Raw genomic sequence first — 72,089 nt, forward strand, 5'->3', positions numbered from 1 at the left:
CAGCAAAAATAATTTACTTATTAAAGGAACTTTCTCTTAGCTTCAACCTTCAAGCAATCAAGCATCACCATTACTTTACGTCTGATCAAAATTTAATTTGATACAGAGTACGAAAAAAAAAAGGTCCTGAGATGATAAACTACAAAAAGCATTCAAAGTGATTTTCTCATCACTTTCATAAAACAAAAGTAAAGCCATTTACTCACAGTATCCAAGCAAATACAAACAGTAATTTTGACAATTTATAATGCCATTCACACTTCTTTAACGCGGGAAAAATAAAGGAAATTTTGACTGATATATTCTCAACTTTGCTCCGTCCGTTCAAAGCCTCAAAGTAATTCGAACTTTCGATTATTTTTTAATAATCCCCACTTTATACTCTATCCTCCCAAAACAGTCCCAAGTTACCGGTGACTTGTTAAATAGGTAAGATTTTTTTCTTTAAGGTTTCATTTACACGTGTCACTACGTATTTGATAAAAAAAAAAACTATTATTAATATTAATATTATTAAATAATTAATTTATAATAATAAAAAAAAAAAAAAAAAAAACCATCAACCCAGCACCTTCCAAGGCCCTCCTCTCTAGCCGGCGCTACATCATCCCCTTTCTAGCGCCAAACTCAACTATTAACAGTCAACCCCGTCCCTATCCCTGTACCGGTCGTCAACCCTCTCCCTTCCCCTTAAACCACCATCCTTCATTAAAGAGATGCATCAACTGCTCGAAGTTCGCATCGAAATTCGTCACAAAGAGCACAACATCTCGACAATCGTTTAATCCCTCAATCTCTCTTTTCAAGTCATCTCCACCTTCAGTCATCGTCCTTTCACCCCAAGAAACACCCTCTCGACAATCGAGCTAAACCGCCTCCGATCCCAAACGGTTTCTGAAATTGGAGGGTATGGGAATTGTCAGATAATATGAAACTCCTCGATCAGAGTGATTTCCATTGATCAATATTTATAAGGTTACAATGAGAAACCTAATCATATTAGGTAACATAAGATATGTATAGATATCAAAGATAATCTTATACAAAATATATCCTAAACCTAAGATGAGAATATTATATGGATATTCTCTATCACACCCTCGCAGTCGGAGCGGGAGAAAATCGGATGCTCAGACTGGATCTGAATCACGCATCGAGCGGTAAGGATAGTATGGTAACCCATGATCAAAAGGGAAGTAGTAGACATGTGTCGATGATGACGATGAGAAGCAACAGCCACGACCTACGTAGAGTAGAGATAAGCACTGCTAGGCCGGAGGAGAAGGAGAAGAGTCGCACACAGGCTTGGGCTAAGTTGCAGATCCAGAGAAGAAGAAGTTAAGGGATCAAACCATCATCGGGGAGAAGACACTACACTACTACGTGAAATCACAGTTGAAGAAAAACAAATAAAATTGCGCAAGAAAAGATTAAATCCCACCGCTTGAAATTAATCAATTCTCAAAAGAGAAACCAGGTAGCAAGAATTAATACTCCACAAAGATTCCAAGTGCTGCAACAATAAAAGGAGCTAGCTTGATAGCAAAAGAGATGTGCAAAAGTTGACCTTATTGTGATATACTACCACCAAAACAAAATCTATGTGATTATGTGTAAAAAAAAAAAAAAAAAAAAAAAAAAAAAAAAAAAAAAAAAAAAAAAAAACCAATGAGGCAATGTAAGAATCATTGTTGGTCATGGGGAGGTGGAAATAGAGTGTGGCACATGGAGTAGGTTGGCAGATGTGGTTACTACCAGTAGTGGGAGGCGGTAGTGTATGCGATTGCCAACAACGATGGAGGAGGCTTTCGCAATTGCTATTGTTGGTAGGAGGCGCAAGGTTATATAAAGATTCTAAAAAAAACTTTGAGAAAAGAAAAAAAAAAGCTATATGTGTGTTTGGAGAAGCATAAAAAACTTTGTATATCCCGCCGGTGGGTTTAATTTTCTAACCCACCGGCAGGGTGAGAATTTTTGTATATGACCCCAAGATCTAACCTAAGCTGTGATACCATGTCAGATAATATGAAACTCCTCGATCAGAGTGATTTCCATTGATCAATATTTATAGGGTTACAATGAGAAACCTAATCATATTAGGTAACATAAGATATGTATAGATATCAAATATAATCTTATACAAAATATATCCTAAACCTAAAATGAGAATATTATATGGATATTCTCTATCAGGAATAATGATGGTTTAAGGGGAAGGGGAAGGGTAGTCGGGGCGGCGTCGGCGCCTGGGGGAGGGGAGGGCATCTGGGCAGTGGCAGGGGTTGGGCTGGGCTTGTGTGGCAGTGGGGGTGGCTGGGTGCTTTGGTTGAAGGCCGCTGGTGGTTTTGTTTTTGTTTTTTTTGTTTTTTATTTTCATTTTAAAAAAAAAAAATTTGTTTAATTTTTTTTAGCCAATTATAGAATGACACGTGGGTGGTAACTTGTAATATAATAACAAGTTGGATTACCAGTTGGGACTAATTTGGGCGGATAGAGTATAAAGTTGGGATTATTATAAAATAATCGAAAGTTGGGATTATTTTGAGTAGACGGAGAAAAGTTAGGATTATTTTTTACAATTTTTCCAACCATAAATGCAAAATACCTGTGTTAAACTTTGTAACTAACTATCCATTCACGTTATGAAAAAAAGGTTTCTTCATTCTCTCTCTAAAATCCGTATTTTCCTCGTAAGGAAATATGGTGAGGAAATTTTATCCCACCAATGATACAACTTTCGTTTCATATTATTTGCAATTTTTGTCAAAATGTATGCTACACATTATTTGCAATAAATATTTTCTTTCCTTTTTAGGTTGTCATTTCTGAAGTTATATAAACGGAGGGTTGAAAGACAATAAAGTCATGTCTCACAAGGGTAATATAGGCATTTCAAGTGTCAGTTTAAAGTTGTCTCATTGAGCTATCAAATGATATCACTGGAGTTTAAGTGGTACAAAATACACTCTCAGCGGTACAAAATATAGTCTCAGTGGCACTTCAAAAAGTTCAACTGGAGTTTTAGTGGAACAAAATATAAACTCAGTGGTAGTAGTCCCTAAAATTTTTTATCCGTTTTTGCTCATGATACGGGAGAAAATCATATGTCCCATATTTTGTGTCCCATTGGTGTTCCACTAAATATGATTGGTTCTTAAAATATTTATTTGCCTTTTAAAATTTGAGAAGTGGGACCTTGTAATTATTACAACCAATAATATTAAGTGGAACACAAATGGAACATAAAAAATGGGACAGAGGATTTAAACCCTCATGATACATGTCTGAAAAGTTTTAATAGGGCCCACACTACCTTTTTCACTCTTCTTATCCATCTCCTCCTTTCTATCTCTTCCTTATACTTTTATGTTATTTTAATGATTGTGAGACATTTTCATTTGTCTCACAACCCTTGATTTATACTTCCTCGTCATTTCTCTCCATATCTTTCCTCATCACATGCATCCATTATTTTTTTTCTCTATTTTACACTCACAACCAAATTTTACGTAGAAGTCTGTGCGCCTTTCAAAGTTGCAAATATTATGAAACGGAGATAGTAAATAAAAATTCTCAACTACTATCTCTCATACTTTTTTACCACCTTTTTAGATATAACTACCTTTTTCACAAGTTGACCACTTAAATAAGCCCTTTCTTACAAATTTCCTTTTATAAAAGTATATCTATTTATATGTATGAGTAACATAATGAATTTAAGTATATATTTGGGTTTGGAAAACAACTTATGTGGACTTGAGATTCATATGTGCACAACTGACTGTATTTTGAACATATACAGTGATTGTGTGGTTGCCTTTAATTTTCATGGGCACTCAAAATTCCCATGAATTTCCTTTTAGGTATGTTGTTTGGTTGACATTAAAAAGCAAAAATGGGGGAAGTCATAATTCATGGGAATTTTCACTTCCCACAAAACATGGGAAGTTACTTACTCAACCCTCCCTTGGTCATTCACAATTCTCATGATTTATAAATTCCCACATGACAACCAAACATATTTATGTAATTCCTAGAAATTTTTAATAAAGGAAGTAATTTCCCATGAATTAGAATTTCCCATGGCCGGGAATTTACTTCCTACATCAACCAAACAAGCCCTAAGTTTAATATAATAACCTTTAACTTGTTTGACGTTTAATATTATTGTGAATATAAAGTAGGACACTATGTTAAACATAATGACCCTAATATTAATATAGTGAGTAAAAAGACAAGTACTAAAAGCGGGGTTAATTAGAGAGAAATAATAAAATATTTATATAAGTAGGGTAAGTGGGAGAGAGAAATTATAAAATAGTAGTAGATCCTTACCAAAGTATAAAGTGTTACAATTATTATCAAACAACTATAAAAGAAAAATAATGCAATTATTTTGAAACAAAGGGAGTATCGATCAATGAAAGTTGGGATTTGCTTTTAATTTAAAACATATGAACACCAAAATCTCATGGAAAAAAATACATAGATAACCACATAAAGTGGAACTATCCAAAAAAAAAAAAAAGAAGAGCAAAAAAACTACTATGTATATTTATATACAATTGTACGAAAACTTTTTTTTTTTTTTTTAAAGTTGAAACCGTTTGACTTTTTTACTATATACAAATTGTAGTTTGACTAGTTTTTTCAATTTGTGGTTACGATAAAACATAGTCAAGTAGGATCTTATTTGAATCGTCTCAATGTATATTTAATTAATAAGCACTTTTTATAATTTTACATCTAGTATTTGGGCTGGAACAGTGCCTCGGGGTCATTACATGAGATTGCATTAAAATACGTTTAATTTATGACTCAAATTTTCGTAATTAAATTTGTTATTCATATTATCATTCACTACATATTAATTTTTTGCATTGAAAAAGTAAAATATAGTATGACATAGCTTGATGTATGCTGAGATACTTACTTTTACGATTGGAGGTAACATGCGTTTGAATCTTGTGGATAACTATTATAAATTGATGAGGACATTTGACATGCATGAATTAGAAAACATTTGGAGGAGAGCACTACGTAGCACACTACTAACAAATATACTTTATTTGGAATGCTTTTAAATATATAATATATACTACGTAGTATAAGAATTAGATATATTAATAGTTAAAATAATACATTGAAAAGCGTGATATAAGAAAAATGTCAACAAAATAAAAATGAAGGTAGTATTTTGTATAGGGTTGATTAAGTTCCAATTTCTTAAACACTAGTTTTATGTCTCATATAATGCCCAGGTTGTAGTTTATTGAAGTTAAAGAGAAACTGTTTATTTGTACGCCAAATTTTAAAACATATTATTGAAACAAACGGTGTTGCTCATAGCTCTGCAGGTTTGTTTCTATGTCAACGTAAATATACGTCGGATATTATTTCTGAAGCGGGGTTGTTGGTGCTAAGCCTAGCGGATTTCCGATGGAGCAAAATCACAAATTGGGTACGGCTACTGGTGATTTTCTGCCGGATCCCGAGTCGTATCAGAGGCTAGTAGGCCGATTAATATATCTTGGTGTCACTCGGCCTGATCTTGCTTATTCTATTCATATACTATCTCAATTTATGCAGACTCCTCGTATGGAGCATTGGGAGGCCGCTTTGAGGGTGGTACGATATTTGAAAGGTACTCCGGGTCAGGGTATTCTCTTGAGTTCTGCAAGTGACTTGACTTTGGAGCGAGGGGTAGTGTGACTCCGATTGGGCTGCTTGTCCTTAACTCGACGTTCTCTCACAGGTTGGCTAGTGTTTCTTGGCAAGTCTCCTATTTCATGGAAAACAAAAAAAGCAACCCACAGTTTCTTTCTCTTCGTCTGAGGCCGAATATAGGTCCATGTCAGGAGCCACATGCGAGCTTAAATGGCTTAAGGCCTTGTTGTTAAGTATGGGTGTCCAACATCCAAAGGCGATCAAATTATTTTGCGATAGTCAGTCTGCTTTGCACATCGCAAAGAACCCAGTTTTTCATGAACGAACGAAGCACATTGAGGTTGATTGTCACTTCGTTCGTGATGCTATTAATGAAGGCTTAATTTCTCCATCTCATGTTTCTACAAAGGAACAATTAGCTGATATCTTCTTCACTAAAGCTCTTGGAAAGTCACGGTTTGATTATCTTCTTTCAAAGTTAGGCATTTTGGATCCGCGTGCTCTAACTTGAGGGGGGTATTGAGATATATCATATATTATATTTTAGGAAGATATTTATTCCCTAATATTATCTTGTGTATTCCTTAATATTCTAGGAGATCTTATGATTCTAGGTTAAGGAAAGTATGTAATGCTATATATATTTGGGGCTTTGCTTAATGAGAAATCAAGCTATTCTATTCTATTCTTTCTAATTTGTCAGTTATATATAAGATCGATGTGTATATCTCTTTTGATTTGGGTTATTTTGATATAGGATATATTGATTTTGTAAGAAATCGAAATACTTGTATATATTATAAAAATATACACTATATATCTATCTATTAACCTATACTAAAAACAAATCTAAAATGACACTTGTCATTATCTTGTGAAAAATTTTCCCGCCTTTTTTTACTTTTTTTTTTCTTTTTTGCAAAATCTTTAAGTAAATCTTATGTAATTTATTTCCAGTTTAATCATACTAAATATATACCCAAAAGAAATAATTCTAAATACCTTTTATATACTTTATATTTTGTAATATTATTGTCAAAAATATTTAACAACCGTGCATTGCACGAGATTTTAACCTACTATATATATATGAGAAAAATACGTATGCATTCGAATTTGCTATTAATGGATTAATAATCATATTTGTAAAATAAAAATTATATTATTACCGCTCATAAAGTTGTAAGTGACACAAAGTAGCATTAATTGCACCTGATTCCATGTTATTAAATGATATTTTATTTTAAGACGAGTCAAGATTTTGATGCCATTAATTGTACTCATTTTTTAATGGCGTGTTGGTCTTAATTTAATTTAATAATATTCGCCACGTCTTTACAAAAAAAATATATATATATATAAAATAAAATAAAATAAAATAAATTTCAATATAACAATCACGTCACATAAGGTTGTCAACTTTTAATTTTTAGTTGATTTAAGTATTTCTTAAACGGATCTTATTATTATTGAACTTAAAAATTTGTAAATTCATTGAATGTCAAATTTCTTTAGCACGTTCATTATTCTCAATTTTGCGGCACCTAATCATCACCCTTAGGGCCTGATTTCAGTTTTATGCATTTTAATTTTTCAGTTCAGTTCAGTTCAGCTCAGCTCCAATCAGTTCAGTTCAGTTTAGTTTAGTTTAGTTCAGTTCTGTTCAGCTCCAATCAGTTCAGTTCAGTTCAGTTCAGTTCAGTTCAGTTCAGCTCAGTTTAGTAAATATGAACAGGCCCTTAGTCATCTCGGATCTCTGTGTTTATTCTCAATTTTGCGATACCATGACAATCTATCTATAACTATTACTAAAGTTAAAACCGCTGACATCATCTTTGTACACATGTCATTTTCTAATTAAAAAATTTTCGTCCAAAATTAATTATGACATCATTTTTTTTTCAATCATTTTATTTCAATTTTTTTTATCTTTGCATCAAATAAATTCAAATATTAGAAAGATTATTTTTTAAAAAATAAATAAAAGTATGAGTATAAATTACTAAAAATGCATTAACGAAGTATTTCTTCCTAAAAATACTCATTCATATGATTGGTTGTAAAATTATTAATTAATTAATAATATAATATTACTAAAATTAAAATATCTTTTAAATTCTCAAATCGTGCATCGCACGAGTACTAATCTAGTAATTAAATATTAGTATGACACTTTGGATTTATCTGAATATAATTATTTATGAATAAAAAAGTTATATTTTTTAATAGGATAAAAAAAAAGTTAAGTTAGAGTTTAAAATTATTGATCTACGGTTTTATTTTCGATTAAATACCTATATTTTATCCATTAAAAAAAATACCTATATTTTATAAGTACAACATAAATTATAAGTTTAGCTAATATAGTGACACTTGACATTTTAACTTTTTACCTAATATCACGCCACGTTAACAACAATTAAATAATTTAATTATCATATAAATTTATTTTTATATCATATTTTTTTTTTTTAGATCAAAGGAAGTAATTCAATTAAAAATGTACAACATTCATTTATAACATTCATTGAAATAAAATACTTTACAATCTAAAATGAATTAATTACTTTATGTAAAATTGTCAATTGGGTTGGGTTACAGGTTGAGTTACTTTAGGTCACGGGTCAAGAAATGTTCACACAAAATCAATGTTTCAGATTCAGATCAACCCAACGTGCTTATAATAGTTTTTTTTTTAACTTTATTTTTGCTAATTTTTAGAAATTTCTACTATTTCAAGATTACTTTGCTATTTTTTGTTAACAATTTTTTTAAATCAAATGTTTTCACCAATATTATTATTAGTCATTACATATATGTTATGTATATAATTTAAATCGTCACAAAATAACATCAATTTCTAACTAGTTTTGTATCAATAATATATTGTAAAACTTGAAACATTGATGAACAATTTATCTTAAAATTTAATAATCAACCCGGACATCGCATGGAAGCATCAAACTATTAATAAATATAAAGGCACTTAATATATTTCCTAAATCAATAAAATATATTCATATATTCTCTAAATATTCCATGCAATCGAATATATTCACTCAATATTCTAGCTTTTTCAATACGAAACCAATTCTATCCCAACATAATTTCACGTGAATTTCACTTGATTTGTGTTTCATTATGTTGAATAGTGAATTTCATGCTTTTTAGACCCAAAACACTATTCAAAAGCCAAAATGGAAGAAATACAACACTATATCCGATAATCATTATGTGCAATTTTGAAATTTTTATATCCCACGAATAATATTTTTAAGTTGTACGTGATAATTAACCACGTAGCATATATAAAGAGTCTTCCACTCTTCCATTTTTTTTTTCAATAACTAGTAAGGATAAAACAGAATATAGAAAGAGTCTGATCTTCCACTATTCATTCATACTCTCTTCCATCTTGTTTGTTTGTAGAGTCCATGTCAAAGGGATCGATGTACCTTCAGCAATCAATCTCCGACCTAACGGACGTCTCACTGACTCTCACCGGAAGCGTGTTGTCGTCCAATGAGGCGAAGAACAAAAACATGGTCATGTCACCTATCTCACTCCATGTCGTACTGAGTTTGATCGCTGCCGGTTCATCCGGCTCGACTTGTGATCAGCTTCTATCGTTTCTTGTTAGGGCCTATTATTATGTGTAGTGTATAGTTATCAGGCCTATCTCATGAGCCCTAATCTATTTGCTAGGTTGTATATATACGCTTGCTATACTCTAATGAAAACTACGGAAAATTATTTCGTGACATTTCTCAAGTCCAATTCCACCGATCATCTCAACAAGCTTTGTTCGGAGCTCGTTTCACTCGTCTTCGCCGACGGCAGCGCCATTGGTGGGCCGAAGCTGAGCAATGCCAATGGAGTTTGGGTGGATCAAAGACTTCCTCTTAAGCATACCTTTAAACAAGTTGCTGATCATCTCTACAAAGCTGATTCTAATCAAGTTGATTTTTTCAACAAAGTATGTCTTCTTTCCTTTTTATTTTTTATTTTTATTTATTTTTATTTTTAATTGTTTTCAATGTTTACTGTACATATCAATTGCTATAGTTATGTACGGATTTTGATGAGATTAAGCAATACCCAATTTTTTTAATCAAAAAATTTTAGTGCAATAACTTTAGTGCACATCATCAAATAGTTAAAAAGTGATTTTCTAGACAATTAAGAATAACTACAGTACAAGTATTAACTTTCCCGTTGTAAGAGCAAGTTTAGCCCCAAGTCTTAACTCTTGGATGTGACATTGTTTTTTGTGGTCTCATTAAAAATGATGTCATCAAATTCTTGTTAAGACTCACTAAGACTTGCACAAATTTATCACTTTAGCCCTAAGACTTAAATATTTGACATATTATACGTAAAAAATAAATAAATAAATAAAAAATAAATAAAAAAATAAATAAATAAAAGTGAAGTGGGTGAAGATACTTGCTTGAGATTTTTGAAGAAAAATGGGAAAAGTCTTAAGTATAAATCTTAAGACTCAAAATGATGATGTCATCAAGTCTTAAGACTTGGAGCTAAACTTGCTCTAATTAATGGAGGAAGTATTTTGACGCTATTGATTGTTACTTGTATTAATTTTTTACTTAGTTAATACTCCCTCCGTTTTTAAATACTTGTTCCATTTTCCTTTTTCGACCATTTTTAAATACTTGTTCAATTTCCTTATTTGGATAGCTTTTAAAATATTTAATTAAAATCTCTCACCTAGTGAATCCACCATTAATCATATTTTATTAATTATGTTCTCTTGTCTCCAATTTTCTCCACTACTTTTACTTTAACAATTTTTTAATCTTTCACCTACCCCACTATCTCCATATTTTATTATTTTCTCTAATGTCTCCTAAAACTCCGTGCATGGAGAAATAGAGCAAGTATTTAAAAATAAAGAGTAAATGTTAAAAGATAATAGCCATATAATTAATGCAAAACTGATAACCATGATAGATGACATACGTAGTAAAAAAATAATAGAGGAAGTACATGAGAAAAAACCATTTCATTGCTAGATCTTGTTATGATCATCACAATGTAACATTGTACAACTCAAACATAGTTGTATGATTTAGTTTCACTTGAGGCTAACTACTTTTTGAAAGTGGCCTAATGCGCTCACAAGTTGATCTATTCTATCTCTGTAGGCAACTGAAGTGGCCGCTGATGTAAATTCTTGGGCTGAGAAGCAAACTAATGGTCTTATTAAAGAGTTGGTGTCTCCTGATTCTTTTGATAACGAAACAAACGCAAAAGAAGATGACTTTTTCCTTATTAATGGTAGCTCAGTTAAGGTGCCTTTTATGACCACAAAAAAGAAGCAATACATCAGAGCTTTCCCCAGTTTCAAAGTCCTTGGCTTACCTTATAAACAAGGAGAAGACAAGCGCCAATTTTCCATGTATTTCTTCCTTCCAGATGAAAAAGATGGGCTTCCAGCTTTGGTACATAAAGTAAGCTCTCAACCTAGTTTTCTAAATGAACACCTTCCATTCAGAAAGGTTAAAGTGATTAGTTTTAGGCTTCCCAGGTACAAGATTTCATTTGGATTCGAAGCTTCTAAGATTCTCAAGGGCTTAGGATTAGAACTGCTCTTTAGGGAGGGTGGCTTCACCGAATTGACAGACGACTCACCTAAAGCTCAAAAACTATATGTTTCAAGCATTAAACAGAAATCTTTTATTGAAATCAATGAGGAAGGTACTGAAGCTGCTGCTGCTACTTTTGCTAAAATAAAACAACAGTGCTTAAGAACTTATGAAACATTATACTTCGTGGCTGATCATCCATTCATGTTTCTTATAAGAGAAAACATGATTGGAGCTGTGCTTTTCACTAGACAAGTTGTGAACCCTCTTGAAAATTGAAAAGTTCGAGTTTGAGTGTGAATTAATTTTAGATTGATAAACCTATCTATACCATAAGCATGTAAATAGCAATAACATTTCATGCTTTGGTTTGATTAGTGTCACTTTGGCAAGTATTAATATAATGAAGTACCTATTTATGTCAATCCCAGATAATTACATATATAACTATCTTTGACATTTGTGCGTGCATAACCATTACACATACTTAACTGACTCTATATTGTATAAATGTTTGTAATTTGCTATTATTAATGCTTAGCTTCTTCACCAATAATATATTGTACTAAAAAATAAATTAAAAAAAAAAAAAACTATTAATTTTCTAAGTGCTAGCCATATTTTAAGGCTTCTAAGAATTTTATCCAATCCAGTTATGTTATTGTATATTGTATATAAGCTAAAAGAGTCGAAAAGAAAGTAAGAAACAATAATAACTTTGTAAAGTAGTAGTTTAAATTTTTTTTTAAAAAATATGTGGCATTTATTTATTAGGAAGGTGTTGGGTGGTAGGACTTGCTTCACCAATGGTATTGTGATACAAGTTCAAATAAAAATTTAAATTTCAGCTTGATACATAGAAGTAGTAGATGGACATAATTTCAAGATCTATCCAACCATATAAAATTTGGATAAATATTATGAGGCACGAAAATAATATCTGAACATATTCCATCTCGTACAAAATAAGGATTCTCAAAAGAAGTAATTTTATTCAATTTCAAACTCTTTGAAACATAATTATCAATCCTAACTCCATTAGGATTTAAGAGAACCTTCTATAGTATTCTAGAAGACTATAATCACTCATAATAGCTTTAGAATTGATAATTAATAATAGGCCCTCCTCTAGATCATTAGACCGTATGTAAGAACCAAACCGGGCCCAATTTAGTATTTTGGCCATAACTTCCTCATTGTACTCATTATTCATCGAAATTGGGTTTATAATATATCGTTGGAAATGTCTATTCAAGCCCCATCCAACTATACCATTATTGGACCCGTGTCATGGACCAAACTAAACTATAATACACGTTTTTCATAAATAGGGTAAGAAAAGAAATATTTTCAAAAAACAGAAAGAAGAGATATTTTAATAAAAATATCCTCATCACTAGACTTTTCACACTTTTGCTTTGTTCGATAATCAATGACATGAAAGATATTTATCGTTGGGTTTGGTTTTGAAGAGACACATTTGGGTGTCTACAGTCGCCAAATAATTCTTCACCGCTATCGACCTGCTAAGATTTATATTGTTTTAGTGCGACTTGGAAATGAAGGAAAGGATATAGATCGAGAAAGATTAAGTTAGGCGAAAATGATGAGGAATGATAGAGGAAAAATCTAGGGAAAGAGAAATGAATACTTGCCTACTTGGTGACTAATAAAGTTTAAAAAAATCAAGGCAAGAGGTGCGTCAAGTCTAACTAAAGGTTGTTATCTTTTTCTTTCAAATTTTCTAACCTAAGTATTGGGCCCTACTACATATTAGACATCCGTTGGTGACTAATAAAGCTAAAAAAAATCAAGACGGATCTCTTACTTTTTTTACTTTTTTTTAATCTCTATAGTGGTGAGGCCTATTACACGTTACAGGCCCGTAATCTATGATATTAGGTCTCTTATATAAAACAAACATGTTGGTTGATATGACGGGTCTTTTATTTGGGGGTCCCTTATTCAAATTTTGTAGTAGTGTTTGAACTTAACCCGGCACCGATTACACCCAACTTAAACTTAGTCCGAAACCGATTTGACCTGACCTGAACTCAAACCGAACCAATTTTGACCCGACCTGAACTTAACCCGAATCAAAATTGACTCGAGTATTACCCGATTCAATCCAATGTGTCTTTATCCGAACTGATATTAACCCAACCTGATTTTAATTTAACCTAATTTTGATTTGACGTGATTTTAAAATGTACCTATATATGAATATTAAATTTGGTCAACCCAACCAAACCCGAAAAGTATCTAAATTAGAATTGATCAAATATCGAATCAACATTAGTGATAAACCCAAAACTTAACATAACTGAAATCAATCGAACTGGAACCAACAACCCGATCTAAAGTCATCCAACCAGAAATTAACCTGGTCAAACCCATACTGAACCTAACCTGAATTTATCCGAACCGAGTATGAACCTACCTTAAGTTAGACCGGATCCAAAACCAATATCGACTTGACAGACCTTGACTCGAATTTGACCCGATTAAAAAAAGACCCAATCCGACCCAAGGTAGGTTAACAGGGTAATTTTGAACTAAGTATATCTGGTCCACAGACCCGTCTCGTCATGGATCAACCCAAACTCCACCCGGTTATCCAAATTGACAAATGTAGGTGTGTTGATTTGTTGAGCTCTTTCATTAAAGCAAAATCATAAAGTTAATCAGACCAAATCTCATCTCATCCATATTATTAAAAGTAAGCCTACACTCAAAAAAAAAAAAAAAAAAAAAAAAAAAAAAAAAAAAAAAAAGGAGAGAAAACCCCTTAATTAAGCTGTATTAGGTTCTAATAAAGAAAAGTAAAAATAAAATAAAACCGTACTACTACTATGTAAATTTATCCATAACTAAAGTGTTCTTAGTGATGGACCATCAACAATCACTCACCAACCTAGCAGACGTCTCACTGACTCTCACCGGTCGTCTGTCTTCAACGGAGGCGAATAAGAACAAGAACTTGGTTATCTCACCACTCTCACTTCATGTCATACTTAGTGTGATCGCTGCCGGATCATCTGGCTCAACTCGTGACCAACTTCTTACGTATCTTAAGGCTAATTCCTCTGATGAACTCAACAAACTTTGTGCAGAGCTTGTATCACTCGTCTTTGCTGATGGCAGCGCCGTTGGTGGGCCTAAGTTGAGCTATGCTAATGGTGTTTGGGTTGATCAAACACTTCCTCTTAACCCCACTTTCAAACATCTACTTGATCATGTTTACAAAGCTACTTCTAATCAAGTTGATTTTTGCAACAAAGTATGTCTACTTCTACCACTTCACCAAAGTTCTGTTTTATTTATTTTTGTTTGTTTTAAAGTTTGAGTTTAATGTTCATCAAATTTCTATATAATTTGTTATTGCAACCTAATCGAGTAATCGTATGATGTCTATACATACATGTATGCAGGACAACGAAGTGGCCATAGATGTGAATTCATGGGCTAAGGACAAGACTAATGGCCTTATAAGCGATTTGTTAGCTCCTAACTCCATTGATTGCAACACAAAGCTCATCTTTGCAAACGCAATTTACTTCAAGGGGGCATGGAAGGAGAAGTTTGATGCATCGCGAACAAAGGAAGATGACTTTTATCTATTGAATGGCAACTCGATTAAGGTTCCGTTTATGACCACCAAGTATGATCAGTTCATCAAAGCTTTCATTGGTTTTAAAGTTCTTCGTCTTCCTTATGAACAAGGAGAAGAAGATAAGCGCCAATTTTCTATGTATCTCTTCCTTCCAGATGAGAAAGATGGGCTTCCCGCCTTGATGCAGAAACTAAACTTGGAACCTGGTTTTCTACATAAGCTTCTTCCACTATTAGCTCAAAAAGTTCAAGCAGTTGAATTTAAGATTCCTAAGTTCAAGTTTTCATTTGGATTTGAGGCTTCAAATGTTTTAAAGGGATTGGGAGTTGAGTTGACCTTTAAGGAGGGTGGCCTTACTGAAATGACAGACTCATCATCGGCCATGGCTCAGAAACTTTATGTTTCAGACATTTTCCAGAAATCCTTTATTGAGATCGACGAGGAAGGGACTGAATCTGCTGCTGCTTCTAGAGCTCTATTTAAGTGTTGCAGAATGCCCATGTTAAATTTCGTAGCTAACTATCCATTTATGTTCCTTATAAGAGATGACATAACCGGAGCTGTGTTATTCACTGGACAAGTTATGAATCCTCTTGTGTGTTAAAAAGTTCGAGTTAGAATCAATCATAGACAATTGTAAATGTATCTAGTATCAATGTTGTGAGCGTGTTAGTTAATTATTATGCTTTTCGTTTGAAGTTTATTTAGTGCCACACTTAGGCAAGTCATCCATCTATTTATGTAATGTATATCAGAGATATTGGTGTAGTCTGATAATAAATAAAGTCGAGTTTGGTTCGCAACATCTTAACAAATTAAATACAGTAAGAATTGTATCCATGAATCTCTTTATTTGGCTTTGCAAGCCTGAATTACTAAAGGGACATTCTCTTGTAGCATCACCATTACTTTAATAAGGAGTACGAAGCAATATATATGGCCCTGAGATAAACTACAAAAGGCATTCAAAGTGATTTTCTCATCACTTTCATAACACAAAAGTAAAGCCACTTACTCACAGTATCCAAAAGCCAAAACAAACAGTAATTCTGACAATTTATAATGCAATTCACACTTCGTTTCAACCTGAGAAAAAGAAATGCAGAATGCCTGTGTTAAACTTCGTAGCTAACTATCCATTCGTGTTCCTTAAAACAAATGACATAATCGGAGCTGTGCTATTCACAGGACAAGCTACTTCCTAGCTAACAATTCTATTAACTTATTCAGAAATTTAATCATATTTTACAAAGTTACTCGGGGCATTGCCCATGCATGGATGCACCAGATTTTTTCAGACATCAAAAACCAGTACATGAAGACTACTGTTGTCAAACAAAGAAAGTAATTATTTGGAATCAGGATGAGGTATACATGACAAACTTCACTTGTTACGATCTTGCAAGTCATAACTCCAGAGGGTCAATACCTATACACTGATATGATATAATATCTTTGATGACTTTGTAAGATGTATCTATTACAGTACGAAACATACCCAGGAAGCTCATAATCTGGCTTTGCAAGTCAGAATGTAGGGGACCTGCTTTTCGCATCTGTGCAACCTTTAATGAAATATATGGCCCTGAGAAAAACTACAGAAAGCAGTATACATACTGATTCTTTTATCACAAACATAAAGCAAAAGAAAAGCTACTTTCTCACAATATCCATAAAGCAGGGCATTTACAGTACATTAGACGTGAATCTTTATCATGCGAATTCACACTTTCTATTTTCAATGGTTTTATATACTCGATTTCACAGATAAAAATGCAAAAAAGAAAAAAAGAAGCATAAAGGAATAGCAGTAGACTTACATATGACAATCGATGAAAATGCCAGAAAAACTGTGTAAAACAGAAAATCCATTGATTCCATTCCACTCCTCTTTAATGTTGCACTGTTGCAGTTGATTTGGAGAGATGGAATTACTTTGGCCATTGATTCTATAAAGAAGACTTTCCGGAAAACAATTGAGAGATGGACATAGTTAGAAAGTTTTAAGCATAGTCATACAAACCCATGTCAAGCAGTGGATTAATGTCAATTAGATGTTTGTTGCATATACAGACTGACTCTTCTATGAACCTTGAGGTATTCTGCCCTCTATTCATCAGATTTTCCCATATTCTAGCTACAGCTACTGTTATCGAACTACAATCTGAAGACTATCTCCTAGAAGAGAGTACCCTGGAGCCCTCTTTTGCACAAACCAACCTACCTGATTTAGCTACTTCACAAATTACAACAGAACAGAAGTGACAGATCAGCATATATACATATCTGTTTTATTTTACTCAGCTTCATCCTGTAGAGAAACATCGAAAATAATCTGCACATAGCAGCTCATAGGGTACATATCACCTCCTTACCGAATTCAGTTGGAAGTCATTATTCTGACGAATATCCACCATTTTCAAAGTCCTAAAATATCCCCTTCAGCTACAGCCTACAGCTTCCAATAAAACCACAAGTTCAGAATGTAACTGAGGGCTTGAACCACAAAATGGAACACTGAAAGGTGTGAAAGCCCCACCTGCAAACAATGTCTGAAAACTGGTGCTAGGCTACAGAGATCAGTTCTTGAACTGCCTTCTTGGAATAAGATTTCTTCCAAGTTTTGACAGCATCTTTGCTTAAGAAGTTAAAAGTAATTTCACTTGTGGCCAATATCTTGGATGAGCGGAAATTCCAGGTGAATGATGAAAGATGAGTGACCTTCCCCCCTAAGATATTGCAGAGTACCATTCATGGTTCTGACAAGCTTGTGGCTAATGTACAAGCTCAGTCCTTCTCTTGACATGCCTGTGTTTCGGTGGAACATCTCTTGGATCAGATCTTCTGGGACCCCTGGGGATGGATGTATAATCCTGCAAGGAAAAAGACTCGTCAGTATTCATAATTTTATCAGTAATGGATGACAGTAGCATTTGTAGTGTGTTTTCTTCTTATTTTAGGTTTAATTGATCATAACATCAAACTTCCATCAGGTAATTACCTAAATTCAACACGAAGAAGTTGCATCTTTTTTCCTAGAGATTCCCTTCTAGGATTTACCATGAACATAACAGAGGATCCACTGCATGCAGGGGTAAAACGAATAGCAACCGCCAAAAAATCTGAAAGGACTTGCTGTAGCCTCAAACTGTCTCCATCCAGATACATAGAAGATAGACCAGAAGGTGAATTACGCATGAGCTGCACCTGGCTTTCCTGGCTAAAGGGCATTACCTGACTCATGACAGCCTCAAGAGCATCCCCAAGATTGAATTTAGCAGTTATGGTTTCTATGTAACTGCAAGCAACAATCAAAACTCAATTTGTAGTATAAGATATTGATAGAAAATTCAAAAAAGAATAAACAATTTTAAGTTGACAGAGAAGTGATAATTTTAGCTCAGACAACCACCTTGAATTTTCAAATGAAGGAAGCAGAAAAAGGAAGATAATGAAAAGGAAAGACTCCAAATTCTAAAGTTATTATCTTACCCTTCCTCAATGCTTGGGATATCAGTGTCCTCAGCGATCTTCATTAACTGATCTTCACACAATGCCCTTGTCACCATCAACTGCTTTTGCCCTCCATTCAACTCAGATGATTCCACCAAATTGCGTGTAAATAGCATCCCTTGTATTGGATTTCTGATTTGCTCTCGGAAATATGCTAACTTAATTAGGGTATTCTCAGCAGCCTTTTTTGAAATCCTTTGCAAATGCACGGTATATTGAAGTTCTGGACTTGGTAAATGGAGAAAACACAAAACTCCAGTGACCTTTCCTTCAGCATCAGTTCGTGGACTTGCAGAGAGCAATGCATCAACACATTTACCATGCCGATCCAAGAACATAAAACACACTTTATCTGCATCCGCACCTCCAATTATTTTATTTAGTAGTATTCTGAGCTTGGTTAAGGTGTCATGATCTTTGACCTGGCAACCGTTACTTTCAGTAGTGAACACCTCCCCAAGAAGCATCCGACCAATGGCTTCCTCTTTCCCAAAACCAGATAGTTTTTCCATTGCATCATTCCACTCCAAGCATAGACCTTGCTCATCCATCATAAATATTGGAGGAATAAGATGATTAGGGTTCCTCACAATTCCAGTATAATCACCCTGCAGTTGAGTATATTTTTCCATAATAACTTTCTGTAAAGTAACATCTTGCCCGATAAAGCAAATTCCTGTAACATTTTCATCCACATCCCGACTACAACATGCATTTACTGAAACCACAGGGTTATCCTTTTCTAGGGAACCAAAGGTTCTTAATCTTACTTCAACATCTTTCTCTTCTATGCCTGCCAATTCAAATTTTCATGGAGATCAGCATAGAAAAATATTAGTAAGTATATAGAGTAAAGTTAATTTATAAATACGAACACAAATGATCTCCCTCTTACTCAAAGCACATGTGTATACTATGATCACTTGTCAGGATTTTCACATACCTTTCATTTTTTCCTGAAAAAAAAAGAAATTTTTTTTGGGTGTTGGGGGGGGGGGGGGGGGGGAGAGCAGGAAATTCCTATCACGTGATGTTGGGTGTAAATTCCATTTTACTTTTATCAAATCAACATCAATATAAAAATCAACAACCGTGAGGTAATTTGCAGCTACATTAAACATTTAAAACTTCCAGATATAAAAAATACACTATCATGTTCAGCCTAGAGAAAATAAATAAAGTATGAAAATTTTAATTGTTATGCATATGAGTAGCCAAAACATCAGTGTGATGAATAATTGAAAAATGATACCATCCATCTTTTATAAAAAAGATGCTTACTGTTAGTGTGGTATAATAGCTGGAAGAAGGGAACACAAATCAGAGTATAGACTGACTACCTTGTACAGCCAAGGAGAGGACATTTTTAATTGTTCCAACTGTTTCGTCAGCAACAACATCAACTAAAGGTAAGCCAACTGCTTTCTCTATAAGCAAACCAGTTAATTCTGCCATTCTGACATTCCATCCATTAATGACACCAGACGCGTCCACAGAGAAAATTGGAACAGCAGCTGTTTCAATGAGACGAATCATTTCACCAGTCACAGTTTGGAGTTGATTCACTAGTGAATTATCAACTCCAGGCACATTCACAATCATTTTTGAATTGTTTGTAGTGGTTTTTGAATCATCTGTAATTGTAGCACTATCCTTCAATAATCTTCGTAATATGAGCTGTAATGAATGGATAGCATCCATTTCCATGTCTTCCCAAGGTAGACTTCTCCACTTGACTACCTCTAAGAAGGCATTAAATGATGATCTTGGATGCATCTTTCTTCCATCATCGGTGTCCACAGGGTCATGTTTTGCACCACCCCATTTTATTTCTTTCGCTGTATGGGACCTAAACCAAAACAGGATATCTTTTGAAGTTATCCTAACTGCAACCATCCCACAGACTGCATCCCCAAGTTGTGAAGCATTAGGGTAACCAGCTTCCTTTAGGCTATCAGTACTGAATCCTTTAGTGGGGCCATGGTGATCAACAAGCCACTGAGCTATATCTCTAAGCTGTTCCTCAGTTGGAGTGATACCAAGGGCCCATACTTTGCTCTTAACGATGAGTGCAGCTCCATCGCACTTAATCAGGTCCATTACAGTAGGTGATTGGGTAACAATGGCTACAGGGGAGTCTCTCATGAGCATATCACAAAGCACAGTTTGAATTTTCAATATGTGGTTTTCCCTCATTTCAGCAGCCAAACCAACTTCCTTGTTTATTTGTATGCCAAAGACCTGAACTAAACGCTCACATGCAGATCTTCGAGGAAATGAAACAAATCTGGATCTTGTGTGATGACACACAACCAAGCCCCATAGCTTTCTTCCTCTCTGTCCATCATTAACCTCATCATCATCTTCATTAATTGTCACAGCCATTACAAGGGATGCAATGGTACCCATATTTGCCATATATTGTGCATGACAACCATGGGGCGCTCTTAAAGTTGATCCACCAAGACTCAGTGGTTGAGTCAATTTTTCATCTTGAATCACCTTCACGGGAGAAGCAAGACAATCACATATCATCCTCACCTTGTTTCTCAAAAACAAAAATCTCGAAGCTTGAGGTATATCTGTTGCTGGATAATGCAAACCAAGATAAGGTTCCAATTCAGGCCTACAATACTCAGCAATCACTTCCCCATGCTCATCGTCATGAAATTTATACACCATTACCCTATCATAACCCGTTAATTCCTTCACTTCGTCAACTAAAACATCACAGAAAAGTTGAATATTTTGGCCGGGCAATGATCGCAATCTTGACATCCCGTTAGATGCAAGCTTATAAGACTCTAAAGCTCCTGCAGTTACATCTGTATCATCAGCAATTACTGGCTCCAAGTCTATGACCAACCCCACATCAATTCTATGCAGAATGGCATAAAAAGGCTTATGCGAGTTTTTACAATGAACAAGCAAGGGATTGAGAAGATTAACCTCAGAAACACGTACAGCTTTTTGCAGTGAAGAAGCACTTGATTCTTTAAAAAGAGTTCTTACATCGGTTCCAAGATTTAGAACCTCACGTTGTTGGAAGCTAGGGGCAGCAGTTGGATTTAACTCCAACAGCTCAGGGGCATTTTTACTGTACGCAAGGATACGGAAGTCCTGCTCATCAATGGCAATCAGACACCCGAAAGACTGGACAAGACTCCCTCTTTGGATCTTTTGAAGGTAGGATGACACTGTTGAAGGAGAGATATTGCTAGTAGAATTTGACAAATTGACATCAACTGAAGATGAATAATCAAAGTGGCGCTTCGACTCATCAAAATCCAAAGCAAGCTTGGCATCAATGGGGGTTTGAGCCATTACCCGGGCATCATGCCTCGAATGAGCCGAACTACCCCTAGAACTTGTCCTCTGAGTTGACCTTGAAGACATCTTACTTGTCCTCTGAGTTGACCTCGAAGACATCTTTCACTGCAACTCTTCTTTCTTCTACAAGCTTATTTAATTAACTCAACCTACACAATCAGAGTATAGTTACTTAATTAGTTCCTTACTGCCCAAAATCAACAAAAAAACAATAATGGAATTCAAGAAAAGAACCCCAATTATTCTTCCAAATGACGGAAAAAAATTCAAATGTGAGGAAAACCCATTTAAGTTAGCCTTCAAATAACAAATGAACAAACAAAAAAAACTAATCTGAACAAAACCCATTTCATTTACTCCTTCAATTATTAAATGTAAAGAAAATGTAAGTTCTATAAAACCCATCTCAATAAATAATCCATCAATTCTTTCAAAAAAAAAAAATAATCCATCAGTATTCAAAAGAATAAAAAAAATTCAAATTTGAGTTAAACCCATTTCAAATTAGCATTCAATTACCAAATGAAAAACAAAGATTACAATTTGAATTAATTTCAATTACTCCTTCAAAAATCAACTGAACCATTCCATTTCAATTAATAATCCTACAATTATCAAAAGAACAAATCAAATTTGAGTAAAACCCAATTCAATTTAGCCTTAAGACACACACAAACTATCCAAATTTTTCACCCAATTCTCATTTCTACATTCTAATTACTTATTTCAGTGCAGCAAATTCAGTAAAATTGCTCAAGCAAAATCATGAAGTATAAGCAAATACACAGCATAACAATCACCATAACAAAAGGGACTATAAAATTAGGCATAAAATTGCAAATTCAATTCAAATCAAAATTCAAATTCATAAAGCTGAAAGAAAATGAACATACCATGTAATTATACAGAAGAGCTTGAAATTGAGAAAAAACTGGATAGAAGAGAATCATTTAAAAAGCAAGGATTTGATGTTAAGAAGAACACAAAACCCAAATAAAAAAAGTGGAGTGAGAATCATGAATTTTTGTTAAAGGTTAGTAATAGAAGTATAAAAAAAAATTGGGTCCACCAAAGAAGTTGAGAGATGCCTCGAAGCAGATCTCTTACGAGGGAAAGAAAGAAAGAAAGCTGACTGATTGTTTGTTTGGTTCATCTTCAATTTTTGGCCCCACATTTGTGGTTATTGGTCAGCCAACACTCCGGTAAAAAAGACTCAAATTTGAAGAATCATATTCAACTGATTTTAATGTTTCTTTGTTATTCTCATTCTCTTATCATTCCTCAAATGAATTTTCTGATTTCTCCCATGAAAACTTTGGATAACTATGATGATTATTTTTGGATCATAGACAAAGACTCGAGTTTTAGTCATAAAAATGATAGGGAAATTATCAATGGTACCTTTGTGGTTTTGGCTTTTATCAATGGTACACTTCATTAAACTTTCATTATCTGTGGTACCCTTATACTTTACTCTTAATTACTACAGTAATCTCAACGTTAAATAAACGTTAAGTATGTTTAATTAGGAGGGTAAATGGGCTGGGGAACGTGAAAAGACTTCAATGCCCCTTTTATTTCTCCCTCCAAAAATCCCAACATATTTTCCTCCTTTTATTTCTTTCCAATTTCCTATATAACCCTCACCCCTCTCTTCCCTGTTTCCATTAATTTCTGATTTTTTTTTTCTTTTTTTCTCTACTCTGCAGTTTTGTCAAGGGTTTCAAGGGTTTTATAGTAATGACTTCTTCTAGAAGGGCTTCATCTTCAAGCAATTTGAATGGGGGAGTTACATGGTTTAGAGCCATGAATTGCTATTGTGAACCACCAAGAGTTGCGAATATTAGGTTTTCAAACTCAATTGCGAATCCTAGAAGGCCATATTATAAGTGTAGGGTATGTGAATTCTTTATGTGGGTAAGTGAAGACCAAATTTCAAGGGACATAGGAGGGAGGCAAGGATCCATGGCAGAAGTAGGCCAAGTTCATGCATTAAGGGCAGAATTTACAGAGTTTATGCACAAGACTGATGAATTTGCTGATTTCGTGTACATGGTTGTGAAATTAGCTGTAGTGATGTATTTGGTGTTGTTGATTGTGGCTTTAAAATAGTAGCCTTTTTAAGATATTGGTTTGAAAATGATCTACTGAAATTCTAGTTGACATTAATGGAAGTTGGTTATTTTCGTGTTATATTGCATTTTATGTCTTTAGTTTACTGTTTTGAGAGAGCACAAAAATAAGCAAATAATTACTAACATATTCACATAAATATGCAAACAAGTCATGCTGTATTGCTTCCCAAAAAAACAGCTAGTTCTGCTAAGTACTTTACATAAATGTATCTTGCATTAATAAGCAAATAAGTACTAGCATTCACAGCTAAGTACTTTCCCAAAAAAAAAAAAAAAAAAAAAAACAAGTTCTTGCATCAATAAAAACTGGTAAAACATGTTCAAAAACTGATTCATTACATCAAAGTCAGTCCTAATAGCCTAATGCTGCAGCATCCAAACAGATGTCAGGGTGACTGGGACAAGTCCTGTGGTTGGCTAGCCAACTGTGAAGAAGAGATCTCTGTTGCAGCAGACATAGCTCTAGCCTCCTTAGCTGCATTTGACTGATCTCTTGATCTTGTGTTCCTAACAACCATTGCCTTCACTGACTCCAACTCCTTTCCAGTCAAACCACCCTTGCAAGTTGCTTTGTTGTGGCCTAAATTCCCACAGTTGCTGCATCTGACTGTTCTAGACCTCTTCCCTGGTTGGTCTTCACCCTCTTCTCTTTTTCTGTTTCTACTTGGCCTTCCTACACCTCTCTTCATTTTTGGTGGGTGGATGTGCTGAGGGTGGGTAGCATCAACAGGTGGCCATTGACTTGAATCAGGAATTGGGTGAATCACAAAATTGTACACTTGCTTGTAGGTTCTAGCAGAGTACCATGAGCTCACATAATTGTGGGGATCAACTTTGGCATGTAGCATTGCCCTCACTGCATGTCTGCATGGTATACCAGACAGCTGCCAAGCCCCACATGAGCATATTTTTTGGTTTAGGCTTAGAGGGAACTGAGACCTCCCCTCATGTATCTCATATTCACCTGGACTTGACTGGAAGGCTCTGCAGGTAGAGGTTGCTTTGCTAATGTCCCTGACCAACTTTGCAATTTTGGGGCATAAGTCATTATCCTCCCAGCCTTGTGCTCTTTCATGCCTTGAAGAAATCCTCACCATACACACTCTTCTAATCCCTGCCAATCAACCATATAAGATGCATAAGTAAATCTAACCATAAGAGTTGTGTCTTAACTGAAAAAAAAAAAAAAAAAAAAAAAAGTATATCTTCAAGAAGTGTCAAAACAGGTCTGCACCTGTCAACTCCCAAAGTGGAGTTAAAACTCTCCACAAAGTTAGAGGTGTTTGAGTCATTGCATACATTAGGATCAAATTTGTGCTTGCTCCATTTTGATTGATCACCTAAGTTTGCAAACCACACCATAACATCCTCTCCTCCTTCCTTCTGCAATCTCTCCATTGCTTTCCTGAAAGTGAACTTGTTGGTTGCATTGCATGCCCTCCAGAATAGTGTGTACATCAAAGGGCTTGGGAATTCTTTCTTGTAGTTCCTGCTCAAGTGTCTGCAGCAGTATCTCCTCTTGGCATCAGGCCATACATCTTTTAGGGCTAGATCAACCCCCTGTTAATGCAAGTAATGTTAGTGCAAGTACTATATTATAAGTATAATGTTAGTGCAAGTAATAATGCAAGTAATATAATGCTAATAGTGTTAGTGTAAGTAAAATGTTTACCTTTTGTCTGTCAGATATAATTGTCCAATGTTGCCTGTTAGATTGCTTCACTATGTTGTACAGATGCCAGAAGAAGTAAGACCAACTTTCCTTGTCTTCAACACTCACAATGGCAAATGCTATTGGGTAAATTTCATTGTTGCCATCTAACCCAACTGCAGACAAGAGGATTCCACCATAATTTCCCTTTAGATGAGCCCCATCAACTCCAATTAAGGGTCTGCAACCAGCCAGAAAACCCTTCCATTGCCCAGCAAAACTGATAAACACACTTGTAAACAAATTCACTCTAGGAATGCTCTCACTAAGATGTCGTGCTACAAATGCCTTTGACTCAGGATTAGTCTGGCAAATCATGTCAGCATACCTTGGCATCAATGAGTAGGACTCATCATGTCCACCAAACAGCTCTTGAATCACATACCTTTTCAGCCTATATAAGGAAGCTTGTTTCATGTATATCCCATACCTCTGAAACAACAATTCATTCAATGCTTTTCCTGGAATATCAGGGGCAGCCCTAATATCTTCCATTACTTTTGGGGCATCCCATTTCACTGTACATATAGGATTATATGTTTCCAAGCCCCTACAATTGTGTACATCTGGCCATATTTTCTTGATAGCCCAAGTTTTTCCATCAATTAACCTACTGGCATGCAGCCTCCACTCACAACATTCAGCATAGCATGTCACTGTGTATCTGGTGTTATCTGCAGCTACAATATTCAGAGCATAACCTTCCTGGACTGCATAATCCTTCAAAGTCTCCCTTAAGTGTGCCTTGTCTATGAACAGCATCCAAGGTCTAAGAACAATCTTCCCAAACCCCACATCCTCATACATTTCACCATTACCATAAAGTTGTTGGAAGTAATTATCATCATCATCATCATCTATGAATCCAGACCAGAACCCCTGCTCCCAATTGTCTTCAATGTGGGGAAGTTGTCCTATGTCTTCCCTCTCATCTGCTGGCACATCACCATCTGGGATCACCTCACCATCTGAATCATCAAGCTCATCCCCAAAACCTCCACCATCAGCATCCTCACTTGACTCACTTGAATCACTAGAATCACTAGGATCATCCCCCCCATCACCATCACCATCAAAAATGACTTGTCTTCTAGCAGTTGGTTGACTACCTTCCCCACTCTCATTTGGCTTATGCAACTCTCTATCCTTACCCTTAACCCATAGCCCTTTCCTAACAGCTGTACTCTTAGGCATTTTTCTACCAAAAAGTGTGGGATTAGTGGTTGGATTTGGACCTCTTGTGTTTGGACTATTTGAGAGTACAGTGGTGGGTTGCTTGGTATTAGTTTGAATAGGGGAAAAACTAGGGCTTCTCCTAACAGGTAGTGTCTTAAAGACAGTGTGTGGGGAAATGGGAGATGGGGGTAACTTCTCACCACCAAAAACTAATAGCTTACTCTTTCCCTTACCATTGCCCTTGCCCTTTGCCTTGCCCTTTTTCCCACTTCCCTTTGCTTTACCACCAGAAGAACCACCTACATCTTCTCCCTCAGCCTTATCTTGACACTTACCCTTACCCTTTTCCTTGTCCATGTACTTTTCAAACTCCTTTCTCCCCCTTCTGTACTCTTTTTCAGTCTGCTTAGCACTATTTTGTTCATACAGGTCTTCAATATCCATAAAAGTAGCATCTGGGTCATAGTTTATAATCCTAGGGTCAGAGTCTTCTACTGAAGGGTTAACAGAAGAGACAGGGCTTGTTGGTTGAGGTTATGATTGGTATTTAAGCACCAATCTCCTCCTAGGTTTTAGCTTGCTGCTCCCAGAAGGAGTAGCTTCAAAAGGGTTGGCTTCTTGTTCAATTTCAATAGGAGGTTTAACAATGAATTCATTTTCAGCTTGTTCAAGAATTAGTTCATTTTCAGGTTGAGGTTCAAGAATTGGTTCATTTTCAGCTTGAGGTTCAAGAATTGGTTCATTAACAAGTGGTGGGTCATCAATTGGTGGAGGTGCATGTCCAATTGCTTGCATAGCTCTTTCAGCAACTATTTTGTTCCTCCTAAATTCAGACACTAGATCATTCAGGTAGGTTGAATTCATAGTAGTACCAACTAAAATCTCATACACATTAGCTTGTGGAAATGTCCTGAAAAACCTATGTATGCCACCATCATCATTTATTGGCCAGTGCTTACCTCTATAAGCATAAGCAAATATAGGGTTAAGTAAAACTACTTCCTTTTTTTGTAACCTATCCTCAAACTCTATGACTAAATCCATTAAGTTACATTGATCAGGGTCCACTTCAATATCAATTTTATGCACCTTATACTTAAATCGAAACACAACCCTATCATGCTCAGTCATTCTGCAAAATCAGTACACAATCACTTTGTTCAGAAACTCATCATCAATTACACACTAAACACCAATTTACATATCTTTAAAGATTAGAATTTAAGCAAACACTGAGCAACATCACAAGCTACACTGTACATGTACCCACAATCCATGAAAATGTCTGACTTATGCATATTAATATATGAAAAGAATAAAACTTTAGCAACCTAGTAGTTATACTATGTAAATTGAGCATAATTCAGAGCTAAATCCTACACCACTTCGAAATTCTCCACCAAAGCAAACACATTTCTCAAACATACATACATTTCCTTAAACTTGACAATTTAAACCAAAATTTCCAAAATTCAAGTAAGAAATAAGAACTAACCTTTAGAATTGCAGAAAAACGCTTAATCTTCAACGATCGTCCTTCACTCTTGCATCAGTTAGGGTTGCTCAGAAGAAGAAGAACAGGGGAGAGTGTGACAGAAGTTGAACGATCAAAAAATTTGGAACTATTAAATGGTGTTGGTTGGGCCTGGGGGGTATTAATGAGGGGGGGTATTTTTGTCAACTCAAGTTAGTGTCAAATAGCCCATTAACCGTGTTAACTAAACATACTAAACGTTTGTTTAACGTCGAGATTACTGTAGCAATTTAGGTAAAGTTGTAAGGGTACCACTGATAATGAAAGTTTAATGAAGGGTACCATTGATAAAAGCCAAAACCTGAAGGGTATCATTGATAATTTCCCAAAATGATAAACCATTTGTTGAATTTGTAGACACTATAGTTTGGTTTTAAAATGTTTTTGTGTAAAATGATTTTCCCATTTTCCTTTATTTGGTTTGTGAAGGCGTGAAAAACAGTTTTCCTATGCAAAAATTGCATTTTTTTTTTTTGGGCAAACATTTTCCTTTATAATACAAGGGAAGCCATATTTTACTTCATCCTCTATACCTCTTTATTACTTCCCTCACATACCCACTCATATTTTTGATATTTCTTGAACTTTCCTGGTATGAAAAAAAAAACCATAATTTGCAATTGTGCTTTTCGTTTAAGATATGTTTTCCATGAAAACTAAATTTTCATTGAAAATGTTTTACATCAAACCAAATGAGGCCTAAGTGATTAGATAGTTACCCTTCAATTTATTTGTACGCATAGCCAATCTTTATCGGAGTACAAAGCTACTCATAGGTATGACTAAAATTGATTTGTAAGGTTTCACCTTAAACTTAAAAGAAAATCACTAGAGTATAATCCTAATCTAATCGAATTGGCCAAATTTGATTTGAATAATCCTACAACAGTTAACACCACATGACCACACACTAGAGTTTACTTGTTTGATTGTAGATGCCAATCAATTTTTGTAGGCAATAGCTTCATTTTACCGCATAACATCAACTTTTATACTACCTCCGTTAATTGTTATCTGCAACTTTGGAATATTTTTTATCTCTTAAATAATACCCCAAAGGCCTAAAATTGCAGATAACAATTAACGGAGGTAGTAGTATTTGTAGTGTTTTTTTTTTTCATGACTAAGAGCACTCTCATTCATGGGCAAAAAAATGCCCATGAGGAGAATTTAATGGTAAAAATGCTAAAAATGTTATCCCACTCATGAGCAAAAAAAAATATGCCCATGAGGAGATTATCAAATGCCCATAGGAATGGCAAAAATAAATTGCTACAGTACCTATAGGCCCATGAGTGTTTGTGAGAGAAAATATAGGAGAGATGGTGGTGTGGTTTTTTTTTTTTGTTTAGCCCATGAGTGTGGGAAGAGTTCTTAAATAAAATGCCCATAAGAAAAAATGAAAAAGAGGAGTGAGAAAGTGAGTAGAGAGAGAGTGGCATTTTTATTTTTTACCCATGAGTGAGAGTGGTCTAAGGAGGGATGGAGGACAAATATTAAGTGTAACCCTTGTGCACATGTGACATGTCTCCTACAAAGTAAATTGTAATATTTTTTTAATTTTTTTTTTAATTTTTTTTTTTTTTTTGAAACAAAGTAAATTGTAATTTCATAACTATAAAGTATATTTCTACAATTTATTACTCTATTTTCTTGTGGCTATCTAACATTATAGATTCCCGTCAAAAAAAAAAAAAAAATCTAACATTATAGATTTCCAATCTTTATTGTAGATCATTAAAAGACTAATTTTGACCTTATATATAGATACTTTTTAAAAAAAAATCTTTCAACATTACAATAGTATTATTTTCTCAACTAAGTGGCAATTTGTCAAACAAAAATTTCATTCATGACTACAACAGATTGATAGACCCATCGTCAAAAAACTCTATAAATCACTGTGATATGAAATAGAGTATGAAAAATGTACGATTTGCAACAACGGTTTAACTCTACTGGAAGAATTTTTTACTTGATTCAATTGCCATGTGTTTAGGGTAAAAATTACCCCTAATACGTGGTCCAACCCCATGATGACACGTGGCCCAATAAATGGGCGACACGTGTCACCACAAGAAGATGACACGTAGAAGGAGCAAGAGAGCACCTGAAAATCGGATCATGTCATAAAGGCCTCCTTACATCAGGAGGCCCAAACTCCTAGGAAAGCCGCAAAACGGCGCCCCCTTAGGACACGTGTCCTAATCTGATTGCGCAGCCAATTAGAGCCCAATTTCCTAGGTCACTTACCCTAAGGGGCACAAATTCCAACCCCTATAAATACCCCAATCATTGATGATGGGAGGGGGGATTGTGACATATCATTACACAAGAGCACTAAAAGCTCCAACTTCTCTCTACTTTCTCTCTCTAAATATATTCCGTTTCCGGTCACTAACTAGATCGTCGGAGGCGAATCTCCGATCACCAGAGATTCGTTGTTTTGCAGGTGTCCGAGTCCCGTTGCTAGGTAGAGCGTGACCAGTATCCCGAGGGATTCCAAAAAACCCCGAAACACCATGTATGTATTATATTTAAATTTCTTTGTAAATATCGTATGACTTTTTATGAATCAATCTTTATTTAAAAAAAGTGACATTTTGTCATATGGTCAAAATTTAGTTTTCGCCTTAATAAAGGAATATAACAAATAGAAGCGCTCTAACCACATGAGATATAACAAATCTCATATTCCTTATTCCTTAATTGTAATTACTACCTCCGTTACATATTATTTGCAACGATTAGACATTTTTTCCTTTCTACTTTATGTCAATAATATGTAACGAAGGTAGTAATTTTTTTATATGACGTCTATTCTTCATATGCATATTGCTTGTATCCATGACCTAATTTCCTGGAGAATCCAACAATTAATACGGCCACATAAGTTCATAAATACAAGTATACAACCACGCCATAGTCTTATAGCTTCATCTACGAGAAACATGTTTGAAATATGTTCCCACGAAACAACCAAAATTGTTTTTGTTACCAATTAAATTGCCAAAACACCTCTAAAATCTGTCAAAACTAACACATCAAAAAAGTCCAAATCAAACATTTTGAGTTCGTTCCAAAACCAAAAACCTTCCTCAAAATTCGACAACAATGGCCACAATTCAAGCCCTTAAACCTTGTTCCTCCATTTCATACAACACTACTCTCAACAAACGTCGCAACCATTTCCAAACAATCACCTCCCCTAACAAAGTCACCTTCCTAAACACTAATAATAACTTCAACAAAATCAAGAATGCCATTGTCATCAATCATCCTAGATCTTACCCACCAAAACCCGTCCTTGTGTCGTCCTCAAGAAGTTTACGAATGTCTGCCATATCGGCTTTGACGTTGGATGATCCATGCTTATCGTTACGAAATCCCACCATTGTTATGGGATCGTATGGTTCGTCGCCTTCGGTCATTTTAGAGAGGCCTAAACCTGAGTTGGATGTCAAGACTAGCAAACCTGTTCTTGAGGTTAGTGTTTCTTGGATTTTTCAATGTGTTCCTTTGTTAGGGTTTGTGGCATTTAATTAACTTTTAAGTGGTTTTAGTCATTATTAAAAGCTTCGTTTAAGGGCAATGATGTAGCCGGGTGTATTTGATTATTTGATGCACATCGTCACGTTTTCATGTCTACGTAGAGTAGCATACCAACTAGGGGCCTGTTCTCATATATTGAACTCAGCTGAACTACAGTGAGCTGAACTGAATTGAATATTTTGTAAGAGAAGGAAATTAAGAGCGGAACTGAACTGAAAATAAACGTATGAGAACAGGCCCTAAGCTAGCACTTGCCTCCCCTGTTTTTTGTTGTATTATCAGAGTTAAGCTTAAATAAATGGGTTTGTGTGATAAAGAAATATGTTTATATTAATGTGGTGTTAGTCATTATTGAAAGCTTCGTTTAAGGGCAATGATGTAGACGGGAGTATGTATTTACACGAACCATTTTTAATTTAATGCACGTAAAACTATTATATATGTCACGTTTTCATGTCTAAATCATAACAACTAGGCTAGCACTTGCTTCCCCTGTTTTGTAGTTGTACTATTAGAGCTAAGCTTAAAAAATGTGTTTGTATGATGACTTGATGAGGTAATATGTTTATGTTGACATGGTGGTGTATACTGATATAATTGACTAATTGATGTGGGTTTTGAAGGCTTCAGTTGGGGATTTTGATCACAACAACGGGGATAACAATGGTAAAGGCAATGTGGGTGGTGGCGATAAGGGTGGTGGAGGTTCTGGTGATGAAGATGATTACTTTGAGGATTTTGATGATGAGGAGGAGGGAGACGACGAAGGACTGTTCAGTCGCAGGATATCTCTGCCAGAGGTATGAAAACAACGGTATAGATTGTATAAGAACGAGCTAACAGACAATTAAGTGTTTTTTCTTGTGAAATTTCAGCTGTTTGATAGAGTTTTCATTGATGCGGTATTGAGTGAGAGGCAGAAGACATTGCTTGAGTTACCTGCAGGAATTCGTCAAGCATGTGAACTGGTACAAAAGCTAGATTTTACAGCATTTTTTATTTTATGATCAATCTTCGGTCTATAAACTTGGATTTTCATTGAATTCAGGGTGCAATAAGTTCAGCTCAATTGGTGAAATACCTAATGAATGAGGCGAGGCCATCCTTCACCAGAGCACTGCATCGAGGGCTTCATAAGGACATGTCTAGGGAATTCCTTGGGAGGTATAAACTAAAACTTATCATCTTTAAACGGTGTATTTGCAATCATAACCTCGGCTTCTACTCATCTAGTGCCGTAATAGCAGATCAATGCTGCCATTAAATCACTTGAATTCTTAATGCAGATTATATGACCATACTATACGATTTACTGACATGTCTTTCATACAATGAGTGTTTGGGGGTAAAAATACCCCCTATATATGTGGATCAATGCCACCTCGACACGTGTCCGCAAGCTCAGCGCTCAATGAGCCAATTAGAGCATGACACGTGTCACTCAATGATAGAAGGGTGAAAATGGGCTCTAAGTCCACAACCCTAGAAACCGTAAAATGGTGGGAAGCCAATCTACTTAGGTTAAATAACCTAAGAGGCACATATCCCAATGCTCTATAAATACTGATTATTACATCAGTTTTAGGGGATCCAATTCTCTCTCCAAGGGCAATGCCCCCCACATTTACTCTCCCTTCTCTCTACTTTCTCTCTCTAAAATACATTATTTCGGTCACTGACTTGATCGTCGGAGGCGGACCTCCGGCCCCCCCGGGGTCCGTTGTTTTGCAGGTGATCGGGCCGTTCGAGTGTTGCATTGCAGATCTGTCTCCCGAGGGACGTACACACCCTTCATTCGGGTACGTACAAAAAACCCCAAAACATTTGGCGCCGTCTGTGGGGAGACACATCTGTAATGGCACAACGGTTGTGGATCACCGACTCAGAGAGGAGCCTCCTTTAGGAGGAAGCAGGCGTCATGAGGCCGGATGTCAAGTACACCAGGCGTCATGAGGCTGAATGTAGAGAGTCAGGCGGCCAAAAAGGCCTGTCAGACTAAGTCATGCATCTTTTATTCTCTCAATAGAAGGTCAAAAGGCAATGTCGTTTGATCTAAGTTGGAGGATGATACATTAGGAGTAAGACGGCTAAATTAGCCAACTCCACTATTTTTAACCAATTCATTTAATGAGTTGGCCGCATGCTACGCAGCCGGATATATACAGACGGTAGCCGCATGTTACTTTATCTATATATTCCACTAGTTTTGACAACTAATGGAACGAGCTTATTCATCTTTTGTTAAAAAGAGAAATAAGAATTTAATGGTTTTTTAATTAAACCAACTAGGTGTTGTTATGCACTATCACATGCGGCCAAAACATCCATCCTTCACTTTACACTCAAGCGGCATTTTATAATTTGCATGAAAGCTTGGTGGAAAAAGTTGCCAGGCGGCAATAAACTATCAAATGGGGATTAGCTGCGTACTCCACTTGTTTTAATAAGGTTCCCCTTTATTATTCTCATGCATTATATAGGAAGTAATAAGCAGAGAGTTTGCTAGCTTGAGTTCTCAAGCATGAAATTAATATATAAGAGGCGGCAACCGTATGTAATTAACCAAGCGTCTGGTGGTTATTCATTCTCAAACAGCTAGCTAGCTTACTCTTCCCATTTGTAATTTTTCATATTTATATATGTGAAAGCTTTTGAAGAGTAATATCCTATTAACAAGGGTATACAAGCGGCATCATCTTGATGTCAGATCATCATCACACAAAATTACTCATATATATTGATATGTAAAGAGCCGTATGCATATAGCATTTGTGGGGGAGATCGAGAGCCGCTCATTCATGAAAAGTGGAGCTTCATCTCCATAGCCGGCACCTAATCATCTTGATGGCTCATCATTTAAGAATGAGCACAAGCGGCACGCAACCGTAGTCAGTTCAACTTAACTGTTATGCAGGCGGCATAGGGCAGCTTTGCTCCTATGGTGTCAGCCAGTGATTGCTAGCAACGGTGGCAGCCGATCAGAGCCATGATCGGTGCCTCAATTAAACGGCTACCATGGCTGCATTGCGCTTCAATTTATCCCGGCTGTAAGGGCAGCCTTACTCACCAATTAAGCCCGCCTGCATGGGTGCCTTGTGCCTCAATTATGCCCGGCTGTGGGGTGCTTTGTTCATTCCCAAGCCCAGCCGTGAGGGCTGCTCTATGCTTCAATCAGACCTAGCCGTAGGGTCTGCTGCTTGATTGCCTCATTGATGTGTTCATTTTATATGGTATTTTACCCCCGTCCCTCGATCATAATTAGTAGTGTTTTTGGCTCTTTAGAGCCACTTTTATTACTAATCGGTGTTTTCCAGTGTTTTCGTAGATTTGGTTGACTTTTGCAAGGATTTATGCTTTTGGAGTATTATCCCGAGATATTTTGGAGCAATCACGAGCATTGGAGAAACACGACCACTTTTGGAGCCCAAGACCGGTGAGAGCCGGTGATTAAGGGCTCGGTAATCGGGATACCGAGGTATATGGACCGAGTGATCAAGACCCTAAGTGGATATCCGGATTGGGCCGAAGAAATAAGCCCAATCGAAGCTCCGAGCCTCGAGGTGAAGCAAGGGCCCGATCGGGCAGCTTAGCTCGATCGGGCAAAGCGCGCAAGATGCGTGCTGGTGCGTGGCCAAAGGCGCGCCCGATCGGGTGAGCTGCTAGCTCGATCGGGCGCGGCTGTGAGAAGAGCAGTGCGAGAAAAAAGGCGCGCCCGATCGGGCGCGTGTTTCTGGAAAGGCTCTTTTGTCGAGCAATTAGTTTCTAATTAGGAGTTGTTTTAGTTTTGTTTATGTACGTTTTTAGGACGATTAATTCATTTATCTCTTCTTTTCTCAGATTTTCTCTCTCTACTTAGTACTCTCTCTCTCCTAAACTCTCTCTAACTTTTGTTCTTAATTCTTTCATTAATTCCAGATTTATTTTGGTAACGATTTCTCTTCCCTTAATCTTAGTTGTTTATTTTATTCCTTTCATCATGATTTATTTTATTACCTTGATTAGTTTAGTTTTTAATATGTGTGAGTAGTTTAATTTCTAGGATTTATGGGGATCCAATAAATAATATGAAGGGGTAAATTATTGTTGTTGATTATCAATGCTAGAATAATTTCCTATTGATTGATTTAATGCTCTGTGACTAGATTAGGCCTATCTTTTATGCATGAGTTTGACAATATTGATTCAAGAATCGAGAGATGAGAATTAATGTTTAGGTCTAGTTTCAATAGGCAAGTTAATTTATAAATGGTTAAGTCAAGATTCGAGAGATGAGATTTAATAGCGGTAAATTAATTATGTGATTGTAATACGTAGCGAGAGCCCTTTACAATCTGGTTAATTGATGCATTGATGACTGACTATTATTGATTATTGGTATTGCATGATGATTTCTTATTGGATTGTTTTAATGTTTTACAATTGCGGCTTGTAAAAGTATAGCAATATTAAATTGATGAATCGAGCAGATGTTAATTTGATATTAAAGGCTATTTTCAATAAGAACTTAGATCTAGTAAATTGCGAGAGCCTGTTAGATCTATGTTGAATAATAAATTGCGAGAGCCTGTTAATCGTGTTATTTATGCAATGTCAATGATCGATTACTATGTTTTACCCTGAAGTATTATTTATTGGTGAACCTATGCCCTAGATCCTTTCATATATTGTTTTCTTCCCATTCTCAACCTTAGTATTTTAGTCTTTTACTTAATTATAAATACTGGTTACTTAAATAATTTAGATTATAATATTTAATTAGGAATAAAAAGACTTGTTTCCCTGTGGAGATCGACCCTACTTCCCTATCTAACTTAGTTAGTGATTTAGGTAATTATTTTTTATTAGGGGATACGACTTTACCTTGTCACTCATTTATGCCCGGCTGCCGTGGTTGCTTTGTTCAACCTCAAAGCCGGTTGCAATGGCTGCTATATTACTCATCATTATTATGATTGAATTAAAAAAAAAAAAAATAGACGTCTGATTGATGTTCTACCATTTTGTATGAACATACAACTTTGGTGGAAAAAAGAGAGCTCCATTATTTTTTCTTGCCTTAACAAGTCAGACTCGGCAATTATAGCCAACCAGCAGAGGTGGTTATCAAAGCCGACTAATTTATGCCTCAACCAAGCCCGGCTGCGGGGCTGCTTTGTTCATTCTCAAAAGTCGGCTGAAGGGGCTGCTGAACTTCAAGAACGGCTGCAATGGCCGCTTGGTTCATCCTCAAAGCTGGCCGCAAGGCCCGCAAGTGGCTGCAATATTCATTAATTATTCATCAATTAAACCGGCTGCCATGGTTGTCTTGTTCGACCTCAAAGCGGGCTTGCTTGATTGTTTTATTAACATAAGCGGCAGCCGGCACCTGATCGTGATGGCTCATCATTTGAGAATGAGCACTAGCGGCATCAAAAAATTATTAGTTGTTGATGTCAGCCGGAACTTGATGATTGTTGTATCATGATGATTATAAGTATCATCACATGGTGATTATCAATGGGGCAACCGGTATTTGGTGCCCGAATGACCATGTCATGAAGAATTAACGGGTGTATCACCCCTTGAGCAGCGTTTGTGCGTGAAGCTAGTTGGGCTACCATGCACCTGGAGTTCGAAAGTAGTTGCATTGGTAGTCATGCGGCACTCCATGTAACCCGGCTCGGCATCAAGAGCCGACTGTATCATTGTTGTAAAAATATTTTATTACAAACAACCATGTTCAAGCAAGAGTAAAAGCTAAGCCCAAAATCCTCTTGTTAAGTTGAACACTCAAGCGGCATCATGGGAGTGGCTGCCTTCGACTTGATGGCCGGATCACCATGAAGATTGAGCAAGCTAAGTCACCTTGTGAGTAGCCAAGAGGAATGGAAAAAAACCGTCTGCATAGGAGCTTGGTCTTGTCCAATGGAATGTCGAACGACCAACATGAAAAGTAACTTTGGTGCGTGAGTATATGATTATAAAGCGTCCATTGTAAGAGTATGAGTCCAGCCGACAGTTGGGCCATTTATGTACTTACAAGAAATTTGCCCAGCAAGATGAGTGCCGCATGCAATTAAATTTAAAATTCAGAATGCTCAGAATAAAGATATATCACTTGTGTGAGTAAGTTAGACGGCATCAAGTGTTCAGCTCATAATATAGCAAGACGGAAAATATGCCGACTTAAAGTTAGCTCGAGAGCATAATGAGAGTGGTGGCAGCCGGTCAGAGCCATCAATGGTGACAGCAGGGGCTGCTTCGTTCATTAATTCAAGCGGCTGTGGGCTGCTTGATTCATACTCAAGCCCAGCCGCAGGGGCTGCTTTGTTCAAAGATCAAAGCCGGCTGCCATGACTGCTTTGTTCCTCAATAAAGGTCGGTTGTATGTGCTGTAGGGGCTGCTTTGCTCATCTACCCTTCCCGGCTGAAGAGCTGTATATGGTCATATTTTTATCCAAAATTTTGAAGAAGAGCAAGATAGTGAGTCGTTCCTCAAATACCGGTTGTATTATCTTCAATAATGTGAGCTGCTTTAGCCTTGAGCCTCACTACCTTGAAAATTTGGAAATCATTATTATGATTCTAAAAAAAAATTATTAGTGAACTTGAGTTCTTGGCCTCAAGCTGCATGTCACCAGCCAGGTGGCATCATATCAAAGCCCATGCTATCTTATGATTAAGCTTAAGCTCCTCCGAGTCGGAAAATGATGGTGTTGAAAGCAACAATGGAGACGGATCTTGTGCCGGCTGCCATCATCTTGTACATAAGTGCATACAGCCGGCTACTATTATCTTTTACATAAGTGCACTCAAGCTGCACGCATCCATAGTCCTACTCAACTGTAATGCAGGCGGCATAAGTGTCGAGCACCCTTCGCATTCGGTTAAGCTCGGCAGCCGGCCTTCCAAGGTTCTTCAAGGGCTAAGCTACCCAATTACATGGGTTAAGCATCAAGCATTGAATATTTGAGGTAACAATTGACTTACTCTCCTCTAAATAATGTTGATGCATTAAAATAAACTAAGTTAAAAACTTAGTAGCTACTAAATTAACGTCCAAGTGACGTGAGGCCAATGGCCGGATAATAAACTAAGTTTGAAACTTAGTAGCGATTTCAACGTTTGAGTGACATGCGGCCAATGGCCAGATAACTAAACTAGGCACAAAACCGCTTAGTGTCTATACAGCCGGTCTCAACCTAGACCAGAGGCCAATGGCCGGATGGTTGCTTTTTTCATAAAATCGTCTGTCCCAACATGGACAATGGCGTCCGACGACACCCTTCCGGGTGCAATCGTCGCAGAGAGCAACCTACTTGCTTGCTTTACGTACCTATGCAGACGGCAAAGATTGAACGACCAAATTGGTCAACTCATAGCCGTCTGACCAGAACAGTCTAAAGAACGACTAAGTTTTCGGAACACCGGATGTCCAAAAGACATCAGCCGGTGATCGACCAAAGTTCTAACCTAGATTACCTTCCGAAATTATACAAGTCCTCCCAATGGGGTAGAAAGACATTGAAAGTATAATTGGATTACAAGCACCCCAGGCGGCCATTTGCCTCCTGCCCTGTGAATAGTCAGGCGGCCATTTGCCTCCTGCCCCCAGGCGGCATTTGCCTCCTTCCCTATGAAGAGTCAGGCGGCCATTTGCCTCCTGCCCTGTGAATAGTCAGGCGGCTATTTGCCTCCTGCCCCCAGGCGGCCATTTGCCTCCTGCCCTGTAAATAGTAAGGCGGCCATTTGCCTCCTGCCCTGTGAAGAGTCAGGCGGCCATTTGCCTCCTGCTCCCAGGCGGCCATTTGCCTCCTGCCCTGTGAATAGTCAGGCGGCCATTTGCCTCCTGCCCCCCAGGCGGCATTTGCCTCCTGCCCTGTGAAGAGTCAGGTGGCCATTTGCCTCCTGCCCTGTGAAGAATCAGGCGGCCATTTTCCTCCTGCCCCCAGGCGGCCATTTGCCCCCTGCCCTATGAAGAGTCAGGCGGCCATTTGCCTCCTGCCCCCAGGCGCCATTTGCCTCCTTCCCTATGAAGAGTCAGGCGGCCATTTGCCTCCTGCCCCCCAGGCAGCCATTCGCCTCCTGCCTTATGGGATGTCAAACGTCTCAAAAATATTCTAAGTCTCCCAAAGGTCATATGACCACCATAGTGAGGCTAAAAGAAATAAAAGTCGTCATCTGTCTAGTTCAGGAGGCAATCATTATTATGATTGATTAACTTAGAAAATATCATACCATTTAAGGTATCAGATTTTCCAAGTTAATCAAATCCCTCTTTTATTGAACTAGACATATGCCGCCCATAGAGCTTTTGAACAAGCGGAAAATAAAGCCTTGATTTCGAAAGGAGTAATTCCTCTTGAAAGAGAAATTACCCTTTCCGATGGGCTAATGTTTGGGGGTAAAAATACCCCCTATATATGTGGATCAATGCCACCTCGACACGTGTCCGCAAGCTCAGCGCTCAATGAGCCAATTAGAGCATGACACGTGTCACTCAATGATAGAAGGGTGAAAATGGGCTCTATGTCCACAACCCTAGAAACCGTAAAACGGTGAGAAGCCAATCTATTTAGGTTAAATAACCTAAGAGGCACATATCCCAATGCTCTATAAATACTGATTATTACATCAGTTTTAGGGGATCCAATTCTCTCTCCAAGGGCAATGCCCCCCACATTTACTCTCCCTTCTCTCTACTTTCTCTCTCTAAAATACATTATTTCGGTCACTGACTTGATCGTCGGAGGCGGACCTCCGGCCCCCCCGGGGTCCGTTGTTTTGCAGGTGATCGGGCCGTTCGAGTGTTGCATTGCAGATCTGTCTCCCGAGGGACGTACACACCCTCCATTCGGGTACGTACAAAAAACCCCAAAACAATGAGTGTTAATGGAATGAAGTGAGCATAATATATGACCTTAAATCCTCGATATGCTGCAACAGGATAATGGCAGACCCTTCATTTTTGCATAAGCTTCTGTTTGAGCAGTTTGTCACTATTGCTTGTTCTGTTCGGTCAGAAATGAAAAACCGGAAGGGAAGGTATGAGCTTAATGTCTTACTGCTTTTAGAAACAATAGTGATTGACTCTTCCACAAGTTCCATTCCCTCTGATGTAACAATCTCATTGTTTACTTTGTCAATCATCAAACAACTGCCCAACCAAAGTTTTTGTTATTGTTTGTAACAGAATGAAGGAGGAATGGGATTTAGCACTTATAAATGTACTCACAGTAGCAGCGTGCAATTTAGTAATTGTTAGGTCACTCGCTCCTTGCTGCTCATATGCCAATACCTTCAGCTCTGATCTACATAATAGACTGCAGAAGCTCCCAAACAATGTATTCGAAGCAAGTTATCGTTTTAGAGAATTTGATTTGCAGAAGAGAGTGCTGTCTTTCTTATGCAAGGCTGTACAATTTAGTTTAGTGGGATTTACAGCAGGGGCACTTCAAAGTGCTTTGTTACATCTCCGTACTCAAGGAAAAGAGAGAAGGTTAATTTTTGCACTTCATCTTTGTCTTTTATTTGTTTAGTACAGAGTTTCTTATACGTGACTCATACAAGTAGGCTGTCTGTGCCAATACCACCTGCAAATACAAATGCACTCGGATATGGAGCTTTCCTCGGCCTCTACACAAATTGGAGGTATCAGATGATATGCGGGATGGATAAACTGCTATTCAACCATTTCAATGTGATTGGAGTTTCTCTGTTTTTCACAGCAGCTTTCAGGTTCGTTTTACCAGCACTTCCTCCTCCCCTCTCCCTCCCATATATATGAATTGAGTATATCAAAATACATGCTCATATAACAAGTTGTTTTCCCCCCTTGAAGTGACTCTGTAAGAAGGCATAATTTACATGAATTATTTCACAGGATTTTGAATTTACAGCTAGGGGAATTTTCAAGGACAGTGTGGCTTGATACAGAGAGCTTTGCATCAGTGCCTCCTAAGGCACAGAGCGACAACTCTCAGAAAAAAAGGAGAGTTATAAGGAAGAAAAGTACTTGCAGTAAAGCTTAATAGTCCCTCTTCTTTCAGTAGCACCATTGTTACTCTTTTTTGTCATTGCAAGAAAGGATATGGGACCTGTTCGGCTGTTCCTAAGCTAGTCGAGAAGTTGAGCAGTTACTTGAACTGTACAAAGCCAAGATGAAGCGGCACAGTTGAGCTTATATGCAATTTACACCATGTTCAGTACTAAGCTGATGTCGCAATAGAAGGCTACATGTTTGCCTGCCATTGCAGCACAATGCAAAGAACACACAAGATGCAAACTTACCAACCAGTTATGTGTCCAAGGAAGTTACTTAAGCGACATGGGATGAACTATGAAGTGGTGTAGGGCACTTGTTAAGACTCCAAAGTCTAAAATTATGATCTTATAAGCTTTCCACCAATTTTTTTCAGAACAGAAATCTATATTCATATAGCAAGCACCAAATCCATCTGGTTTATTCTTGATGTACACATCAGACTAAGCAGGTGAAATCTCATACAAATTCTTATTAATTCTGCATTTTCTTCCCATATACAACTACTATGGCATACATGTTTACAAAATGTTTTGTGAAGGAGCAGTCATTTACAGTGTGTGTGTGTGTGTGTGAGTGAGTGAGTTGGGGGGGGGGGGGGGTGTTGGTTGGTTATTCTGCAAGCTCCACACATCGGTAGATAAAAGTTCCAAGACAAAGTGTGGTAAGAATGATAATGCCCCAAACTTGGTTTAGGAAACATGGTTCACTGGAGATAGATCTTGTCAAAAAATAATAAGCCACCAGAGTTTTGCTCTATCAGCATGAACTGAGGCTATTATGCAGACTACAGTATGCTGTGGCATAATAGGATTAATAGCCCTAATAAAGGTGATGAGCACATGAGAGAAGGCAATAGCTGAAAATGTATCCAAGATGATTTTTACTAAAAATAATAAAACTAAATACAATAGCATCTCTCTAATTACCTGGATATTTGTTAGTGACAAAATATACAAGGCATTTTTAAATCAAAGAGCACCAAAAATGTAGGTTGCAAAATCCAAATCTACCCAAAAAGAACACTCCGTATAAGAACACAATAGATACTCTTACAATGTCACAGATGAGGATGCTTGACTTAGACCATCGCGTCTAATGACTCGAATCAGCAAAGCAGCACAGGCCTCAAAGGTAGGAATAAATAAAATTGCAAGTCATTGATGATACATGGAGGCAAAATCCAGACATAGCTTATGGTCTCTTGCATCTCCCCATCCTCCCCAACCTTTGAATCCGGCTTTATACCCTGCTTGATGGTCATAAAAAAACACGTCCCACTGTGGGCTAATGTTCACGACTCTGTCATCATTCTGTACTTCAATGTTAACAGAACCATCGTCTAAGCATGCATCTTTATCCCCTTGGCCTTGATGTAACCCACATTTCCCAAAGTGAACAGCACTACTTCTAGGTCCTCGTAATGTATATACAGGACTCCCAAATGAGGGATAAACCTGAGACCACATTGTTATGTCCCAATTGTACTCATCGAAAAAACAAAATTCTTCAGCCTTGTTGTGGATTTTCTTCCAGACTGTCCGATTAAAAGAGTATCCAACATTCCCCATTCTCTCAGCAACCAATGATGCAATACCTTCTCCTCTACTTTTCACATCCCAGGGAGCCAAATTAACAGCATAACAACTCGAACACTTCTTAGGTTTCAGCTTTATAAGAAGCTGCAGATTCCTATATGCATTGGGAAATATATAGTGATCTTCTTCAATGAAAAGTATATGACCTAAGTGATCCTTAGTCTCCTTCAACCCATCCCACACCGTGTTCATCATCCACCACCAATGATGCTTCAAAGAGACAATCTTCGGGGACCTATGGTTCCCATACTGATCAGGGTTTCCAGCACACTTCTTTTCACTAGCATCATCCTTATCCCTACAGTCTAAAGGCGAAACACCAGGGAAACTATCACTAAAGATATGAGGAGAATACGGCGCAAAAATCTGCTTAACTTGACAGAATTTAACACCCTCCACAATCTTATTCATCTCTTCGAAATACCCATCATGACTAACTATAAGTAGAGTCTCATTAATCCCCTCTACTCGCGACAAGCTATCAACAACCACTTTGAGATATTGTGGTCTATTATGAACATACAAAACAATAACAACATGATCCTTAGGCAAACTTGGATACAAATCCAAATTCCGGGGAGGCAAATTATTCCGTTCTTCCAACGATTTCGACAATGTATTCTGTTTTGGCAAGTTAATGTCCCGGTGTTTTCGAACAGAACCCGGTTTCAGATTCTCATGTACACTCTCATCATACCCAATTGCAGAATTAGTTCTAATTAGTGAAACAAACAATAAAACCAATGATGTAGCAATAACTGAAATCAGCACAAATCTTCCAAAACTACTAACTCTAACAGGAGGTTTTTTGTTCGGAATCATGGCGGCCGAAACAGACATTATATCCAAAATCAGCTAATTTAACTAGAACAACAATTAATAGGGAAAAAAACCAAGAAAGAGAAGAAATTGTAACCTCATTTGTTGTAATCTTACTGAAGTTGAATCCTCCAAAAAAAAACCCTTTACTTTGAAATTCAATGAACTCTTTCTACATCAGATAAATTCAGCAATTCCAAGTGAGAAATCAGCAACCCAAAAAACCCTAAATTCGATTTAATGCTAGAAGAGGAATTAAATCGGAAAAATTGAGATGGGGTAAAGAAGGTGAAAGATCTGAACTTGGAAGTTTAAAGGGTAAAATTTAATGAATTTGGGATATTAAAGAGTTGAAGGAGTTGGCAGAAGATTGATGATGGACTATTCAGAAAGAGAAAATGACTGAGAGAAGACTTTGAAGTAAAGACTTGCGGCAGAGAAAGACTTTTCTTTGGCTGTTTGTAATGAAGAAAAATTACTTTGATTATCTTAATTGTTTACCGATTATTATTAAAAATTACAGAAAAAAATAATTAATTAAATTTATAAAAATAGACATTGTAAATGATTAGGATCAAAGGCATCAAAATTAAAGTTTTTTAGTTTTTATTCGATATCCATGAGATTGAATTATATTAATCCAAAAGTATGCTAAATTTTTAGTCAGGTGACGAGGCAGCGACACTTAGCGTTCCAACTTTTCGTCAAGTGTCGTGTCACTTTGGATAGATTTAAATAGACTTCATAAGATAAAAAGTTAGTTTAGAATTCTGTTTAAATAGAATTTTAGGATAAAATTATTAGTTTAGAGTTTTATTTTCGATAAAATACCAACATTTCAGAGGTATAAATTGAATTATAAGTTTATTCAAAAAAAAATTATTAGATTATTATTTTCAAAAATTATCATATAAATTTATTTTTTATATCATCATTTATTTTTTGAGCGAAGGAAGTGTTTGAAGTGTAAAACATACATTTATAATATATAATAATTAGTTAAAATAATATACTTCACAACCTAGAATTTTATCAATGTGTAGACCTGTCAATTAGAGTCGGGTCATAAGTTATCTCGGTTGGATCACTTCAGGTTACGAGTCAATAAATATTCAATACTTGCCCAAAGTTTTGAGTTCGGGTCAACCCAACGGGTTTTGAACATTTATTTTATTTTATTTATTTATTGCTAATTTTTTATTTTTTTTAATGTATTAAATCAAACATTTTCACCAAATGTCTACTAGATAGCAAATCGTCACGAAAGCACATTAATTCCTAACTAATTTTGTATCAATGATATATTTAAAATTTGATATATAGCTTATAATTTTATCTTAAAATTCAATAAACAACCCGGGCATCGCACTGGGAACAAAACTAGTGGCTAATATAATTAGGGAATTTTTTTTCTTAGTATTATCTATTTAGATAAATTCTTATCATCGTTATGTTTATTTATGGAAAGTATTGTATGTGGCTGATAGATTGTCGTACACTTGTCAAAAATAATTCATAACAAACCAACTAACAATGTAGTAGGGTAAGTAGGGTCGAATCCACAGAGAGATGACTATTTAATCTAGCTTTCAAGGCATGGAGAAACTAAACTACATCACGAAAATGGGATAAAAATATAGTCTAAATTAAAAGAGGGATAAAATAATTATTAAAAAGACCTGGGGTTATGGTTCACCATGTTTATAGTTCTAAATCTATCAAATATCAATAACAATTCAATCAATCAATTATCTAGAGCAATTGCTAAGCCTACGGTCGGGTCTCAACGCTCTCAATTCAACATATGTAGTCCGGTCGCTAACATAATCAGAATTGCTAATTGTAGGTAAGCCTCTAAAAGTAAGATCTTTCGATTCAAACTCTTATTAACAATAACTAATCAAACAATTGATCAGGTTGCAAGATTAACAATAAAACACTATCAATTAGAGAAATCAATAATTAAAATATCAATAATATCAATCAAGATTCATTATATAAACATGGATTCACAAACCCTAGAAATAAACTACTCAAACATGAAATATATAATAAAAGCTAGATCTAAGGAATAAAACATAATTAAAAGCAAGAAAATAGAAATAAAATACCTCAATGAATTAAAATAGTAAACCCAAGAATCATCCATGGAAGAATCCATGGAGATGACATGAGAAACTAGGGTTCAAAAGAGAAAACTAAAAAAACGTAAAATAATAAAAGATATAAAAGGCATAAAGGAAAAATAATATCCGTTGAGTATTTATATTATCCTAAACCTAAATAAAATAGGAAAATAAAAATAACAAAAGAATTTTAATGATTGGTCGAATTTAAGAGTTGTAGTCCACATAGGACTCCTCGATCATCAAATGCGCGCACCACCCATCGGGCGATGGGTGGCCGATGGTTGGACGAGCTGCACAAGGGGGAGTTCGACCAGCGGCCGCTGGTTTTCCATCGCCCCAACCAGCAGCTTACGGCCAATCGCACATCACGTCCATTGCCCAATGGCTGGGCGATGGATTGGCAGCTTCGCAGGGTCAACTTCAAAGGCTTGTATCTCAAGATCTAGGAATCGTATAGGGGCGTGAGACCTATCAATGGAAAGATCTTCAAGTCTAGTTTCTAATGCAATTTTAATAAATTCAATCTGAGCTGTAGAACTCAAGTTATGATCAAAAGAGTGACCAAAGTTCTGTTTTGATACTTTGCAAACCATCGTTTTTCCTCGTTTCTAACTCAAATTCATTTCCGTAAAGTGCATAACGACCCTTGTGAATGATATATTCATGTCTCATGCATATATTAATCAAAATCAACATCCACAAACATGGGATATCCAATTAATAAACTCAATTCATCGGCTTCCATCTAAATATCATCCGAATCAACTCCAAACACTTCAAAAGCGTCCAAATGACTATCAAATCACCTGAAACATTAAGAAAAACATAAACGAAGCGTAATAGAGCACAAAACAAACAACTTATGCATTTGCAACCTAAAAAGCAACAAAAAGAATTAAAAGACTACTATAAACTTAGCAGAAATGTGCCTATAAATCCTATATACATGTGATTTATCAATGGCTAGTCACACGGTGTGGTCATAATGTTTTATAAGAGTAATTTTCATTTAAATGTATGAATAACTTCATTTTTTCCGTAAGAGTAACACATGTTATCTATAAAAGCAACCCAAATCATTATACAAGTAAAATCAAGTAATTTAGAAATAAGCAACCCCATTTGTTCGTTCGAGAAACCCTTATTCTTTTGTTTTAAAAAATGAAGGAATAATTCCACATATTTAAAATAATAACCCCTTTTTCTCATTTAAGTAACATATATACATAAAGATTACCTTATTTGCGCATCATCGGACCCTTATTACTTAATTAGTTGTCTTATACTATGTGATTATGTAAAGTGGTCACACCACATAGCTAGCCACATATAAAAATTTGTGTTATACAAGACAAGGGTAGCTAATGCGCGCCATAGATCCATGTCCATAAGCTATTTTAGTTGTTGGCAATATAATCAGATAAATTATAGGAAAAATTGGCCGCAACAACACCAACTATGATAAAGGTGCGTGTAGCAGCACAACCTTTTAAGGGTGCGGTCTACAGCACAAATTATGTAATTTGGTGCACATATTAGCATAAATGACACTAATTAACTAAGGTTTCATGGAAAAAAAAAAGTGGTATCTTATTATTTTATATACTACCTCCGTTAACAGTTATTTGCAACAAAGGGGGTCTGCGCGGACTCCAAGGCAAAAGTTTTAAATCATGATTATTGAAAAATAAGGCTATGTGGTTAAGTATAATCCTACCTGAAAAAAAAAAAAAACAATAAAACAAAAATCAGAACCACCGAAACCCAAACCCACTAAACCCAGAATCACCACCAAAACCACCGGAAACAACCAGAACCACCAAACCCACCGAAACCCAGAACCTAAAACCACCACCAAATCCACCGAAACCCAACCACCAACCCAGCAAAAATCACCACAAACCAAAACCTAACCACTAACCCAGCCAAAATCACCATAAACCAAATCCCAACGGACCACCACCATGAAGAACCACCACAAACCAAAACCCAAAACCACCACGAACCAAAACCACTAGAAACCACCACGAATCTAAGAAAAACAAAACCACCAAGAAACCCCGAAACCAACCACCAAGAACCACAAAAAATCACCACGAATCAATTACCCACCCACGAAACCAATACCCAACCACGAAGCACCTCCACAAATATGCAAATCCACTCAAAAGCCACCAATTCCAACCACGAATCAAGCAAACCACCCACAAATTACTAGATCTAAAACCCACTAGAAGGATGGATTGGAATTTGAAAAGAGATGAGAGATGAAGAAGATGAATTGAGAGATGAAGAGGAGAGAGAAAGATAATGGGAGATGATTAATCTGATTATTAGAGTGGGAAGGGTTAGATAATTAATTTAGATTTTTTTTTTGACAAAAACATAATTAATTTAGATTAAGGTTATAATGTTTTGTAATTATGTGTAGTATTATGTGTTAATAATTTTTAAGTGAGGGTATTTTGGTCAATTTAACAAAAAAAAGTTACTAAAATAAGAAAGAAATAAGTTTGTTGCAAATAATAGTTAGCACCCTTTTTTGGTAAATGTTGCAAATAACCGTTAACGGAGGTAGTAATTGTTTAAACATTATTTAAACTTATATGATTTTCCATCATGCGTGACTAAATTAGCCTTACCTTCTATTTATTTTTTTCATTTAAGCATTTCTTAACCTCCACCATTATATTAAGCGGATTCCTTCAAAAAAAAATTGTGCTATTATTTCCTTTGTTCACTTCTCCAATTACTTTTAATTTTCTAATATCGATCTCACATAATTGACTTAGTTTCCTTTCCCTTTCCACTTAGTTAAATACTAAATAAATAAATAAATAAATCATTTGAATACCTTTATTCTACAAGATTTCAGGATACATAGGAAACTTTCTAATATCAAACCCCACAAAATGATTTTAAATACTTCATTTAAAATTAGTTTTAGAATTGGATTTTAGGATATGTCAACTTAATTTTCTTGTTTTTGATGTACAACACTGTTAAGAGAGAATAACTTAAAGGGAAAAAATTAATTATGATGGAAGAGGAAACTAAGTCAATCATCACATGAGATTTTAAAAAAAGTAATTGAAGAAACAAACGATACAAAATAATGGCGAAAACTTTTTAAAATAATTCAATTTAATGGTTACTTAATTACATGAGATGGAAAATGGAAAATTAAGTAGAATGAAATTAATCAAAAATATTTTTAAACAAAAAAACATTAAAAATATTTAAGATTTCACTTTAAGAAGAAAGCTAATTTTTGTCAATGTCATTTATGTTGTTATGTGCACTCAAGCGCATAATTTGCGGCGTTGAGTGCACTCTCGAAAGATTGTGCTACTACACGCACCTTTGTCATAGTCAGTGTTGTTGCGGCCAAATTTTTCCTAAATTATAATATGTAAACAAATATTTTTAGTGGTATAAATAACCGCACACTATTCTTAAAAACAACAATAATGAGATAAGTAAATCAATATTTTTGAGGATATGGTTGTCCAAACATCATTAATTCACACAAGCAAAAAGTAATTAACATCATGCATATCAATATAGGCATATAGGTAAACAAATATATTAAGGATATAATTGTTTTGACACTATTTATAAGTGTTTTCTCATAGAAACTATTTATAAGTGTTTTCACATATTTATAAGTGTTTTCATCACCCTCCTCTATATAAGAATCAATCTCAACCCTTTATTAGTTTTGATCTAACATCTAAAATGATCCTTTAGTAATGACATTTCCGTAATTTTGAAGAGTTCATATTTAGAACATAGAAAAAAAATTAGAACATAGAAAAATTTTTAGAGTATAAGCAGAAAAAAGTTAGAACATCAGAAAAAAAAATTAGAACATAAGAAAAAAAAAAAAGATTTATGCTTGATTTTCAATTTTATATTTTTATTTATATTTATATTTTTATTATTTTTATTATTATTTTTTTTTTTTTTTGTCTATGTTCAAAAAATTTGCCAATGTTCTAAACTTTTACCTATATTTTAAACTTATATTGTGAGCCTATGTTCTAATTTTTTCCCTATGATTTAAAATCATTTCCTATATTCTTAGTATTTCGTGTATGTTCTAAATTTTTATGTGTGTTCTAAATTTCTTCCTATGTTCTAAACCTATCTTTTGAGCCTATGCTCTAATTTTTTCTCTAGGTTCTAATTTTTGTTTCTATGATCTAAATTTAGATCTATGCTTGATTCTCAATTTATGTTCGATTTTATATTTTCATGTTCTAAAATTTTTTGTCTATGTTCAAAAAAAATTTGTCTATGTTCTAAACTTTATCTTATGTTATAAGCCTATGTTCTAATTTTTCCCCTATACTCTAAAATCATTTCCTATTTCTTAGTTTTTCCGTCTATGTTCTAAATTTTTATGTGTGTGCTAAATTTCTTCCTATGTTCTAAACCTATCTTTAATTTTGAGCCTATGTTCTAATTTTTTCCCTATGTTCTAAAGTTATTTCTTATGTTCTAAATTATTACATTATGAATTATGATCTAATTAATTCTAAAAAATTTCCTATATACAAAAATAATTAGGCTATAAGGAGAGATGATTATATATATATATATATATATATATTTATAAATATAATTTATGTAGGATTCGAACCTACATCATCTATGCAGTTTGCATAGCGCTCTACCACTTGAGCTAATAGGTTTTGGTATAGATCAATGCACCGCCTTCCCATAGAAGTAGAGGAAAACGATCACATGTAGAAACTCAAATGCCTCAATTATTACTACAACAGCCACCATAGCTCACAAATTACCGAACACAACTATTACGTACAGTACTACTAGGAAGTATTATAAAGTAAATTACATCAGTCTGACAGAGGAAAATATACAATTGGATGTTCATCCATTGATTCCATTCCTATAAAATATAATGCAAATTTATCTACTGCAAGTACTAATCCAATTTTTTACTATAATACTCTTATTTTTACATGAACTAACCTAAATGACTAAATTTATGCAACTGACAGTAAATGCTTCAATATTATTTGCAATCTCATATGAACTCTAACAATGAACTATCAAAACCAAACATTCCAATATACTTTTCCAGAGGTATACATGTTAAAAATATCAAAAATTCCTCGGACAATTATAGTACAAAATTGAACAAAATTGCAATACAAAATCAAATAAAATTGGAGTACAAAAATATTGGAAATTTGAAAAATATCGAACAAAATTGCAGTTGAAAATTCGAACCATAAATTGGAAAAAAAAAATCACTAAATAAATCGTAGAAATCGAGCCCTAAAATAGCAAAAGTGGCCTAGGTTTGGATGGGGACTACAAAAGGAGAAAGATATAAATTAAAACGTATCTTTTTGACAAAAGGAAAGTATAACACTTGTTTAAATACAGTTATATTTGATAAGTGTAACACATATTAAAGCATGTAGGGAGTACAGTAGTTTAATACGAAATGTGATGTTTTTTCTGTGTGGCTAGCCACACCATGCTGTCAGGGTTACTTATAGGGGTTGTTTATTCACGAGTTACTAATAGCGATTACTTATTCAGGGGTTACTTATTTAAGAGGTACTCAATCGGTCAAGGGTTACTTATTCTAGGGTTACTTAGTCAGTTAACGTGTTTTCGCTAGGGCTACTTATTTAGGGCTACTCATTCGGTCATGGGTTACTTATTCTAAATTTACTCAATCAGTTAGCGGTTTTCTGTGTGAGAGTAACCCTTAACTGACTGAGTAACAACCCTGAATAAGTATCCCCTGCCTAACCGATTAACCCTTGAATAAGTAACCCCGGCCACACGGTGAGGTCAGCCACATATAAAAATTAGAACTTTTTGTAAAATAACACCACAAAAAAGTCATAAAAATGGATTATAACACCACCTTTTAAAAAAAAAAAAAAAACTTTTATTATAACACCACAAAAGAATGCAAAAATTGGATTTCACCACCTGTTAACGGTCTTAGATGGAATCCAATACGTTAGTGAAGCCCACAACAGACATTATCCAGTGACCACCACCACCAGCCCTACATACAACCCACCACCGGCTTCCCCACCTCTGTCGCCAAGCCAAGCCAATCGCCGGAACCCCATTTCTCGATGAACCCCATCGCCCCACAAGCCTTACCACCACCATAGCCCTCCGTAAAGCTAGAATTATCGATGACAAGAGAGTAGGTTTCGGGGCTGCCGGCGTTATAGGAAGAGGTTTCGAGGGTTTTCGGTGTTAGGGGAGGAGGCCAGGTTTGGGGTTGCTGGTGTTAGGGGAGGGGGTTTTGGGTAGTGTTGGTGTTAGGGGAAGGGATATTGGCGGTGCCGGTGTTAGGGGAGGGGTTTACTAGCGGTCGACTGGCTAATTTCGTCGTCAAGGGTGTGGTCACCTGGGTTGGGGTGACGGCAGTGGGGGTGGTGGCTAGGTTAGGAATTTAGGGTTTTTTTTTTATAATCCAATAAATAATTGACATGTGTACAACGTGGAGGCTCAATAACAGTTTTTTTGGATGACAAAATTAAGTGGTGGTGAAATCCAATTTTTGGATTTTTTAGTGGTGTTATGATTAAATTTTGTGTTGTTATAATAAATTTGAGTGGTTTTTATTGTGTTATTTTCTAAACCTAAAAATTATTTTTCAAAATTAGGGCATGTTCTCATACGTTTATTTTTAGTTCATTTTAGCTCCTAATTTCCTTCTCTTAAAACATATTCATTTCAGTTCAGCTCAGTTCAGTCTATGAGAACAGACCCTAAGTAAGTAAGTATAGTAGTATAAATTAACTACTTCCTCCGCCACGCATTATGTGCAACAAACCTTGTTGCACGTTTCCCAAGATAAAATTTGTTAATGTTGATTAACTAAATGAAAGGTGTGTGATTAAGGTTAGGAGAGAGAGTTAATGGCCACCACTACACCACCTGCCAGCAGCAACATCCACCACCACCCCACTCGTCGTTACCACGTAACCACCACCACCCCACTAGTCATTACCACGTAACCACCACCACCTTACCTAGGCCTACCCCGTAACCACCACCACCATGATCCGAAACCCCACCAGCCAAATCGCGGAACCCCATCACCTGAGCGGAATTGCGACAACGTGAAACCTCACTAGCCAATTAATCGCGAAAACCCACCACCTGAGCGACGCAACATCGCGAACCCCACCATCCAGATCTGAAACCCCATCGACGCAACCAAGATCTGAAACCACCGCAACCAAGCTCACCCAGTTCGCAACCACCACAAACCACCCTTTACACACTCTCTCACCACCGCAAACCCTAATCAATTTTCAGGATTTCAATTTCCAGAAGGATCGGCGACAATATCATGGAGGAGGAGGTCGGTGACTCGATCGGCGGTGGATCTCGGCGCAACAGGGGTAGGTTTTGGCGACAGAGGCGACTTGGGGGGGGGGGGTTTCACGGAGACATCAATGGAGGAGAGGTGCTCAGGGGGATTCGGGGTTGGGATTGGGTGGGTGGGCGATTTCGGCTGGTGTGGATCGAATCGTCGCTGTGAGAGAAGCGCGAGAAAAATGGTGGTGGCGGTGGCAGTGGCAGTGGCGGCTACGAGGCAAGTGAGAGAAAAGTTGGTGATAATGGTGGTGGAGGTGGTTGTGAAGGAGGAGAGAGATTGGGATGGGTTTAGATGATTGATTAATTAATTTTGGTTAATATGTTAATAACATATAATCTTAATCATTTAATATGTGTTAGTAAAGTTAACTAAGGGTACATTGGTCATTTTAAGTAAAAAAAATTACTAAAAGGGGAAAGCTTTAGTTTGTTGCAGATAATGTGTAACATCCATTTTTAGAAAATGTTGCACATAATACGTAACGGAGGAAGTACTTGTATTACAAACCGTTAGTCAAACCAACGAAACATAACACACAAACGTAAGAATTCCAAAATCTTAGTGGCAAGAAGGTCATTTCGCAATTAATAGGCAAGATAAGATTGTTTGCAAGGCGAAAGGCAGATATATCATAGACGATTCCCACCATATCCATACATTAACTAGTATCTTTTTTTTTTCAGATTGATGGTCCTTCAAATTATAACTTGAAACACTTTCTGCAACTTAACATAAAATGGCTGCCAAAATTGCTTTGTCTTCCTCTTATATCACTACCAAAATTCATCTCTTACCGAAATTACCCTCAACTTCAGCTCCCCATATCCATTATCTTCCAAGAACTAGCACCAATTCACATTTCAGAATTAATGCAAAATTAGGTACTTTTAATTATCTCATGTTTAATTTTCCCACTTTATAGTTAATACATCTGTTTTAATTAATTTAACATAATCTATAAAATGGGAAATTTGTGTTGTTAGGTGGAGATGATGCAGAAGCAGAGCAAAAGAAGAGTGGGAAGAGGAAATTTATCACCAAAGAGCAAGAACCAGAACAGTGAGTCTCTTTTCTAATTACAATTATATATTACTCCTTCCGTCTAAAATTAATCGTCACTTATTAACGTGTTTAAATTTTTGGAAAAAGATGTTATGTTTGCTAAAATAATACAAGTATGATTAATATTTTGGGATCGTCTTAAACATTACTCGTATGTCATTACTTAAAAAATATCGAGTTTTACTCCGTATGATATAATAATAATAATTTTGCATAAAATATGTTCCACGGAGAATTATGAGTTGTTGGATCAATAAGATGGGTGTAACATTTGGTGAGACACTCAAATATATTGTGCAATCTACTATTACATGGGGCTAAACATGTACAAATCGATATATGATTGGTTAAAGATTTGCGATTGAGATATTCTCGGGCTTTATCACTTAATTGTATCACGGAACTGCCTAATTGACTAGACTCTATGTACAATCGATATAGTGTCCTGTATCACAAAGTTGTCTAACTACCTAATCGATATAATTATGTAATTTGTATAGAGAATTGAAAAGAAAAAATTGTCATTTTAAGGTTGACTACCATATAAACATCCAAGAAAAGGCCGTAAAAACTTAACTAATGAAGAGGTAAATCTTTACTTGCAGAGACGTACGTACCCAATGACTAAGGCCCTGTTTGATTCACCTTAAAAAAAATAATATTAAGTAAAAATAAGTTCAGTTCAGTAAAAATAAGTTCAGTTTAGTAAAATTAATTTCAGTTCAGTAAAAATAATTTAAGTTCAGTAAAAATAATTTTACTTCAGTAAAAATAAGTTCAGTTTAGTAAAAATAATTTCAGTTCAGTAAAATTAAGGTGAATCAAACAGGGCCTAATAAGAGTTGAATACTTGAATGTTTAATTATTAGACCAAATCAAGAAGGATGAATTTCCCACAAAATTAAAATATGTACAAGCATATGAAAAGATAGAATTGAAGGAAATATAATGATTTAATTGTGAAAAGAAAGCAGCTGTAAGCCTTTAATCAATTGATAAACTAGAAAAGCATTAAAGATCAAAAGGAAGTAGAAATGGGAAATTATGGCCTGAATATATTTGTATTGGTGTAGTGTAATTATTCACAACTTCTTTTCTATGTTTTGCTAAAGATGTTAAGTAGCTAGTTTACTTTGTGATATCAGATTTTACATTCAAATAATCATTAGAATAACATTCAATTTCAGGTCCTTTAAGTAGCTTATGTACTTGTCAAAAAAAAAAACTGTGGCATATGTAACCAAAGAAGACTCATATGCTATGATTATTAAGCTATAAATCTGAGATAGAAAATACAGTACTATACAAACTATTGATCAATTATATTAATGGTCCATGGTTCAATCTAAAAAGTAATACTCCCTCCTTCACAATATCTCAGATGACCATATTTCTGTTGTGTATATTATTAAACGCGGGTCTAGACCGTACCCGCAAATCAATAGAGAGAGTCCACTTCACAAGTTCAAGGAGGTTCCATTCCAAAACCATATGGCAATAGGAGGAGTAACCCCTTAGCCTTATAAAGTGTTTAATGCTCTCTTCTTTTTATCAATGTGGAACATTTATATTTGTTATTTGGTAGGATAAACTTCAACACTTCCCCTCACATTTAAAGTCCCTTTAACTCAAGGATCACTTGATCCAATTTAATTTGGCCCAAAATACTTAACGCCATTAAAGGTCCCAAACTTTAGGCCTGACAATATACTCAAACCATTAGAGGTCCCATACTGTGGGCCTGGCTCTGATACAATATTAAACGCGAGTCTGAGCCACACCCGCGAACCAAGAGAGAGAGTCCACTTCATAAGTCCAAGGAGGTTCCATCCCAAAACCATATGACAATAGGAGGAGTAACCCTTAGCCTTATAAAATGTTTAAGGCTCTTTAGCTTCTTTTTATCAATGTGAGACAAGAGCATTCCCAACAATGAGCAAAAATTGGTTTCTTCATTCTCTCTCTACCCACTTTCTCTCTCTTTTAACCCATGAGCATTTTTGTAATCATATTTTTATCCCACCAATGATAAAAAAAAAATTCTTCCCCATTCTCTCTCTAGTACATCTTCTCTCTTACTTTTACTAATATCCTATTATATTTCTCTCTACTATATTATTTTTAATTATTTTTTTTACTTGCATTGTGGACCCCACATGATTACTATTCATCTTAAAAAATGCTCATCCTATGAGCAATTTTCATTTTGCTCATGAGCGTTTTTCAATATGTTCATTGATGGGGAACATCTTCTACCATTTTTGCTCACCATTTTTGCTCATGAGCAAAAAAATGCTCATTGATGAGGATGTTCTTACATGTGTTATTTGGCTGGATAAACTTTAACATATATCAATGAGCATTATTGGACAAAGTTTTCTAAGTTAAACGATTTTAACCATATAAAAATAGAAATGGGAAAAACATTATGGGATGAAAGGGGTATATACTCTACAAACCATGAATGAAACGCAGCCAGCGTGGAAGATATATAATTAAGGGTCGTGTGAATGAATGTTTAAAATGTTGGACAATGGTCGGTGTGACATATCTTATATGACGTACAAAGTATGCACCAATGCACTTGGACATATGAGCAGATTGAAAAACTTCTATACATGAAGGCCATGTTTGGTAAATGACTTTTTGGTTAGTTTTTGGCTTTTGGCTTTTTTATGAGGTCAAACAGCCAAAAAATGTGTTTGGTAATTGGCTTTTTAGCCAGTGAAAAAACTGGCTTTTAAGCCAAAATGAAAAAGCTGCTTTGAGTAGCTTTTTTGTTGGCTTTTGGCTTGTTGGCCCACAAATTATCTAATAAACAGCCAACTACCAACAATTAATTTACCAAACACTTTTATAAACAGCCAGCTGCTTTAACAGCCAATTTCAAAAGCCATTATAAACAACCAAACATACCAGCTGGTCAAACAAGCCAAGTGAACCAGCCAACAGCCAACCGCCAACAGCCACTTGCCAAACAAGGCCGAAGTAAATATGCACCAATGCAATTGGACATGCATGTGAGCAAGATTGAAAACCTTGTAAATCCATATAACATTGCATTGGCACAATACTATATGTACTTCATAGCACCTACCCTTGACATTTATATCATCATATTATGATCAAGCAAGCTAACAAAAATACATGTGTAGGTATTGGCAAACGGCAGGAGAAAGAGAAGGCGAAAATCCAATGGCAAGTCCTCTTCCTTATTTTTTCATATTCGGCATGTCCACACCTTTTATCATTCTAGCCATTGCATTTGCTAATGGATGGATAAAAACTCCCAATTAGATAAAAATAAATACTGTATCATATTGTTCAAAACTATATATAGTATATCAGGTTCGCAGCAGGCATCTATATCTGTCAGCAGATGAGATTTTGTGTAACTAGCACTTGGAGCTTCTATATATATACACATACAATGACATACTGTTGGATGCTATACTTACACACCCCTTTTGTATTGTGATGCATAATATGTTATATGTATGTCTCGAATGCTCCATTTTGATGCATGTTCAGTTTATAGTAATAGAGGTCCAAGTTCACGGAGCCATTACCTAGAGTACGCACCAATATTAATGCACTGAGCCAAATACTATTAATACTACCAATTTGGCAGGCAGCCATGCATCTACTACCAGATTTTGTGTAACTAGCACTGGGAGCTGGCTTCAATATAAGTACATAGAGTTTTTGGATGTTATACTTATACTTACATGACTTTTCCTATGTGTAAATATCAAATCCGAGCTTTCCATACACAAATAATCGCCCCTTAATTCTTTTTATAAAGTCAACAAAAAAAATTGGCTCATCCACTTAACTCATGTGATATTGACTCCTAACGCTTTCAATGCATCTTATATTTCGTGTGAGTCAATTTACTTAAAAAGTATTTCGCATCTTTTATCAATTTAAGGCCTGTTATGATAATTCAATTCAGTTCAATTCAACTCAGCTCCAATCAGTTTAATTCAGCTCAGCTTCAATCAGTTTAATCCAGTTCATTGTAATTCCTAATTTCTTTCTCTCATAAACTTTTCATTTCAGCTCAGCTTAGCTCAATTCAGTTTAGCCCCAAGTAGTTCAGTTCAGTTCAGTTTGGTTCAGTTGTTTTCAATAAATCGGAATAAGCCCTTAGTGTCTTATTTTTCAGCTACTATTCACACACTTTACTAAATAACTAGATATACTTCCTCCGTTAATGGTTAATTGCAACAAAGGGGTATTATTTGTGAGATATAAAATATTTCTTTGTTGCAATTAACCATTACGGAGGAAGTATATACTTGAGTATGGAGGGGATGCATTTACAATATGTATCCAATCTTAATGAAAATATATCATTCCCGTGTAATTACAAGTTACAACCTTATCAACTAAATTAGGTTAAATTTGCTATGTTTTCCAAATTAATATCTTAATCATATATTACCAACCGGCCACTTTGGTCGAATACGACAAATTTCATGAAATTTGGATAAAATTGCATTTCTTACGATTAACATTTTTAATCTGTTGTTTTAAACGGTAACAGTAGTACAAGAAAATGCTAAATCGTAAAAGTAACCTCGAAAACTATCCATTAAAAAAACAAAATTACTAAAAACTATAGTGATAAGCGAAGCAGTCCAACCTTCAAAAGCAGCATCAGATCGTCGCAAAAGACAAAATGTGTAGTGCCAATTACCAAACTTTGAGGGGATTAGGTACAAAGTACATACAATTTAATCCTCTTGTTCCCTCCACTTTTAAATTCTTTCAAAATTAAGTTATGATCAAAATTAAGTATTTCCTTATATATATTTGAGTATATATGAGTAAAAGTTATGACCAAAATTAATATAATAACAGTGTACAAAGTTAAACTGTATCAACTATATTGGAAGATTTAATATTTATTTTGTACTTCTAGTTAACGAGGGTATATAATGCAAATAATGAGTAGTAGTATAAATTTACACCTCACTAACTATAGTTTACAAAATCACTTTATTTAGAGAGTAATTGCATTGTAAAATACTTTATTTTACTTTCAACATAGTTTCATAGTATACACTTTTAGGATGTGATTAAAGAAGATAATTTAAATGAATGATTTTAACACTAGGATAAGAAAGCCATGTGTATTAATGGAAAATATTATACATAGCCCTTAGGGCTACATATAAGCATTAAATTTACACTTGAAAATCATAAAAAATTAAGAAATTATAAAAATATACTTCCTCCGTTCTATTAATATTGCAACAATGGACTTTTTGCACTATTCATCACTCTTGTTTGACCATATAATATGAGTTATACGTTAAGCAAAATATAGTCAAGTGGGATCTTGTTGGATTCGTCTCATAAAATACTTTCACAATATCAACTTTTTATAATTTTTACTCTTACACAATTATAGATATTTAGCATATAAAAGGTGTTTCGGGATGCGTAATTTCCTCCTTGTTGCAATATTAACAAAACGGAGGAAGTAAACACTAATTACACTGATTTATGCGTGTTTTAGTCATGAATTCCTAATTTTATACAATTTCCAAAAATGTATTTAATGTTTATATATAGCCCTTAGGGCTACATGTAGCATTACCTTATCTGTTTACATTATTATCTCTTCCTCAAAATATGTGTCATTAAACTGTACTGCAAATATAAGAAAACAAAACAAGTATTAGAGTACCCACATCCATTATTTATTTGGGTGGTTATTAAGAGAGAGAAAATGAAAATATTAATAAAATATTGAGGAGAGAGAAATTATTGGGGTATCAATTGAATAACCAGGTTATTCAAATAACCGGTTATGTATATGGTCATGCAATTTTTTTTTTGCTTTTTGGTTGACATGGATGGCTAAGATTTTGACACGTAATACAAATATCAATGGTTGAGATTTGCTCTGAATTTATAACCGTTGTAATTTTTGTAACGGCCATAATTTTTAAAATACAATTCTAAAAAAAAAAAAATACACCAACGGCTCTATTTTATTTTTCTCTATAAAATGAGCCTAATATTGAAGTATTTTGAAACAACTTTTTTTAAAGTGAAAATTACTCTTCTTATTAGCAAATTGTGTTAAGATGAACATTCCAAAATCTAACAGAAATAAAAAATCCACAAAATCTCATAACTCATCACAGCCCCAAAATAATCCAAATCCTCAACCTTACTATTCTAATCTTCCAATTGATCTCAACTCAGATTTAGATACAAATTTTCAAAATTTTCCGAATTACGGTTCACAAAATCTCAATTTCTCAAATCCAAGTACTTTCACTCCGTTTCCTTTTCAACCACCACAAAATCCTAATTATTCAAATTCTCCAAATGTTATCCCATCTTTTGAAAATATTCAAATCTCTCAAATTGATTCAACATTTCCCATGTCTCAACATTTTTCTATGTCACAAGGTGATGGTGCATTTCCGAGTTTCGATTGTTCATACACATCGAATGCATCAGATGACGAAAATGAACCAGAAGTTGAAGAAGGCGAAGGTAATGAAAGAGGTAATGAAGGAGGCAATCAAGATGGAAGGAAATTTTTTTGGTCAAAAGCTGAAGAAGTGGTTCTTGTGAAGGCTTGGCTTGAGGTTAGTCAAAATAAAAAAACTAACACTAACCAAAAGGGGGATGTTTTTTGGAGGAAAATTGAGGAAATGTATAATAATGTTAGACTATACAAACAAAGGTGTTTCGAAGAAGGTACTGATCGGGTAACACGAGAAGATTTGTTGAAAATGAGGGGTACGGAGCAACTTAGAAACCGTTGGAGAAGGATTAATGCTTCATGTTCTAAATTTTGTGGCTCACATGCTCATGCTGAATCAAAAAAGGGAAGTGGTATGAATGATGAAGATGTTATGAAATTAGCATATAGTATATATGCTAACGACAAAACAAAGTCTTCATTATGCTCTAAAACCTTTCAAGACAAGCATGTTTGGGACATCTTAAAACAACATGAAGCATGGAAACCAAGTGAAGATGTTGTTAAAAAATGCAAGGAAAAGACATCCACTCAAGGAAGTGACTCAAAGAGATCTCGTATCAATGAAGCTGGAAACTACTCCTCTTCATCAAACCCAGAAACACCAACCAGTGGTGATATTGGGTATTCAGGCTTTCCTTCTAGCAACGAATCTAGCAAAAATAAAGGAAAGAGCAAGGTGCCAAACATGCCAAGTGGAGCATGGCAACAATGGTTGGACACTGCCCAGAACATGAACCTTATAAGGCAATCAGAAAATGAAGTTGAACTTACAAGGTTGCAACTAGAAAGGGAGAAAGAAGCAAGGAAGCAAAGAAAAATTAATATGGAGTTATTTAAACACCTCGATTCAAAGCCAAACTTATCTTCGGAAGATCAAGAATTAAGGAGCACTTTGTTGAAGAAGTTGTTCCCCTCAGACTAATGTATTAGTGTATGGTTGATTATTGTCGTAATGTTGGTTGATTTCAAATAATTCCTTTTTTATTGTTCTTTTTTATGTACTTAAGGTCTGATTTGTAGTTTGAATATTTTTAATAAGTTGTTGTTTGAGGATGTGAATGAATTTTATATTGTAATGTCATTATTAATAAAAAAAATTAAGTTAAATTACATGTCTCTTCTTATAATCGTATTATAAGCTTAATAATATTATTCAATACATTAAAGTTTGTATATAATAACATATAATTATTATTGATCTGACTAAACCTATTGATTCACTTTGATATATCACTGCAAAAGATGTACATTGATTTACATTACACTGTAAAGTATTTGATGTACCCAACACTGAAAAGCAAATATTAAATACTAGACATTGATGTACTTAACACTGAAAAGGTAATAGTGAATTTTGTTCACTGATGTACTTAACACTGAAAAGGAAATAGTAGCATGCATCACTATGCTTTGACGTACATAACAATGTTAAGGTGATAGTGACAATGCAAAGGCATGCATCTCCATTACTTTTAAAAATTATTAACTACTTTATGAATCATTGCATGCATGCAAGACTTCAAATTTACCATATAAGACAAAAAAATTACTACATATCATACACACTTGTTCTATAAGATGGATACATCAGAGTGGGATTCCCTTGAACAACCATCCATTTCCCCCTATTATACTTCTACCTTCCATTCTCATATCAAATTTGGTTTTAAAAACATGTCATCTGACGATAGCTCCAACTCTTCTAATTCCTCTTCCAATTCAGAAAATAGCCAAACCCAACGATATGAAAGACGAAGGCAAGCCAATCGCCAGTTCGATCGAATGATGGATGAAGTTTTTATGTCCAATCCAGTTGAAGTATATCAAATATTTAATCAAGTGCCAAGGCCACCAAGGGTTCCCGTTCCAAGGGATCGTGAGGATGGACACAGTCGTTTATGGAATGACTACTTTACCGACCATCCTGTGTTCCCTCCACAATTATTCCGTCGGAGATTTCGCATGAACAAACATATATTTCTCCGAATTAAGCAAACTTTAGAAGAACGTCATCCCTTCTTCCAGCAAAGACAAGATGCTACAGGAAGATTTGGTGCCTCTGCATTACAAAAATGCACCGCGGCTATGAGACTAATAGCTTATGGCACCTCCGCTGATTCTGTGGATGACTACATTCGGATTAGTGCATCTCTTGCAAGAGATTCACTTCAGCATTTTGTGGAAGGAATAGTCTCTTACTTTAGTGATGAATACCTTCGAAAGCCCAATGAAGAAGATCTAGTAAGACTACTAAGGATTGGTGAACGTCGTGGATTTCCTGGCATGTTAGGTTCTATTGAGTGTATGCATTGGAGGTGGAAAAACTGTCCACTTCGATTAAAAGGTATGTTTTCTGGAAGACCAGGTAAACCCACATTAATCTTGGAAGCTGTGGCATCATATGATCTTTGGATCTGGCATGCCTTTTTTGGGACACCAGGTAGTCGTAATGATATTAATGTTCTTGATAGATCCCCATTGTTTAATGATGTTTTTGAAGGTTGTGCACCCTCTATTAACTATGTTGTGAATGGTCGCACATACAATATGGGATATTATCTCACTGATGGTATATATCCTAAATGGGCGGCATTCATTCCTACAATATCACTACCACAAAATGAAAAAGAAGGTCTATTTGCCAAAGTACAAGAAGCTAAACGAAAGGATGTTGAGCGTGCTTTTGGAGTATTACAAGCTCGTTTTGCAATAATACGGAATCCAGCGCTAGCTCGTGACGCATCAATGTTAGGAAAAATAATGATAGCGTGTATTATTATGCACAATATGATTGTTGAGGATGAAAGAGATACATATAAAACGTATTACGATCCAAATGAATATGATCAAGCTACAAATGCGTCTTCAAGTAATGAAAATAATGAAGAGCCTTTTCAGTTCCAAAATAGCAACAACCGAATTGCAAGTTTGGAAACTTACATGTCTAATAGAGCACGTGTTCGTGATGAAGCTATGCATAAAGCATTGAAGAAAGACTTAGTTGAACATATGTGGCTCAAATTCGGTGTTCAAAGTAGGGACAATAATATGCATTAATAGATGTGTAATCGCAATATTATATCATTGTGTTTGTACTTGTTCGCAGTTCGTTATTATCTTTCAAAGACTTTTGTCATTTGATAGAATATATATGTATGATTTTTATTATTGTGGAATGTAGTAGGGTTACAATTATTGTTTGTGTCTTAATTAACGACTAATTACGTACTAATTAATATCAAAATTGCATTATTTTTAAATTTTTGAGATTTTATCTAATTAATGTATGCTAATAAATAATTATTAATTTTGAATGATTATTACCAAATGCATTATTTAATAATAATAGAATTTAAGTAATAAATTGTGTGGTGGGGTTGGGTAAAAGTAGGAGAGAGAAAATGTATAACCAAAATATTATGGTTAACTATTGGCATACATTGGTTATTAAATGGTTATAAGAGTGGTTATAATTGAGGTGGAAGATGGATAAAATAATAAAATAATCAATAACCAAGATGGGGTTGGGCAACCATTGTGTATGCTCTTACGGAACATAAATATGAAAATAAGGAGTATAATTAAAAAGGTAAGATAATGAATTTTAAAAAAATGGAAAACTTACCACTCTTTATCAAAAGTCACAAGTCCTAATAGGCAACAAATTACAATGAAACATTCATCAAAAAAGAGGCATGGTCCCCAACCTAGTAAAATGAATAGGAAATCACACCCTAAGACATTCCTTAGCCTAATTACTCTCCCCAAAAACATTAGCATAATATTAATAATGGTCACACTTGATCTAATTAATTCTACCAAAGTTAGCAACTTTCAACGAAAAAATTAAAATCCAAACTTAAAGGCCAAAATCCTTTTGTTTATTTGCACAAGCTACGTTTTGTAGCTAGAACTCAGGGCAAACACTAAAGAGGTCTCTAAATTGCTGGATTTCCATGTGGCATTGCTTCATTGTTACAGCTAGCGTTCGTATCTAGTCGACATTCGACAAGTGGCTGCATCTCTTTCGGCATGTACCTTAGCTACCATTTGCTCCTTGTAGACACTCGACAAGTGGCTGCATTTGTCTTGCCATTGTTTTCATCAATGTTAGCTATGGGATCCTCACTTGTTTCTTGTAGGAAGACCTTTACTACTGTACTTGATTTGGTATGAAACCTAGCAACCTCCGGTTCTTTTTATAAATCCATTTTGTAAGGGATAATAGATCGACCTTATAATAGGGTTGGCAATAAGTTGTAAAGGTTTAAACCGGGTTAAGCCTCGGCCTCATACTGTGTCATCATGTTGCTAGGGTTACTTGGTACAACCCAAGCCGCAATAGCTAGCTTAGTATAAATACAAAGTATCAGAAATGATACATATGACTAATTTTGTTTTACCTTGAAGTTTTTCACCTTCATAATAGCTTGTTTGTTAATGAACAATTATATTGGCCTTTTCTTGGCTTTTGATTGTTGACATCTTGGGTGTTCAAAATGCTAAACATGTGCGTCAGTTAGAATACATAATTAACACTTTATTACGATTTATTACATATATTTCTTCATATTGCTAGAATTTCTTAAGATTAGTTTAAAGACATCACAAATGAAGTTATTGAAGTACTCACGGAGTACATATAACATGATTTTTGTGTCATAGAATTTATAACCGAAGCTAAATTCTTGTATTACATATATATTTCTCCAAAAGCTTGCTAACTATAAGTCAATTATGTTCATAATTTAAAATGTAATTTTGGAAGGAAAGTCTCTTGTAACATAAGAAACTAGCATGCATGAGTTGTGCTGATTATATACCTTAATGAATAATTAGCACTAAGTTTTTCATATACGTAGTAGCATATACAAGTAAATTATTTTGATGTTTGACAGAAACTTACTTTATTTAGGAATGATCCATAGTGTTTTAGATCTAACTCGCATAATCTTGGCAAGTTGCACGATCAAAAATGATCATGCTTTCCTCATTATGTACAATACATACCCTTTTTAGAAAAAAGGGTTTGGGGTTGTATCCAAAACAAATTTATGAATTTACCAAGCAAATCCACCAACTTGCACTAATTAATACAAAGTTTGAACATCATTAAAATGCACTTTGCAATTTGAAAAAAAAATAAAATAAAAATCCAAGCTCTTACTACCTCCGTTTTTATTTAGTTGACACGCTTTGACTTTAGCACTATTCACACACCTTCCTTTGATCGTGTTTTGTGCTTTATACGTAATGAAAAATATAGTCACGTGGGATCTTGTTAATTTGTCATGTTGTATACTTTCAAAATATCAACTTTTCATAATTTTTGCTTATTGGTAACTAAAGATATTAATGATTGAATAAGTGCATTGGCAAACGTGACTAAAAAAACGTGCCAACTAAAAAGAAACGGAGGAAGTATTAGTTATTGAGCTTAAAAGCAAGCAAATGCATCAAAGGATTATGAGAAATATTTTAAGGTTGTTTTTAATTTGGTTTAGAAAAATCCATTTTGAAGTGAATTTTATTTTATGAAAACAAACTTGGGGGTGGGGGAGGAGAATTAATCTCACTTAGGGCCTGTTTTGATTTACTGAACTGATTGGAGCTTAATTGAAATAGATAGACTGAACTGAATTGAAGTGAATATTTTATAAGATAATGAAATTAGGAACCGAACTAAACTAATATGAGCTGAATTGAAGTGAACTAAACTAGAATTAAGCTGAAGAGAACAAACCTTTATTTTCTTCGTACCCATTGAATCATGTGGAATAATATGATATAAACGAGCTTTAGGCACACCTGGTGTGAATGTCTACTTTATAAGTCCAAGGAGGTTTCACATCCAAAGCGTATGACAATGAGGAGAGTACCAACTTAGCCAAATAGACACAATTTTATTTATATTTTTTTTCTTTAATGTGAGATACACATCCCAACACGCACTCTTGCGTTTACAATCTTTTAATGTGAGGCGATACTTTCACTTTTGGACTCATCACTCACTCTCACATGTGAATTGCCATGTGAGTTACCATAATACTAGTCCATATCACAACTCAACTCATCCTCAGATTTGATACCGCGATATATGATCACCAAAAGCTTAAGGATGCCCATCCGTTGACAACATTGAACCACACTCCCCTATAGGTAGCTCGATCTATTTTAGAAAAACTAGTAATTCACCATGAACATCCAAATAATAGGTTGTTTGATGGCCCAATTGGGTTCTGAATGGGATGAAATGTTAGGTTTATCTTATACGAAGAATAAACATTTAAAAAAAAAAAAAAAAAAAAATCTGTAACACTCTGGTCTTTCTCTTACGCTATAATTTAGGGAAAATAGTTATGTGAATTTTTGTTAAATATATCTTAATTCATGATACTCTCATAATAACATGGGCTACTTGGTCAGTGTTAGAGGAGTGTTACTCGATCAGTATCACAGGTTTACTTGGTTAGTGTTATAGGGGTTACTTAGCTTTAATCTTTTATAAGTGCCCATACGGGGTGACCAACCACACACAAGACGGGATGTAATGTCATATCCTAAGAGTTTTATATATTGGTAATTTAAGATATTGGTGATTGTAATGGTGTATACATTGACAAGCTTGAATTAAGAAGATTGCAAGGGGAAAAAAAGAAGTGTATAAATAGAGGATTAAGTTTTCACCTAATCTCTCAAAAATCTTAATAGTGTATAATCCCTCCAAGTTATTTTTTACTATTAGGACAGCTAAGCACTCGATGCGAGTATCATAGCTAGCTAGTCAGGGAATTTCTTGGTTTGGCCTTATGTTACAACTTTAATTTGCTAATGAGGCAAAACATGTAAACAAATATTGTTTAGGGGTATAAATGTCCACAAACTATTTTTAAGAGCTGAAAAAAACAATTAGAATTAATGAGAGCAATTGTGTAAATAAATGTTTTAAGGGCACACTATTACAAAAAAAAAAAACCCTAATAAGGCCCTGTTCTTTTGAGCTTCTGGGCAGGGCAGAGCAGAGCAGGGGTCAACAAAGCAGAGCAGATTAAATTTCAGCAGAGCAGAGCAGATTTCTAAATAGCAGAACAGAGCAGAGCCGAGCCGAGCAGAGCAGATTTCAACATTATTATTAATGTTGTTGTACTACTACTCACTACAAGAATACGCGCGTTTACCGATGGTTTAGAGCCATCGGTATTAAGTTTACCGATGGTTTTTCCATCGGTATTTTCGATTTTACCGACGTATTATCATCCGATGGTTTTTTACCGATGGCAGCCATCGGTAAACGAGATACCGATGGTTTTTACAATTTTACCGATGGATTATGGCCATCGAAAAATGGATCATTTCTAGTATTGACTACTGCTACTACTGCCAGGCCCGTCGCTGACCCAGGGCAGCCGGGGTGCCAGCCCAGGGCCCACGAACAGAGAGGGCCTCATTTCCAAAGAGGGCCTCATTAAAATTATATTTATTTAGAGATAAATTTATCAACATTCGTATCTCTGATTCTTTGTAGCTTGGTGGTTGGTATAAGTTTGTAAGTACTTAATATACACATAAGTTAGTGGTTCGACTACTCTTACCTCCAATTTGCTTTTTTTTTTTTTCCTTTGTTTAAAAAATAAAATTACTACTTGCATAGTTTATATATATAAACCACTATAGACTAAATTATTGTTATATTATAATAAAATATCTATTGCTATGTTCCTAAAAAAAATAAAATAAATTATTATTTATGGATTTAGATTTTTAGATTATGAAGTATGATCAATTTCATTTGTAAGAGAAAACCATATAGTTGTAGACTTGTAATAGTATATATATATATATATATATATATATATATATATATATATATATATATATATATATATATATATATATATATATATATATATATATATAGAAGTATTTATTTTTCCATTGAGTATAATTTATTATAAGAGTTTTTTTTTTTTTTTTTTTTTTTACTATAGTCAAAATTAAATTATTTGTTCAAAACTTTTTCTTAAGGATGATAATTTGTTCATATTAAAGTATATATACACATATAAAATAATAATAAAAAAATTTCTCTTCAATATTAACAAAATAAAATAAAATAAATACTTCGTACTATATACAATAGGGGCCCGATTTATTCTTTCGCCCATGGGCCCCCGAAATCTCAAAAACGACCCTGACTACTGCTACTACTACTACTACTACACTACTATTACTACTACTACTACTACTACTATCAAATGTTTATAAAAGAAATTGTTATTAATTGTTATTATTATTATTATTTATTTATTTGAAAGAATTGTTATAACTATTAGAAATTATTAATTAATAATATTATTAAATATTAATTTTTAATAGTTTGAATTATTAAATATTATTATTGATAATAATTATTATTAATTATTATTATGATTAAAAATATTAATTAATATTAATATTAATAAATATTAATTAATTTTAATATTAATAATTATTATAGTTATTCAAAATAATAAGTTATTATCATCAATACAATATTAATTGTTATTATTGAATATTAATTATTATTGTTGTTATTATTAATTATTATTTGAAAATAGAGCAGAGCAGAGCCGAGCAGAGCAGAACAGATTTGATTTGAGCAGAGCAGAGCAGCTCTAAAGAACGGGGCCTAAGTCAGACTTTAGAGTCATATGTACATAAGGTGCGACTTATAAACCTATCGAGTCGCCTCATACTTTTTAGGCGACTTGTTAAGTTGGGGTTAAAATCATTAAAGCACCTAACGAGTCACTTAATATATATGAGGCGACTTGATAGGTTAACAAGTCGCCCAATATTTGCATGCGACTCTATAACCCAACTTATTCGGTGGTTTAAATTAGGTTTTCAAAGTCACCTATACATAAGGTGCGACTCGAAAACCTGTCGAGTCGCCTTATACATATTAAAAGTAATTTGTTTGGTATGTCGTATGTCATTTGAGCTATTTAAAGAAAATACCTACTAAAAGTCAACTTATTTTTGTTAATTAAAAGGTTTGCTTAATTTGAGCTAATTACGTAAAGATTGGCTTATTCTTGACAAAATTTACAAAAAAATATCTAAAGTTAATTATGCGTGGAAATACGTAATTCACTCCCCTCTTATACTTATTGGTTATGTCATTTCTCTACGACGTAAATTGAAAAAACAGAGGAAGTAACAGATTGTGACGTATTCCATATGACTTTCCCTTTACAATTTTGGGAAGTAGTAAAAGAATAGAAAGTAACAGATTGTGACGTATTGCATATGACTTTCCCTTTACAATTTTGGGAAATAGTAAAAGAATTTCAACGTTGGACAAAATCTCTATATACTTTTCTTTATTTTCTTCTACGGAGTACATAATAATACAACAAATGTACAAATGTACAATGAATAAGATTTACTCTTCCCTCTAAAAAAAGATTTACTCCAAGAAAAATCGTAACAGTTACAAACTACACGAGCAATTTAAATAACCCCACTTTAGTATGATTGAGTATGAGACAATAGATAGCGGGGTTAACTTTCCCGCAGACAAATTGATGGTCCAAATGCTAAAGCATGCTTAAAAGCCATCATTATAGGACTAAATATACAAGCAAGCATGGCCTAATCTTGCAACAAATCACCCTTCTTGGTCCCTCTTGATCTTCTCTACAGATTACCGCGATCCGAATTAAGCTAAACAAGATCCATTTAGCTCTAATTAAACTCATCTAAACAAATTTCTTCAACTTTGTGGGAAACAGTTTATCACTTAAACTACTAAAAATAGTCATATTTCTAGTCCTGCATTCCTACTCATATCTTTACATTTGTTCTAGGACTCTATAGATCTTCCGAGAGCTCGATTCGTTCTCTCAAACTTTCAAAGGGCCAAAGAAACATTGTTAATCAAGCAAAAGAAGATCAAAGGGGGTGTGACAGCAGAAGTTTGAAGTAGGGAAATTTCTGAGAAAATTAGAAAGTAGCTTAGTTTATATAATTAGTAATAGTACTAAACTACTAATTTTGGTGTGTCAAGAGTTGATTTAAAATGCAAGTTGGAGGGAAAAGTGCCATGTGGTAAGCTCAGAAGACTTCACATGGTTTCTCTTACTCCAAAGTTATATCTCTTTTAAATGCTATAAAAACTAGGTACCTAAAAAACCAGTTTATGGGTTTTTCAAGAGAGAATCCTCTGTTATTTACTCTGAATTTATAGCCTAGTTTATTCTTCAAGTACTTTCTGATAGTGAGTTTAAAGGTCTCATTTTCTCTCTTCATATATGATACTGATTTTGATTTTCTCTTTTCGGATATAATGTTCGTTTTCGTGTCGAACATATTTCTATCTTTAGCAATCAGTTCTTAGGATCAAATAGGAAAACCACTTGATATCATTGAAGAAACTATCCAACTCCCAAAGAGCTTAAACTCGAGTGTTTTTGGTTGTATTGTTGCTTGTTCTTGGACTAAACATTTTGTTGTTTCGTCGTAGCCAGACATCAATTTGTTTATCACATTTTTAGATCCAAAACTACATCAACCCAATAGAGTGATTTCCTTGTTCTATTCAAAGAAGAAGAAATGGGAAGTTGTTCATGTTTAGTCAGAAATCCACTTCCTTGGCTTGCTGCCCTGGGATGTTTACTTGTTTGTTCTCAATCTCTAGGGTTCGGGTTTCTTACTATCTTCCTTACATCTTCA

The 72,089-nt window shown here is 35.1% G+C and overlaps 6 protein-coding genes and 1 pseudogene across 11 annotated transcripts; 5 read left to right on the forward strand and 2 right to left on the reverse strand.

Annotated features, from left to right (window-relative positions):
* Positions 1–9,015: 9,015 nt before the first annotated feature.
* On the forward strand, positions 9,016–11,710 carry LOC145559463 (serpin-ZX-like). Its single transcript, XM_081620890.1, has 3 exons — positions 9,016–9,302; positions 9,440–9,643; positions 10,833–11,710. Exons 1-3 carry the CDS (start codon positions 9,102–9,104, stop codon positions 11,550–11,552), a joined length of 1,125 nt encoding a protein of 374 aa, XP_081477016.1. The 5' UTR covers positions 9,016–9,101; the 3' UTR covers positions 11,553–11,710.
* A 2,105-nt stretch (positions 11,711–13,815) lies between these two features.
* Positions 13,816–15,646, forward strand: LOC145558314 (serpin-ZX-like). The gene is made up of 2 exons (XM_081619521.1): positions 13,816–14,553; positions 14,705–15,646. Exons 1-2 carry the CDS (start codon positions 14,161–14,163, stop codon positions 15,488–15,490), a joined length of 1,179 nt encoding a protein of 392 aa, XP_081475647.1. The 5' UTR covers positions 13,816–14,160; the 3' UTR covers positions 15,491–15,646.
* A 1,079-nt stretch (positions 15,647–16,725) lies between these two features.
* On the reverse strand, positions 16,726–22,799 carry LOC145558313 (phytochrome C-like). 6 transcript variants are annotated; one of them, XR_014092442.1, is made up of 6 exons: positions 22,623–22,799; positions 19,740–21,878; positions 18,379–19,192; positions 17,888–18,184; positions 17,426–17,759; positions 16,726–17,338 (listed from the first exon to the last, which is right to left on the reverse strand). XR_014092442.1 is itself a non-coding variant. In XM_081619516.1 (5 exons), exons 2-5 carry the CDS (start codon positions 21,826–21,828, stop codon positions 17,546–17,548), a joined length of 3,414 nt encoding a protein of 1,137 aa, XP_081475642.1. In that variant the 5' UTR covers positions 21,829–21,878; positions 22,623–22,799; the 3' UTR covers positions 16,726–17,545. The 6 variants fall into 6 exon arrangements, 4 of the variants coding, with proteins under 4 accessions (XP_081475642.1, XP_081475646.1, XP_081475645.1 ...); XR_014092443.1 differs by having other exon boundaries at positions 16,726–17,344; XM_081619516.1 differs by having other exon boundaries at positions 16,726–17,759.
* Positions 22,800–31,618: 8,819 nt separating this feature from the next.
* Positions 31,619–41,847, forward strand: LOC145557368 (protein RETICULATA-RELATED 1, chloroplastic-like). Its single transcript, XM_081618552.1, has 8 exons — positions 31,619–31,771; positions 32,461–32,637; positions 32,713–32,805; positions 32,886–33,001; positions 40,763–40,861; positions 41,010–41,315; positions 41,390–41,554; positions 41,700–41,847. The coding sequence occupies exons 1-8, from the start codon at positions 31,619–31,621 to the stop codon at positions 41,845–41,847; spliced, it is 1,257 nt and encodes a 418-aa protein (XP_081474678.1).
* Positions 41,848–42,714: 867 nt separating this feature from the next.
* On the reverse strand, positions 42,715–44,681 carry LOC145559464 (alpha-1,6-mannosyl-glycoprotein 2-beta-N-acetylglucosaminyltransferase pseudogene; annotated as a pseudogene).
* Positions 44,682–60,544: 15,863 nt separating this feature from the next.
* LOC145559466 (uncharacterized) lies at positions 60,545–62,460 on the forward strand. The gene has a single exon (XM_081620891.1). It carries the CDS (start codon positions 60,961–60,963, stop codon positions 62,293–62,295), a length of 1,335 nt encoding a protein of 444 aa, XP_081477017.1. The 5' UTR covers positions 60,545–60,960; the 3' UTR covers positions 62,296–62,460.
* A 491-nt stretch (positions 62,461–62,951) lies between these two features.
* LOC145557369 (uncharacterized) lies at positions 62,952–64,430 on the forward strand. Its single transcript, XM_081618553.1, has one exon. It carries the CDS (start codon positions 62,952–62,954, stop codon positions 64,428–64,430), a length of 1,479 nt encoding a protein of 492 aa, XP_081474679.1.
* The last annotated feature ends 7,659 nt before the right edge of the window (positions 64,431–72,089 follow it).

The sequence above is a fragment of the Chenopodium album genome, chromosome 9 (assembly GCF_948465745.1).
Source record: "Chenopodium album chromosome 9, dcCheAlbu1.1, whole genome shotgun sequence".
In the NCBI taxonomy this organism is placed as follows: Eukaryota; Viridiplantae; Streptophyta; class Magnoliopsida; order Caryophyllales; family Amaranthaceae; genus Chenopodium; species Chenopodium album.

Coding starts and splice junctions, on each gene's coding strand:
- LOC145559463 (XM_081620890.1), top strand. CDS start 9,102: ATGTCAAAGGGATCGATGTACCTTCAGCAATCAATCTCCGACCTAACG. Junction 9,303..9,439: donor ATCAGCTTCTATCGTTTCTT/GTTAGGGCCTAT, acceptor ACATTTCTCAAG/TCCAATTCCACCGATCATCT. Junction 9,644..10,832: donor AAGTTGATTTTTTCAACAAA/GTATGTCTTCTT, acceptor CTATCTCTGTAG/GCAACTGAAGTGGCCGCTGA.
- LOC145558314 (XM_081619521.1), top strand. CDS start 14,161: ATGGACCATCAACAATCACTCACCAACCTAGCAGACGTCTCACTGACT. Junction 14,554..14,704: donor AAGTTGATTTTTGCAACAAA/GTATGTCTACTT, acceptor ACATGTATGCAG/GACAACGAAGTGGCCATAGA.
- LOC145558313 (XM_081619516.1), bottom strand. CDS start 21,828: ATGTCTTCGAGGTCAACTCAGAGGACAAGTAAGATGTCTTCAAGGTCA. Junction 19,193..19,739: donor CCTCTCCTTGGCTGTACAAG/GTAGTCAGTCTA, acceptor TTGAATTGGCAG/GCATAGAAGAGAAAGATGTT. Junction 18,185..18,378: donor ATCCCAAGCATTGAGGAAGG/GTAAGATAATAA, acceptor TGTTGCTTGCAG/TTACATAGAAACCATAACTG.
- LOC145557368 (XM_081618552.1), top strand. CDS start 31,619: ATGTCTGCCATATCGGCTTTGACGTTGGATGATCCATGCTTATCGTTA. Junction 32,638..32,712: donor GCAGGATATCTCTGCCAGAG/GTATGAAAACAA, acceptor GTGAAATTTCAG/CTGTTTGATAGAGTTTTCAT. Junction 33,002..40,762: donor TCTAGGGAATTCCTTGGGAG/GTATAAACTAAA, acceptor ATGCTGCAACAG/GATAATGGCAGACCCTTCAT.
- LOC145559466 (XM_081620891.1), top strand. CDS start 60,961: ATGAACATTCCAAAATCTAACAGAAATAAAAAATCCACAAAATCTCAT.
- LOC145557369 (XM_081618553.1), top strand. CDS start 62,952: ATGGATACATCAGAGTGGGATTCCCTTGAACAACCATCCATTTCCCCC.